Genomic DNA, 72,089 nt, shown 5'->3' with positions numbered 1-72,089 from the left:
GACGGGGTGGCGGTGTGGCCATCCCGCCGCATGGAGGGGTGCAGCAACGATGCTTGCTGCTCGTTTGCTGCAGGGCCGGTAGCGGCGTTGGCAACAGGTGATGGAGAACGGTGGGGAGGTCCGCCAACGGGCGCCGTCTGGGCGACGCGAGCGGCCAGGGCGGCTCGGCGCTCGGCGCGAGCTCGACGTGCGTCTGCCATGGACGTGGTGCAGTCATGGAACGTGGATCGACGGAAGGTAAGCTTCAGCACGCCCCTACCTGGCGCGCCAAATGCTGGATTTCGGCTTCAGGAAAAACCCTTAAGGTTCGAACGCTGGGGTACGCATCAAGATCTTCCCCCCAGCTTACGATCTCGCAACGATCTCTAAACCTAACTCGCCGAACCCGAAGAACAAAGGACACAGGGTTTATACTGGTTCGGGCCACCGATGTGGTGTAATACCCTACTCCAGTGTGGTGTGGGGGATTCCCTCTTGGGCTGAGGATGAACAAGTACAAGGGAAGAACATCCTCCTGAGGAGAGGTGTTCTTGGGCTCTATGAACTTGTGTGGTTGAGGATGGGATGGATCCGATCCAATATCAGTTGCGATCCAAGATGAGTTGTGTCGGGGATATACCCGCGGCGTAAACCGGAAGGAAGTATAACCCGGCCGGACTAGGCGTTTCATTGATAAACCGCCAGAGGATTGGCGGTTTACGTGATTGGCGGTTTACGTGTCTGGCGGTTTATGTGTCTGGCGGTTCACTGGTATGACGATTCACGAGCCTGAAGACTCATTGGTGACCCGGCGCGTGTTCCAGATGGATGACAAGGCCCAAGGCCCAGCATGCCGGTTTATGTTAATGGTTGGCCGGTTTAAGAGGAAAGGCATGAGGAACATTTATCTTACAAGAAGTTAAGACCTGGACTTGAATCCGGTTTGTATTAGAGATAGACTAGTCCTAATCCTAATAGGACTCTACATGTAACCCGCCCCTCCAACATATATAAGGAGGGGCAGGGCTCCCCAAAGGAGAGAAGAGTCACAAGTTCCACAAGTTGGACAAGTTAGGTTTAGACAATAGCTCTCGAGATAGAGCACTCTTGTAACCGTGATCATCATCATCAATATCAATGAAGCAGGATGTAGGCTTTTACCTCCACCGTGAGGGGCCGAACCTGGGTAAAACATCGCGTCTCTCGTCCCGCTCAACCCCTCTCAAGCTACCACATAGATGCATTGGCCTCACGACTAAGTCCTGACACTACGGACATCTGCCGTGACAATTCCACGACAGTTGGCGCCCACCGTGGGGCTTGCGCACGGTGGTGTTGAGTTCTTGGAGGGATCTTTATCCTGGTTTCAAGAAGTTCGTGAGTTAGCCGGATGAAGAAGAACTGGCGCGGAAGAATCATGCAAGATGATCCAGCATGGGATAGTTTTTTGGCAGAGCCGGCAAATTCAATGTTTGTGGTCAGAATTGGTATTAGCCTTGGAGCTAACAGTATGAGTTTTGAGTTTAAGGGAAGATAGGATTTGATGTTCTTCTGCGTCGCCGTTGCAGCGCGGTCCGTCGAATCCGAGTACCAGATCAGTTTTTGCCGCTACAGCCATGTATTTCCAAGGCCGACATGAGTTTTTCTATAGCTACCGTACGCCGGGTCGGGTCAATCAACACACGCGTGAGGAGACGGGGATCAAAACCCAAGGCAATTTCATAAATTGATCTGCTAAAAGACTGCTGCTACTATTGCACGGAGTAGTACTACTTCTAATAAACAATTATGCTAGTGATTTCTTGAAGGCAACACTACGTTACTACTGTTCGCATAAAGTGATCCATCAAACGAGCATGCATGTTCAAGCAAGGACTACAATACTAGATCAGATTGACAGAGTTCAACGTGCCGTCGAGATCGCCCTAGCCTCCATTGCCCTGGCCTCGTGCCTGATGGATTTTGTCTCCGTTACGATTTCAGACCTGATGTGCCTTGTTCTCCAATGCCCGCATCTCCTCTGGCTGGTTTCCACTTCGAGCTCCTTCTGGGTCGTTTCCACTCACACCCGCCTGATGCCTTCACCGCCAATGTGGATGATTGCTGATGGCCTCTGACCAAACTGCCGCTATGAGCCGCCAAGCGCCCGGCTTCACCTGCGAGTCACCGCTCCCGCTGTCGTTGCCTCGCGCAGTGGCCAAGTTGCCGTCCCAGGCGTGGTCTAAATCGAGCCGGCCTTCCCATGCTATTGTCGAGCCGCCTTGAGCCGCCCTGGCTATGCTCCGTCCCCGTCAGGGCCGAATCGTCTCCAAGAAGTATCGTTTCTATAGCGAGTCACCTTAAGTTGCTGTCATAAACCGCATCGCTGGTCTCTGACTCTGAATCGTTACCGAGTTGCCACGCCTCTGAGCCACCGGGGTCGGCCCTGCTATTTCTATGGCTGTGTGGTACCCATCATGGTATCAATGTCCACATCATGGTATTAAAGTAAGTCAAAAGTGCTACTAAGAAAAGACAAAGCTCGTACGCCGGGTCGGGTCAATCAACACACGCGTGAGGAGACGGGGATCAAAACCCAAGGCAATTTCATAAATTGATCTGCTAAAAGACTGCTGCTACTATTGCACGGAGTAGTACTGCTTCTAATAAACAATTATGCTAGTGATTGCTTGAAGGCAACACTACGTTACTACTGTTCGCATAAAGTGAGCCATCAAACGAGCATGCATGTTCAAGCAAGGACTACAATACTGGATCGGATTGGCAGAGTTCAACGTGCCGTCGAGACCGCCCTAGCCTCCATCGCCCTAGCCTCGTGCCTGATGGATTTTGTCTCCGTTACGATTTCAGACCTGATGTGCCTTGTTCTCCAATGCCCGCATCTCCTCTGGCTGGTTTCCACTTCGAGCTCCTTCTGGGTCGTTTCCACTCACACCCGCCTGATGCCTTCACCGCCAATGTGGACGATCGCTGATGGCCTCTGACCAAACTGCCGCTATGAGCCGCCAAGCGCCCGGCTTCACCTGCGAGTCACCGCTCCCGCTGTCGTTGCCTCGCGCAGTGGCCAAGCTGCCGTCCTGGGCGTGGTCTAAACCGAGCCGGCCTTCCCGTGCTATTGTCGAGCCGCCTTGAGCCGCCCTATCTATGCTCCATCCCCATCAGGGCCGAATCGTCTCCAAGCAGTCTCGTTTCGATAGCGAGTCACCTTAAGTTGCTGTCATAAACCGCATCGCTGGTCTCTGACTCTGAATCGTTACTGAGTTGCCACGCCTCTGAGCCACCGGGGTCGGCCCTGCTATTTGTACGGCTGTGTGGTACCCATCATGGTATCGATGTCCACATCATGGTATTAAAGGAAAATCCCGTGATGCAATCTGCGGTCTCGATGTCCACATCATGGTATTAAAGTAAGTCAAAAGTGCTACTAGGAAAAGACAAAGCTACTACTACTTTGCTCAAGCCTGGGAAGTACCTCCCTCACGTGGATAATGGATTCTATCATGCGAGATGCAAGTTCCAGTACTCCGGTCATCAAGGGAAAATTACTATTGAAAAAAAGAGGGAAAAAGAAAGAAAGGAGTGAATTCAGTACCTCACTGAATCGTCAAGCAAAATCCATCGGATGCTCTCTGTACTAGTGGTCTGGCCGCTAGGATTGTTACTCCCATGGAGGTTATCTGCATGAGGATAACAGTTTTTGGGAGGATAACATTTTTTGCAAAATTATCTACGGATGCCACGTACTGATCGTCCATCATCCAGACGAATCAGGTGAAATCCATCCGATCAATTTTTATGATATTTTTCCATTCTTTCGAGAACAATTACTCTCGTTTGTGATCTTTGTGCAGGAAAATTACTCATTATAAGAGTGGCTATCGTGCCATAGATACGGAGAGCACATTGCTGGCGTCTATCTACACCGATGATCGATCGCGCCGGTTTACAATGCCCGCGGCCAACTCTCCATCCGTGCCAGTTTACAACGCCCGTGGCCGACTCAACCGTCCATGCCGGTTTACAACGCCCGTGGCCGACTCAACCGTCCACGCCGGTTTACAACGCCCGTGGCCGACTCAACAGTCCACACCGGCTTACAACACTCGCGGCTGTTTCTCTCATCCGCGCCGGTGTACAGCACCCACGGCCGAATCTTGCAGATATATCAACAAATCAGAGCCATGCCTGCTCATACAAGCTGTCCAACGGACGTGTGCAAAACGCTGACCTGCGGTCCGGTTTATTCTAACAAACCTAGAGCGGATCATAATATATTATCAGCCTTCATCAGATGGCTCAATGGTGTTATCACAAATTCATAAACTCCGGGTCATCGAAGGCAAAAATAACCCGACCCTGGAGGCTACTGCCCTATTGGAGAAAATTTGAAGGCCGGCCGAAAAATTTCCAGTTTAAAAAGTGATTGACACTCATAAAGTTCCGGTTCAATAGAAGAATTCCGGTTTATCAAGAAAGATTCCGGTTCAAAATCCGGTTTAAGGGGAATCCCGTCTCCTACACAAAGCTGAAGCCCTTGGTATCTAGCTCAAATCCGGTTTAAAAATGTCCGGTTCAAAAAGGAATTAACTTCTCGCAAGTTCGAGTTGAAAGGCCGTCAGAAAGTTTCCGGCTGAAAATGAAGATTCCGGTTTACAATCCGGTTCAAGGGAAAGATATCTCCCACAAAGCTTTGAGGCTCTCAATATCTGGTTCAAAATCCCGGTTCAAGAAGGATTTATCTCTTGCAAAAAGTTAAAGGGTGCCAAAGAGGACCTGCTGCCATGATGCGCGGTTCAAACATGGGTATCCTGCCTTATTGGCTTATCATATTATTGATCACTTGGGGGCTTGGTCGTATCCGAACCATAGCAACACCTTTTGATAGGCGTAAAGCCAAAGCATCACTTGGGGACTTGTGGTCACGTCTGAACCATAGTCACGCCTCTTGATCGGCCTAGTGCCACAGCATCACTTGGGGGCTTTGGTCGAACCCGAAACATCGCTACACCTCTTGATTGGCGTAATGCTAATGCATCACTTGGGGACTTGTGGTCACGTCTGAACCATAGTCACGCCTCTTGATCGGCCTAAGGCCACATAATCACTTGGGGGCTTGGTCGAACCCGAACCATTGCCACGCCTTTTGATCGGCATAATGCCACTATTTCATTTGGGGACCTGGCTGACTTGAACCATAGCTATGCCTATCAGGGGCTTGGTCGTGTCCGACCATGGTAACGCCATTTGATCGGCTCAATAGCCTCTTTTTGCAAATGGTTTTATCATCGCCTTTGCTTGAAATTTTGTTTTGATAAATATTTCTTTTGTTGCGTCCGACTATCAAATTACAAATTGACTGAACACGGTCAAATCTTAATCCGGAGGCTATCTTCCCGGTTTGATTTTCTGTTACCATCCTATTATGGAGTAAACCGGTGTTTATCAACCCGGCTCGGCTTTCAACTACAAGTTGTCAGTACACGATCAAGTTATAATCCGGAGACTATCAGCCCGGTCTGGTTTGACTACAAGTCGCTAGTATTATATGTGGTTAAACCGGTGTTTATCACAACCTGGTACGGTTTTATCATAAACCAACACAATATGGAAGGAGTTATCAGTACTCAAAATCTGGGTTATTACCCCTATTCCAAAAAGTTGGTAAACCCACGATGTGATTCAATGTCACAGGACACTTTAAACTTGTTGTATGCAGAAACAGGTTGAATAAAGCATAATTACAAATCACCGGTGTTTATTGAACCGGCCTGGCCTTGGACTATAAGTCGCCAGTATATATTTGGATTGCGCCATTGGAATTATGCGCTTATAAATCATTGGGTATATTATTCAAATAGCCAACATGGCTGGATTTTTATTATGGTTATTAATAATCGGTATTATCGAGTTTTCAAAGTCGCTTTAGTGCAATGGCTATTATTTTATCAAAGGATATGATCTATTCTACAATGGAAGGAATAGTCCCGAGTCACCGCAGGCTTACAACCCAGCACTTGGGGGCTACATTATTCAAATTGAGATTACATGCAAGTCTCATGTCGCTGCAAGTATGCACCATGACACTTGGGGGCTAACGCAAAGTCATTTTTTACTAGTCTTATTGAAGACCCGACTCATCATATTATAATGAGCCGGCCCTTGGGGGCTACCAATTGCTCCTGTCAACAATTCAAGGTACACAAGTTTTCGTCCATAATATTGAAGGATCCATTGCTCAGTTGGTAAAGCACGAAACTCTTAACCTTGTGGACGTGGGTTCAAGCCCTATGATGGAAGCTACATTATAAGATGTTATTTTCATTGAAGTATATATCAAGTCCCGGCTCAGTATTATCTTACTAAGCCGGCCCTTGGGGGCTACACATCACTGCTAAAATCCCTGCTCATTATTGCATAATGACCCGGCCCTTGGGGGTTACACTGATTGAAGTTTTTATAAGCAATTACAAGTCCTAGGTTGCTGCAAGCATGACAACCCAGTACTTGGGGGCTACATATATGGAGTATTCAATTTATATGATTGCGATGAACAAACTGGATTTCTTCAAGGTTGAAACACTTATTGGAGCAAGTCTTAAGTTATCACAATGTTCTCCTCTTAAGACTTGGGGGCTACAGGTATTATGCATATAAAGGAGGAACATCTTCATTTTATTAGTTTTGAGCAAATTAGGAAGATCAATTACATGACCCGGTGTCGACAACAATTATGACCCGGTGCCATCAATATTTATAAACCGGCCATTTTGGTAATATTAAACCGGCAAGTTTTACATCTTCAAACCGGTTGAATATCAGATAAGTATTTCAAGACCCATATTTCTTATACCGGCGCTTTGGGAGCTGAGTCAAAGGAGTTATTCTTCACAATATTTTTCTATGACAAACCAATGTCGGCAAATTGATTATGAAGCTGGTCTCTTGACCCAGACTTCCCAGGAGGAGGAAATAACAAGGACTTAAGGGTGATCAGGTACCGGTTTACAAGAATTCTTAACCCGGAGCACAACCTGTCAAATTTGTTCTTGTGTTTATTTTTGCAGCATAAGTTTACCGTGGATAAATCCAAGCTAAACTCAGGGGCTAATGTCGGGGATATACCCCGCGGCGTAAACCGGACGGAAGTATAACCCGGCCGGACTAGGCGTTTCATTGATAAACCGCCAGAGGATTGGCGGTTTACGTGTCTGGCGGTTCACTGGTATGATGATTCACGAGCCTGAAGACTCATTGGTGACCTGGCGCGTGTTCCAGATGGATGACAAGGCCCAAGGCCAAGCATGCCGGTTTATGTTAATGGTGGGTCGGTTTAAGAGGAAAGGCATGAGGAACATTTATCTTACAAGAAGTTAAGACCTGGACTTGAATCCGGTTTGTATTAGAGATAGACTAGTCCTAATCCTAATAGGACTCTACATGTAACCCGCCCCTCCAACATATATGAGGGGCAGGGCTCCCCAAAAGAGAGAAGAGTCACAAGATCCACAAGTTGGACAAGTTAGGTTTAGACAATAGCTCTCGAGATAGAGCACTCTTGTAACCGTGATCATCATCATCAATATCAATGAAGCAGGATGTAGGCTTTTACCTCCACCGTGAGGGGCCGAACCTGGGTAAACATCGCGTCTCTCGTCCCACTCAACCCCTCTCAAGCTACCACATAGATGCGTTGGCCTCATGCCTAAGTCCTGACACTAAGGACATCTGCCGTGACAATTCCACGACAAGTTGCCTCCTTCTGTGGTGGCTAGTCCTATTTATAGAGGCCCTGGTCCTCTTCCAAAATGTAGGCGAGAAGGGATCCAACGATAGCCAAATTTGAAGGGAGACAACTAGTAGAAGATATCCTGACAAAAGGGGTCTTCTCCTACCAAAGGCTCTGGTGGTGACGCTGTCCTGGGCTCCATGGTGACCTCCGTCCTGCCCTCTTGCTAGTCTTGGTCTTATTGCACCGATATGGAAACCTTTGCCTGATGCCTCGGGACTCCTCGCCTGCACCTGCCCCTTTAGCACCATAGAGGAAACGAGGACACTCCGCGCGCTGGCGCCCCCTAGTGCCCGCCTAGCCTTGGTAGTCATGGCTTGCGTCACAGGAACCTCGCGAGGTGCCCCTCGCCTTGATCTCTCTGCCCCTCTCAAGCCAGCCTAGTGAGGCCGCCACGAGGAGGTCTTGCATCATCTGCCTCGCGAGGCTTGGCCCCTCGCGAGGGTCTTGAGTGTTTGCTGGTGAAGATGGGCCGTACAGGGCCGTTGGTGGAGCCACGTCGTGGGCCGCAGGTAGGCAAGTCTGGGGATCTCCGTTCCTAGGACGCCGACAGAATCCTCTCACCAAGAAGCAGAAGTTCAAGGCTGATGACTTCTTTGCTGAGCACATTTTTTTCACTGACTACAATCCTATGACGCTGCTCGACTTTGTCGCAAGCGCTTTTGGACTGCTAGCCGGATGAACTTCTATTCCTCGCTGCTATTTGATATAGGCAAGATCTCTGACCATGAGCAGATTCCTCATGTGTACATGGAGTCTCTACCGTGCTTCACCCTAGTCCTCAGTGTTCTTCATAATGCTAGGCTACTCAACCTCTGCACCGACATCTGCGACTGGAATGAAGAACTCATTCTTCAGTTCTATGCCACGTTGCACATCACTGGTTGCATTGAAGATCTAAATTCATGGGTATTGGACTGGATGACAGAAAATACTCACTACAAAGCACCGGCCTCTGAATTGCTTCATGCCGTCCTAGTCAGTCCTCCCAATGAAGGTGCATGGCGCATCTATGATGAACAGGAGTTCTCCAACCATCTGATGCAAGTCCCGGTGAAGCGTTTGAAGCCAGGCCAAGCTCCTAGAACCAAATTCCTCGTCAAGGAACTACTTTATGTGCCAAGGACTATATACAGGATATTGACCAAAACTCTCAGTCCAATCAAGGGCCACAACTCGCATGATGAAGAAGTTGTTGGCATCATGAAGAATCTGCTTTTCAACATCATACATGGTATTCCTATCAGCTACCACGATTTCTTCATGAGGACTTTGGCCAATGTAGCCATGTCACCATTTGAATTGAAGCCTTATGCTCCCTGGATCATGAGATTCACCAGATCAAGGTCTTCAATCAACTATAAGGCCGATTGTCAAAATCATCTCAGCTACTTGCCGCCAATTGAAGTCCTCAAAAGGACTATTTCCTCAGCTAATGAGAAGGGCAAGGCTGCTATTATCGATGAAGGCACTCGTCCACTGGATGGAAAGTTTCGCAAAGCTGCATCTTACACCACCAATGATGAATCTGCCACCCATGACACAGCCGCAAATGCTTCAAAGATATATCCTCAAGCCACTGCTCCAAGGGTGATGACTAACCGTGAGCTTCTCCTTAGTCTTCATCATATGGTGGATCGCAATCACAAGTGGGTCAAGCGTCATTTTGGTTCAATTCTTCAGAGCATGACAATCATAGAAAACACTGTGAAGAAGAACCACTACTACTTGCATGAAGTTTTTGACTGCACTTGGGCTGTATTGTCTCACCTCTACGGTGATGAAGATCTTAAGCAGATGGGCTTCCAACAGGGCTTTGACTGGTCTCAGCCGCCTTCAAAGAAATTCAAGAAGGTCAATGTTCCTCACTTGGTGGTCGGTTCATATTCTTCATTGTGCGAGATAGACGAAGCCGAAGACTTGAACAACACTGCGGTAGGCCCTGCTACAACGGAGGACCCCACCAACGCTGGCGCTCCTCCATCGACTTCATGATGATATTCTTTAGGGGCGTTAGTCCTCATTTTTCGTCCCTTTTGGTCATTCAATGAGAAAGGGGGAGAAATTTGAGTTAGTCTTCAAGCGGGTCTATATATAGGTGTTTTTTAAGATGCAACTCTCTTTCTTCTGAAGTTTTTGTTGGATCAAGTTGTAAACTTAAGTCTGATGGTCGTCTGATATATTTTTGTGCATGCTATTTCCTCAGATATGTCAATGCATGCATACTGAATTACATCAGTCACCATATTTCATAATGCATTTCAAATTCTTCATATCATATGTTAAATGCATGTATGAATTACCAGATATAGGGGGAGATCTCCATGATTCCACTCTACAATGTGCATTTGCTATTCAAAGCAAATTCCTCACATATGCACATCTTCAGGGGAGTTCTTCTATATCTTGCATTCAAATTCCTCAATATCAGTATTTACACTTCATATGTTTATCCCTGTTGAAAACTTAACCTATATTGTCATCAATCACCAAAAAGGGGAAGATTGTAAGTGCATCTAGTGCCCCTTAGTGATTTGGTGTATTGAAGACTTATAGGTTAAGGGACTAATGCGTTTATGAGTGTACACAGGTCTATAAGTCTATGAGGAGTTTGATATTTACAGAGAAAGTCGACCCCTAAAAATGAATGTCTTCAACTGAAGACTTTGGCTTTCTGAGGACTTTGAAAGTGAAGAAATTGGTGTGATCCTGAAGACTTGATATTCATGCAAGGATTATGAAGCGTGAAGACTTTTGTTTTCGTAGTTTCGTTTTTCTCTTTCTTGAGTCATAGGAAACACCGTACTATTAAAGAGGGTCGAGGTAAAACTAAGGAAAGTTTCCAAGCAATGCTCATCTCAAAATCCTACACCTACCAATCCTTTCGAGTGAAGCCATTGGAAATCTCATATAGTTCAGTCAACTTCTTCAATGACAGAGATGAAGATCTTCTGCTCTCTGAGGAATTTTTTTTGACTGAGGAGTTATGAATTCGCTAGTGTGGATTGCCTACAAGTGAGGAACATGATAACCCTGAGGAATTTGATAGTCAAATTTCCCCCCGTTGCGGTGCTATGCGCCAGCTGTCCCAAAATATCTACCCACCTAACGGTCATATCATTGAAGGGCATTTATGTCTAATCATGTCGGGCTGCTCCCTAGGCTATAAATAGGCGCCCCCCCTCAACCACTAGCTGGCTGGCTGCTCCGAGAGAAACTTACACTTGTCATTGAGAGCATCCCATCCTCCGAGGACTTTGAGCGAAAATCATAAAGGAAAACCCAAACCCGAACAGCTACAAACCCAAAGTGATTGAGCATCACTGAGGAGATTGTTCCTGTGTGGAACCGACGCTTGTTATCTTTGAGGATTGTGCATCCTCTAGACGATTAGGTGTCATGGTCTAGAGCATCCAAGAGGAAATTGTAGATCGCCGAGTGACCGAGTCTGTGAAGGTTTGGAAGTCACTTGAAGACTTACCACGAGTGCATGGGCGAGGTCTGTGTGACCTTAGCTCAAGGAGAATATGGTGAGGACCGTGTGTCCTCAGGTTTAAATACCTAGTCGCTCCAACAAGACGTACGACTGTCACATGAGTTGGAACTAGTTTACCAAATCACTATCTTCACCAAGCTACTGGTTCTATTTCCTGAACCCTTTCATTTCCTCATTTCTGTGTAGAAATACTTGATCATTACTGTTTGAAGACTTTGACTAAAGACTTTTCAATTTCCTCAATCCTAATTCTTCAGGCGCTTTGTCTTCAACCTGCTTATCTTGTGTTTATGCTACTTGTACTTTGTGCTTGTTTTCAACTCATCACGATGACTGTGCTACTACTCTGTTATGCTTGCATCTGAGTACTTATTCCGCTGCTAAGTAGTCGTTGCTTAGGAATTCCCTCACCCTGAAATTCCTCAGTGACGAATTTGTAAAAATCACCTATTCACCCCCCTCTAGTCAATATAACACACTTTCAGAGGCTGCCTACTAGGACCCACAAGGTCTATCAGCGCATGCAAGGAAGTGCCTCCTTATTACGCGCAAGGAAATGATTCCTCCCCCGCCAGCTGGGACCCACCAGCTACATCTTCACCTGCAAGAAAGTGCCTCCTTATTAAATGGACCAAATGATTCCTCCCCCTGAGAACTATGACCCACCAGGCATCTTCACATGCAAGGTGATAGAGGCAAAGGTGTCCCGTCTTTCGATGAGATGGTGGCTATCGTTTTGTAGGAAGTCGACTTTGACGATCTGACTGCGAACGTGCGAGGACGTCGCGCCTTAGCAATAGCTAAACCAACTCCGAGAGGTTATTGAGCACGTTGGAGGACGATCAACCTAACCACGAAGGTCTGTTTCCTGCAGGCAAACGAAGAACAAGCAAGAAACTAAGGTGGCAATGTGGATATTGCGAATATAAGATGAAAGCTTTATTGATCAAGGTAGGGTTCTGTGACGCCTTTGTCTGGTCATTAAACACAAACGAAGTACGCGAAGTTGCAGCTATGGTGAACTTTAATCTAAACAAAACCCAAAGTCTAAACGACGCTGGAAGGGCTGTATATATGGAGGAAGAGGGGGGAATTTCGTGGCCAATGGAGGAGGGGTCCGAAACCAACCCTAACTCTTGTTTCCACACACATACAGACTCTAAAAATATCCTATACTTAAGTATTTCGAAAATACATGGGCCAGGCCCAATAATAAGGTGACGCAGCACCTAGAATAGCCTCTGGACGAAATTTATGAAGTGGCATCTTGTATATTTCGTCCAAGGCTCCATGCACTCCTTATGGTGGCTTCAAAGTCCTGAAATCATCACTTGTAACTCCGTTCTTGATCCCCTTGCACCTGCCATCATCTCCATGCTTGAACTGGCTCCAAGGTTCATCTTTCTTGTCCAAACTAGGCCATTCATTTGTAAGCAAAATAAATGTATCCAATTTAGGCAGCATCATATTCTCATGAACATTAGAATCGTTACCAACAAACGAAAGTACCTGATAATTCAATTGGCGTGCGCGAGCTCTAGTAATTGGTCCAGTATGTACAGCAGCAGGGGCTATGGGTGTAACAATGGTATTGATGTCCTCATCATCCTCCCCTTCTTGAAATGAAGTCGTCCTCGACGAAAGCTCATCCTCCTCACCCACATAAGGCTTCAAATCTGCAATGTTAAAAGTGGGACTAACCCCAAATCTGCAGGCAACTCAAGTTTATATGCATTATCATTTATTTTCTCTAACACCTTAAAAGGACCAGCAGCACGTGGCATTAGCTTTGATTTGCGCAAATTAGGAAATCTATCCTTACGCAAATGTAACCAGACAAGATCTCCAGGTGCAAACACAACATGTTTTCTACCCTTGTCTCCAACAAGTTTATATTTAGCATTCATACGGTCAATGTTTTCCTTAGTTAACTCATGCATTTTTAAAATCAATTCAACACATTCTTTAGCATCAAAATTAACCTTCTCCAAAGATGGAAGAGGCAACAAATCAATAGGTGCACGAGGTAGGAAACCATACACAATTTCAAAAGGGCACATCTTAGTAGTAGAATGCAATGAAGGATTATAAGAAAATTCAATATGAGGCAAGCATTCTTCCCACATTTTCTTATTATTCTTCAAAACAACCCTAAGCATAGTAGACAATGTTCTATTGACTACTTCAGTTTGTCCATCAGTTTGGGTGACAAGAAGTACTAAAAAGCAGTTTAGTCCCCAACTTAGCCCATAAACATCTCCAAAAGTGGCTAAGAAATTTAGTATCACGATCTGAAACAATAGTATTTGGCATACCATGCAAGCGAATAATTTCACGAAAGAACAAATCAGCAACATTAACAGCATCATCGCTTTTATGACATGGTATAAAGTGTGCCATTTTCGAGAACCTATCCACGACAACAAATATGCTATCCCTCCCCTTCTTTGTTCGAGGTAAACCTAAAACAATGTCCATAGCTAGGCGACCCCCCTCCTAGGCGACCCCCTCCGCCGGTGGCCACTCCAGCCCCGGCGGCCACCTCCCCATGCCACTGGCCACTTCGGCGGTGATAGCCACCCACTCCTCATGGAGAGTCTTCTCCATTAGGACTTCTCCCCTGGTCTGGCGATTGAATCTCAGGTACGTGACAAGTTCCAATCTACGGTGCATTTTTCACCGGCCAACCCCAGATCTGCCAAGGAATTCTTCCGCGTGTTTCTTTCTCCTCGGCCTCGTTCCCTCTTACAGAAGAATCTGTGGCCCTTGCCCTGCAATCTTGTATTGGAGAAATCAGTTCAGGGTTTAGGGTTTTGAGGTTAAGTGATCGTCTCTTTTGGTTCTCTGTGGCCTCCAATCGAGTTGGTCATTTCATCTATGGCCTTAAGGACCACATTTGGCCTGATTTCATTTGTCATTTTCACCTCTTGCATGGTGATCTCTCTGGTGTGGATCACTCGGATATGAGCTGGCATGTGTATGAACATCTTCCTGAGGTGCGGCTACAACCGATCGCTATAAGATCTAAATGGCTTCGGGACTAGCATCTAATGGTTAATTCTCATTCCACAAAGTTGCCGGCGACGAGTGTGCATACCTCCCCGGCCGGTGAGTGTATTCCGTTTGGCAAGTTCAACTTCCCTATTTTTTCGGATCATGATTTGCATATTTGGTCGGGGGATTTTGTTCTCAATCAGAAGGATTTCTTGCCTAGTGCTCGTACATCTTTTCATGGCCCACAATTCAAGGAATCTTATTGGCAGTCTATCCCGGATGAAAAGTTATTTCACATTATGGATGGTTGGCAAGCTGGGTATTCGGATAATGAGTTTAAAGTTATGGTTCAGATCAAGGATGTGCCTACTCAAGATTATATTGATGCCAGGTTATTGAAATGTTTGAACTGCTCTCGGCATGGCCATTTGGATGGAGATTGCCCCGGTATGTTTTGCCAAAGATGTGTTCAATTGGAACATTGTTGCACATGCAATATGCCACGTTCGTTGGGGGCTGCATGCACGTTGGGCCATAACCCTGCATGCCGAGCCTGTCATAGAAATGACCACCAAGTAAAGCAATGTCCTGGTCTTATACGGTGTGTTTCGTGTGGCTCTTTAGGCCACATAGCCCATGGTCAGCAGCAATAGCAACATTGGCCCAAGTACAAATGGCAGCCCATATCCGCCTTGGGTACTTCTGGGACTAATGCAAAGGATGGGAATTTTCTGATTTGTTCCCAAAAAAAAATCATGGAAATCGCAACGCTTTAGAAAATAATCGAAGGTCAGTTTAGCAAGCTAAACAGAATATCCCACCACGTGTTGATGTGGCAACTTCTCACTGGATGCCGATACGCCTCCCCCCTGCTTCAGCTATCAACTCCACCGCTCGAGGGACCCAATCCCGTCTAGTCTCCTCTATTTCCAAAACCACCTCTGCCTCATCCAAACTCGCTGCTCCATCGCCATCCAAGAACTCTGCTGCGCCGGCGATCAACTTCGGCAACAAGATGGTGAACTTTCCGGTCAGGCCGTTCGCGTTCGCCCCGCTCGGTGCCAACATTGAGTGAGGGCCAGATCATCGGCTTCAGAGGAGTGTCATGGTGGTGGATGACCCGCCATTAAACCCTAACAGGTATGCTATTATCTCGATTCAGCCCCCTCCTCCTGATCATCAGAAGAGATTCTGGTTAGAGGAGGTTTGCCGCATCATTAGGGAGGATCTAGAGTATCAGATTTCAGATGAGTTTGTTTATCCATTTGGCATTGGTTGTGTTGCTTTTGAGGATAATCAAAGACGGGATGAGGCCATTAGAGAAGGCCCCCATGCTATAGATGATGATTCTTATTTCACCCTCACACCTCATGATGAAGGCGTCAATATGCGGATGCCTGCTTTTCAATATGAAGTTTGGGTTATGATGTTAGCCTTTCCGATGGATTACATGACAGAGCACTATGTGCACAAGGTTGTCTCTAACTTTGGAAACCGATAGTTTGGCCACGGCCTAATGAGAACAAAGCTAGGGTTCTGGTTAAGTGCCACATCAAGGATGTCGCGCAAGTACCACATAGTCTGGTAGTTTCTAAAGTGGGCATGCTTCCTGGATTGGGCCGATCTTGGTCAGTACATGTTTATGTTCTGAATGACAGAGACACTGTGCCTAGGCTGGTGGACAATGAGGATGCTCCACCCCTCCTCAATGCTTCCCCACACCCCTATCAACTTCCTTACTATACTCTGATGCAGCAAGCCAGGATAAATGATATGGAAGCTCAGGAGGCGGCCAACAGCAGTTGTGGAATGCTACTGGGCAGGTGCAAGATGAGATTCAGGAAAATGGTTGGGCAGCATGGCCGATAGTTCCACCTCCTTACACTGGTTTTAGCTTCAGAATGTTCTTTGAGTATGATGGTCCCTCCCTTATGGATGGTGTGCACCAGGAGCACAACATTGTTGACAACCTGTCAGATGTTTGGTCTGAATTCTCTCAGTTTGATGAACTGGCTGACAATTTTATCAATGGTGTCCCTTCTGCGCAGTTTGCTTTTGTCAAGGCTGGTGGTGCGTCTGTCTCTTTGCTGATAACTGCAGACGTCGATTTGCTGCGTTGGATTGGAAGTATGCTGAAAAGGATCTACACAAAGTCGCTGTTACCTGCTGTGCACCCTGAAGGAGCTTACTTGCCGCTCAATCCTTTCAATTTCTTGCAGAAGCAACTTAATGTGGTCTGCAATGCTCTGATGAACTCCATCCCCCTGAGTCAGATGTGTTTGGCCGCATCTTCAGCTCTTCCATTGAGGGTATCATCATTGACAAATGTTGCTTCAACACTGCGGATGTTTCAGTTGAGTTTCCTTCTTCTGATGAGCAGAACATGCCGAGATCTTGCTCTGTTGCCGATCATATTAGCTCTTTGTTATCCAATGAGCATGCACATGTGGATACTGTTATGTTGCGCCGGAGTGCGCGCTCTAACAAGTATGATGGGTTTAAGGTGCCGCCGATGTCTGACAAAAAACTTGTGCTGTCCAAAGTGAAGCCCCGGAAAGTTCCTGAAGTCCAGTGCTCTTCCTCTGCTACCTTGCCATGTGTTTCAGACAAAATAGACAAGGTACATAGTGAGATCCCTCCTCCCACACCTATTTCAACCATACAATCTATTGGTACTAATATGTGTGGCTTGCGCCCAAATCAGCTAAGCAAGCAGAAACTGCTCTCGTCCTCGGTGGCGCAGGAGCGTGACGTTCACAAGTCTGATGCATAAGGCGTGGAAGGTGCTGTGCTAGAACGTGCGGGGGATCAACTCCGACCAGAAACTTTTGGCTTTGCGAAATGCAATTGATAGTAGTGGTTGCTCTATTATTTGCCTTCAAGAAACTAAGCGTGCCTCTTTCGATAAGTCTTTTGTAAGAACTTTCTGTCCTAAACGGTTCGATAAATTTGAGGTGGTGCCCTCCCAAGGGGCCTCGGGGGGTTTGATCATTATATGGGATAGTTCGATCTTTGTTGGCGATCTTATCTGTTCTGAATCATTTGCTCTGGGCATTAAGTTCACTTCGTTTCAAACTGCCAAATCCTGGAATATGTTTAATGTGTATGGCCCATGCGATGGCCCTGTTAGAGCAACTTTCACCTCCTGGATGTTTGATCTTGACATACCAGACGGCGAGGACTGGTTATTATGTGGCGATTTCAACTATATCAGGGCCCCTGATAATCACAAAAAGCCAGGAGGGAATTTTAACAAAAAATTAACTTTCAATGATTTCATCCAATCGCAAGCCTTAGTGGAACTACCAATCAAAGGGAGGAGGTTTACATGGAGTAACATGCAGACATACCCACTTTTAGAGCAACTTGATTGGTTCTTCACATCGGCCAATTGGACCTCTAGCTATGCCAATACGACAGTGGCACCACTCCCAAAACCGGTCTCCGATCATGTGCCGTGTGTGATCTCTATTGAAACTTCTGTCCCTAAATCTAAAATCTTCCGTTTTGAAAACTTCTGGATATCACACCCTGGCTTCTTTGAAGTTGTTTAATCCACCTGGAACAAAAGTTGTTTTGCTCATAACTCGGCTGCTCTGCTCTGTAAAAAAATTAAACATCTGAGATATGCTTTGAAGAAGTGGAGCAAAAACATCTCCAGATTGAATTTGTGCATTGATAACTGTAATTGGGCTCTTCTGGAATTGGATGGGATTGAGGACTTGAGGCCTCTCACAACCTCGGAGAAGAACTTCCGTGTAATTCTTAAAGAGCATTTGGTTGTACTCCTTGGTTATAAACGGGAATATTGGAGGAAGAGGTACACAGTGCACTAGTTTTAGTGTGGGGGGGACAACACTAAGTTCTTTCACTCGGTGGCGAGTGAGCGTTTCAGAAGAAATTCTATTGCATCTCTGAAACTGTCTGATGGATCGATCATTTCTGACCATGCAGGGAAGGCACTTGAGCTATATCAGACATATAAAAATAGGTTGGGCAGGTCAGAACTGCACGAGATGAAATTTGATCTTGCTCGGCTAATTAAAAAGGTGGAAGGGCTAGAGGATCTGACAAAACCCTTTACGAATGAGGAGATCGATAAAGTGGTCTAAGAAATGCCATCAGACCGTGCCCCTGGCCCGGATGGCTTTAATGGGTGTTTTTTAAAATCCTGCTGGCACATTATTAAGCATGATTTTACACCCCGTGTGCTGACTTCTATGATGGAAAGCTGGATCTGCAGAGTCTAAATTCAGGGTTTATCACCTTGATCCCGAAAAATTACTCACCTGAGACCGCAAATGATTATAGGACCATTACCCTCCTCAACTGTTGCCTGAAGTTGATAACCAAGCTACTGGCTAATCAGTTACAGAAAGTAATTCTCAAAATCATCCACAAGAACCAATATGGTTTTCTCAAAGGGAGATCGATACAGGACTACTTAGCTTGGGCTTTCGAATACATTCATCAATGTCAAGCTTCTGGACGTGCATGTTGTCTGCTCAAGTTAGACTTTGCCAAAGCTTTTGACACGATACAACATGAACCTATGATTGAGATCATGAGGCACATGGGGTTTGACGAGAATTGGATTGGATGGATCAGATGTATTTTCTCCTCGGGTACTTCTTCTGTGTTGCTCAATGTCACCCCGGGGAAGCAGTTCTCCTGCCTATGTGGAGTGAGACAAGGTGATCCACACTCACCCCTCATCTTTGTTCTCGCTGTAGACCTGTTGCAAGCAGCGATTAACGAGGCCTGCAGAGATGGGCAACTTCTACTACCGATTCCATCACACGATAATAACTACCCTGTTATTTAGTACGCTGATGACACGATTCTAGTATTCCCGGCCTGCCCTAACCAAGCCCAAGTCCTCAAAGGAATTCTGTTGGACTACGCCACGTCTGTTGCTCTGAAAATTAACTTTGACAAATCAACACTCGTTCCAATCAACTTGGAGCTGGCAACGGCGACAGAAATGGCAGCGATTTTTGGTTGTGTTGTGGGACAAATGCCTTTCACGTACCTAGGGCTGCCTATGGGGACAACCCGCCCCACGGTAACTGATCTGATGCCCATGGTCACCGTAGTACAGAGAAAAACTCCAGCAGCAATTTCCTTGCTCGATTATGGCTCTAAGCTGACTCTTCTAAACTCAGTTGTGACCTCGCTAGCGATATACGCAATGTGCTCCATCAAGCTAAACCCCAAGATCATTGAACATCTAGACAAGCTTCGCAGATCTTGCCTATGGCTGAAGAAAACTGAGGATGGTACTAAAGTCAACTCTCTCGCTGCTTGGGACCTGGTCTGCAGGCCAAAAAACAAAGGAGGTTTAGGGATCATAAACCTCAGAATCCAGAACCAGGGGCTTTTATTGAAACAACTTCATAAATTTTATAACAAGCAAGATGTTCCATGGGTTCATCTTGTCTGGAGATCGTATTACAATGGACCCTTGTGGCTCATTCTGGTGGAAAGACCTCATGCAACTGCCTGATATCTACACAGGGGTTACCAAGGCGTCTGTTGGGATAGGTGACTCGATCCTTTTGTAGAAGGATGAGTGGAAAGATGGGTTGCTTCAAGAGACATTCCCGAGAGTTTCTTCTTTTGCCAAGGAACCAGATATGTCAGTCCAATCCCTACTATCCTCGGAGAGATTGGGTGATGTGTTCCATCTCCCCCTCTCAGTGGAAGCTCGGCTTGATGTGACTAATCTACAGCTGGCCACGTCTGATGTGACTCTGACTGATAGGGATGATATATGGAAATGTGTTTGGGGTGGAAATGGTTTCAAAGCCACCAAATTTTATGAACACTGCTTCAGAAGTATGCAGGTGGACGAGGCCTTCTGTTGGATCTGGAAAACCAAGTGTACAATGCAATGGAAAATGTTTGCATGGCTGCTGTTGGCTGATCGTCTGAACACCAGAAATATGCTGAGAAGGAGACACTACAAAATCCAAAATGACGATTACACCTGCCTGCTCTATCAAAACCCACCGGAGTAGGACATTACTCACCTCTTCTTTAACTGTCCTTTCAGTAAGAGATGCTGAGATAGTATTGGGATACAGTGGCCAATTGGGGAATGTAGGCTCACATTATTGCACGCTGGTAAAAACTCTTGGAATGGGCACATGTTCATGGAGGTGTTCACGGTGGCAGCATGGGGGATCTGGAAGGAAAGGAATGACAAACACTTCAGAGGGATCCAGCCAACCTTGAGATCTTGGAAGGCCAGATTCAAGTATGATTTTACTCTGCTGGTCCATAGGACCAAACAGGAGCTTGCCCCTTATATCTTGTCACTAGTAGCTGCTTTGTAATTAGGGGTGTCACCTTCTGTAATCTTCCTCTCACCCCTCCTTCTCCACATGTAATTGTGACTTGTATTGTAGGTTGTAGGATGACTGGACTATACTGGACTGTACTAACCCCTTAACTTTTTAATATAAAGTCAGTGGGACCCTCTCCCACTGTCATCAGTTCTCAAAAAAAGGAACACTAGGTACATGCAAAGGCATATATAAACCATGAGGATTGAGTCGTGACTTAGCTTTTTGACATGTAGTGCAGCGAGCAACAAAACGCTCAACATCCTGTCTCATCTTCGGCCAAAAGAAATGTGTAGCAAGTATATCCTCTGTCTTCTTGACGCCAACGTGTACCATTAATCCTCCTCCATGCGCCTCCTGCAACAAAAGATGAACGGAGCTAGCTGGAATGCATAGCTTGTTAGCACGAAACACAAATCCATCGTTAAGAACGAACTTGTTCCAAGTTCTCCCTTCCTTACAATTCTACAATACATCTTTAAATTCAGCATCATCCACATATTGTTCTTTGATGGTCTCCAAAGAAAATATTTTAAAGTCAAGTTCTAAAAGCATAGTATAACGATGAGACAATGCATCAGCAATAACATTTTCTTTACCTTTCTTGTGTTTAATGACATAAGAGAAAGTCTCAACGAATTCAACCCATTTAGCATGTCTACGGTTCAGATTTTCTTGACTTTTAATGTGTTTCAAAGATTCATGATCAGAATGTATAACAAATTCCTTGGGCCATAAATAATGTTTCCATGTTTCTAAGGTCCGAACAAGAGCATATAATTCTTTATCATAAGTAGAATAGTTCAGACTAGGCCCACTCAATTTTTTAGAAAGTATGCAACAGGTTTGCCATCTTGTAATAACACACCTCCTAATCCAATTCCACTAGCATCACATTCAAGCTCAAAAGTCTTGAAATCATCACCTGTAACTCCGTTCTTGATCCCCTTGCGCATCCATCATCTCCATGCTTGAACTTTCTCCAAGGTTCATCTTTTTTTTGTCCAAACTAGGCCCTTCATTTGTAAGCAAAACAAATGTATCCAATTTAGGCAGCATCATATTCTCATGAACATTAGAATCGTTACCAAGAAACGAAAGTACCTGATAATTCAATTGGTGTGTGCGAGCTCTAGTAATTGGTCCAGTGTGTATAGCAACGGGGGTTTGTGGGTGTAACAATGGTATTGATGTCCTCATCACAAGGAAGTGCCTCTTATTGCACGAAAAAAATGATTCCTCCCCATGATAGCTGGGACCCACCAGCTATATCTTCGCATGCAAGGAAGTGCCTCCGTATTTCCCACTGATAGTTGGGATGCACCAGGTCAAGGTGTATATAGCGTTATCCGCATGGTCGTAAACATGTAAGTACATACTGGTCGATCGATCTCGCTCCAATGATGAGCCAGGGCTGAGTAAGGATTGGCACGTGCTGTAGTAGAGCCCCCGACGTAGCAGTTCAAGCAGTCCTGTCTAAATCGTGTACATGTACGTATAAAAATGCTTCAAACAATACATCCATGTATGTAAATACGAACGGGGTCTCGAACGCGTACTCATGCATACTACCAGGGATCATGTACATAGAGAGCCAACATACGGAAGAAATGATGTCTTGTTCATCGGTAGCCAACCAGACGGGTCAGAACGGAGAAACATCATCGTGTTCATCGGGAGGCAACCGATTGGGTCGGAATGTGTCAGGTTCATCAAGAGCCAACTGGCTTGGACGGAACATCCGAAATAGGGTCCTGCTGATCGACCCCACCCCCATAAGGTGGGGGTCTGGCGTACCGCAAAACGGACAGAATGGAGTTCTCCTCGGCCGCCTACGGTCAAAATGGGGTCCTGTTCATTTGGAGGGGTCTGCCGTACCGCAAAATGGATGAAACAGACTTCTGTTCAACCGCCTACGGTCGAAATAGGGTTCTACTGATCGGGAGGGGTCTAATGTACCACAAAACGGAGTAAACAGACTTCTCTCCAACCGCCTATAGTTAAAACGGGGCCATGTTCATCGGGAGGCATGTGGCATACCGCAAAATGGGGATCCACAGGCTCTTGTTCATCCATGGTCGACTTCCTCCATCCTCCATCGACTACTATTCATCCAACCTCAATTTCCTCCTAGGAACTCCACGGGGTCCTCTTCATCCAGCCATAACCGGCTGGGGTGTGGCGTACTGCGACATGTCCTCCTCGGGGTCCTGTTCATCCGGCACCAACCGCCTCCGCGGCCGGGGTCCTATTCATCCAACCCCCATTCGACTGGGGTGGGGCGTGCGAGTGGGTAGCAGCGACATGAACTATTCATCTAGAGCGAACTAACTAGCTAGGTTAACTCACCACGTCTCGCGCAAGGGGCTCGATCTATGAGTCTCGACTCATGCCTAAGTGTATCGCGCGCGCGGCAGCAACGGGCACTGTTCATTGAGAGGTAACCCAACACTGACCAGCTATGTCTCACACAGGTGCTCGATCGGCTTTAGTAAGTAGCAACAAGGACCGATCGGGGTTCATTTAGACGTGAATGAATCGCTCATGTTCAGTTAGCAACTAAGGGCTCGATCGGGTTCAGTACGTAGTGTGAGGGATGGATCGCTCGTGTTTAGTACATGGTGCGAGGGTGATCGATCACTCAGGTTCAGTAAGAGAATGCCTCACTTGGGTTTAGTTAGCGAACACGACTCACACACACACGCATGCGTATGAGAGAAATACACAAACGACTTCATCGCTCGGGCCTGACCACAAACCGCATACCGGGAACTCCCCATAAATCTCCTCACACTCACTTCTTCCATGATCTTTTATGTCACCGACGGACCAAAGAATGTCATGTAGGTGCATCTCTGGCACGCCCAGGATGAAATGTCCATTTTCTGTCATATTTTTTTGTCATAGAAGTACACCACACCTGTGATGGTATGTGTTTTTGTCACAATTATCATCATAGAAGTATCACATCCATGACAGAAAAAGTTTTTGTTCAGGTCATAATGTCAGAGGAGTGTCTTTTTGTAGTGTATTGGGTTTGCTTAAAAATAATGACGCAACTTTCTTGTGGCCATAAATACCCCGTAGGTGATATTTTGGTAGTGTGGGTATATGGTCTTGTAGGCTATGAGTTCCTCATAGATGTATACACTAGGTGTACTCATTGAACTTTTTTGGCCCCTTCCCGTTCCAGGGCAATGGCCACACTTACCACCTGGGTTGTCACCTCTATATATAGTAGCATTGGTTCTAACTAGGCTAGGGACATGAGGAGTGGGTTTGACTGTAGTAAACTTTTAACGTCCACGAATGCTTATTTGGCTTCATCAATCCAATATAACTTGTCGCCCTTTTTGAGCAGGCAATATAGGGGTAGTGCCTTCTCGCCTAGCCATGAGAAGAATCTACTCAGGGCTGCCACACATCCTGCGAGCTTCTGCACCTCGCGCACCATCTCCTGGGGCTTGAGGTTTACTATGACTTGGATTTTTTCTAGGTTTTCTTCCATGCCCCGCAGGGATATGATGAACCCCATGAGCCATCTAGAGGGGACCCCGAAGATGCACTTTTGGGGGTTTAGTTTCATCCTGAAGTTACGGAGGTTGTCGAAAGTTTGCTGGAGGTTGCCCAGAAGGCTAGAGCCCTATTTGGACATGACCACGATGTCATCGATGTAGACCTACATGTTCACTTTGATCTTCTTGTTGAAGCACTTCTGCATTGTCGCTGGTATGTTGCTCCCGCTTTCTTGAGGCCGAAAGGCATGGTGACGTAGCAGAAAGGTCTATACAGTGTGATGAAGGAGGTCATCTCTTGGTCAGTCTCCTTCATCCATATCTGGTGGTACGTAAAATATGCGTCTAGAAAACACACGCACTTGCACCCTGCCACAGAGTCGATGATCTGATCGATCCTAGGTAGTGGGAACGGGTCTTTAGGGCATGTTTTGTTGAGATCGGTGTAGTCAACGCACATATGTCAAGTGTTGTTTAGTACTATTACTAGGTTTGCTAGCAACTCCGGGTGCGAGGCCCCCCTTATAAATTTGGCTGCGAGTAGACGTGTTATTTCTTCCGCTATTGCCATTCGCTTCTCTGTGGCAAAGTAGTAGATGGCATGTTTTACCGGACGTATGTCCTTACGGACATTTAAGAAGTCTCTAGCCTTGTCGGCTAGCACACTTGGCATGTCGGCGGGTTTCCAGGAGTATATGTCCCAGTTAGCTCGGAGGAAGGCAAGGAGCTCTGCCACTTGGCTCTCTGAGAGGTCTCCACCGATTGTTACTGTCTTGTTGGGGTCTGAAAGTGCAACTAATCCTCTGGTGGTTTTGGTAATTCATAACAACATATAGCTCATTGAACTAATATCCATTCAATATAAATATTTCAGGAAGTTCAATGAATGGCATGGCATGGACTAGAGATCTAGACCCCTTAAAATGATAAGGACATATATTGGCAAAAGCTCAAGACTCTTCACCTTTATTTTAGTGATGCAAGATCACATTGAGTCCATAGGAAAGCCAATACTATTCAAAGGGGATGAGGTGTTTCTTAATGTCTTGCTTGCTCAAATGCTTAGTGACATTGCTCCAAAACCCTCAGCCACTTTCCCCATCCAAATATGTCAAAATCATTAACTCTAACTCGGCCCATCGATTCTTTCTATCTGGCACCACCGAGTTCATATGACATAGCCACAGCCAGAAACCCTAACAGTTCGGTCTCACTGATACGGGTCTCGGTCTCACTGAGATGGCTCTGCCAACACTCTATGACTTGTTGCATTTATTTCGTCTCACTGAGTTTTGCAATCGGTCTCACCGAGTTTGCTTGGCAAATTCTCTGTTGCCTTATTGCTTCACTTTGGTCTCACCCAGTTGATGCAATCGGTGCCACAGAGATGATGTTTACCCTAAGCCCCAGCACATCGGTCTCACCGAGTTGTTCCAATCGGCCCCAGCGATAGTCCTAATGTTCACATTTTTGAACATATCGGTGCCACCGAGTTTAACTATTCGGTACCATCGAGTTTAATTATTCGGTACCATCGAGATAACTCAAATTTGTGTAATGGTTGGATTTTGTGTGGAGGCTATATATACCCCTGCACCCCCTTCTCTATGTCTGAGATAGCCATCAAAACGTGCCTACACTTCCACCATTCATTTTCTGAGATAGAACCACCTACTCATGTGTTGAGATCAAGATATTCCAATCCTACCACAAGAATCCTTATTTCTAGCCTTCCCCAAATTGCTTTCCACTCAAATCATCTTTCCACCATAGCCAAATCTGAGAGAGAGAGAGAGAGTTGAGTGTTGGGGAGACTACCATTTGAAGAACAAGAGCAAGGAGTTCACCATCAACACGCCATCTGTTACCTTTTGGAGAGTGGTCTCTCCTAGATTGGTTTGGTGTCGCTTGGGAGCCTCCAGCAAGATGTGGTGTTGAACTAAGAAGTTTGTCAGGGTAAAGAGACCGCCTACTTCGTGAAGATCTACCCGAGTGAGGCAAGTACTTCATGGGCAATGGCCATGGTAGGATAGACAAGGTTGATTCTTCATGGACCCTTCGTGGCTGGAGCCCTTTGTGGATTCGCGCAGCCATTACCATTCGTGGGTCGAAGTCTCGATCAACATGGACATATGATAGCACCACCTATCGGAACCATGCTAAAAATATCCATGTCTCCATTGCGTTTGCCTTCTCCAAACCCTTGCCTTTACCTTCATATGCAATGTTTTACTTTCCGCTGCTACACTATTAGAATTGCATGTGTAGGTCGATTGCCCGACTTGTGCTAATTGCTAAAACATGCCCACAACTAAAATTGGGAAAATGATAGATTTTTATTTGGTCAAGTAGTCTAATCACCCCCTCTAGGCATACTTTCGATCCTACAGGGTCCTTCAAGTGTACTTGAAATTTCTTCCTTTGTTTGGCTAGCTAGAATATGGGCCCTAGTCTAGAGAGGCCAAAGAGGCCTCGGCGAGTTCTACATTGGCCACCTCTAATTTGTAGGCTTTGTTCGAGCTCCCACGTATGGTAATTATGTTGTTTGGGCCCGACATCTTCAGTTGTAAATAGGTGTAGGATGGGACTGCAATGAACTTTGCGTATGCGGGCTGGCCCAAGATCGCATGTAGCCACTCTAGAAGGGGGCGACCTAGAACTGAATTGCCTCACTTTAGTAGTTGCATTCATCTCCAAAGACAACATCGAGCTTGATCCGGTATCACTCTGTGAAATCCCATGTCCGACCTTGGTTGACTAGACAGTGAGATATTCATCTTTTAAAGGGTGTTGGTGAAGATAATGTTGAGGTCATTGCCTCCATCCATCATGACGCATGAGAGGTGGTAGCCCCCCATGATTGGATCTAATAGCAGGGAAAGCTTTCCTAGATACATGACATTATTCAGGTGATCCCGAACGTCGAAGGTCACTGTCTCCTGGGACCATGCAAGGCGCTAGCTGGTACTGCTCAATGCCATGTAGATTGCATGTTGTGCGAATTTCTGATTTTGGCATGTGTCCGGCATTGTGAATATCATGTTCAAGGAGGCCTCGTGGATGGGTTGATGGCTTCGTAGAGCCCGTGCGGTGCTCTGATCGCATTCCCACACGAGATGGCTATGGCTGGGGTGGACTCCCATGGCCTTCCCTCGTTCATCACACAAGTGGTTGATGAGGTGCGTGGGTGAGATGTCAGAGAGTTTCCCTGAACCATCAAAGACCAGCTCAAAAGACCCAAATGCAAAGGTCTGGCATATCAAGAACTCGCTGAGTTGTTTTGGTTCTCCGCACCGGCTTAGGTCTCTGATCAACATCGCCTTTGTTGGTGCTAAATCCACCATATCTCAAGGTAGGGATCCTAAGCTAGGTGTCTTGAGCGATAGTAACATGGACACAGGATTTTACCCAGGTTCGAGCTCTCTCAGAGAGATAATACCCTACGTCCTGCTTTAGATTGTATTGCCATGAGGTGTAGTACATAGTACATGTATCTACCACGAGATTGTTCTAATGAATATGAGATTCCTCGATCTATCAACTAGCCTTGCCTTGGCTTATACAATGTACCGGAGGCCTAGGATAACAGGAGTCCTTATCTTGATCACCAAGTCTTGTGGTATCTTCCTTGTATATGTCATGTGCTGCCTAAAGTAGCCCATTAGTGGACCTTCATGGGGGGTCCTCTGCCCAACCCACCTTGTTGGGAGACAACGTAGTAAGTACCCCCTATTACAGGATACCAATAGTAGCCCCCTAAACTAGTCTCCAAGTCAGGGACACTCCTCGATTATTTCGAACTATTACTCTTCTTTGGTTACCGATCTTGAAAGTTGGTTCAACAAATATTCTTATCTCTAATCTCGAGGATTGCCAAGGTGTATCCGAAGAGTTCACACGTCGGGAATTCGAAGAGCTCCTTTAAGTTCCTAGACTTTATCAATGCCTTATTATTTTTATGCCACACCTCGGGTTTTGTGTTTTCCCCGTGCAACACTGTCCTTTCGTAACCGAGCTCCAACGCAGGACTACATACGAGGTGTCTTCTTCAGCCGAGCTCTAATGCCAGTCATTAGCCGAGGTGTCATAGATTACATCGCTCTTTAAAAAGTTGAAGGAGTTCATTCGAGCTTAATACCGGAAAAAGCCCTCTAGGGAGCTAGCCACTTGCATCTTAACATTATGCTGGACTTCTTCCGAGGTGGTGCACCACCTCGGGCTTGGGCTGACTTTTTACAAAAAAATCCTGATTTGTGCAATTTATTATCCGCCAAGATGTATAACAAGTAGCCCTCAAGGTGTGTGTCGGCTCAAAGTACATAATTCACCTAAATGATAGCATAAAATTGTCGGTCCTAGTAGTCCCTCAGACTCACGTTTATTAGTGAAATTGGCATGAGGATCAAGTCCTTGCTTGGCAACATACTTTGGGAACGGAAATCTAGTGCGCAATAGCTTTCGAGACTCAGGTTGAGCGGCCGACCAACTTGAGCACTGTAATCTCCTCAGAAGTTATTTTACTATTTTGAATCATCAATGCAGTAGCCCCTGAGCCACTGGTCAGATGGGAACACCTAATCAAGAGATTGATGTACGCCTTTAATGGCTTTAATTGACAAGCGCGGAGCACAGTAGCCTCTGAGCCATAATTTGGGCACGGGTTGCCGAATTAAGAATCGTCATATATTTGACACAAAATTTTGTTATGTTTGACACAAACTTGTCGAGAAGAGAATAAAGATATCTTAAAGGAGCTCGAGTCACAGAAAGAAGTGGCCAAAATCAAGAAATTCGGCCGCAAGGCACATGGTAAGTTTGATACTTGACCTGTGATCACAATATTATGACTGCTTGTATAAAAAGAATGCTTTTCATTAGTAGCAGAGATGATAGATAAGCTTGAAAAGGTCCTTGAGGAAGCTCGAGAAGCTACTTGTTATGTCAAAGTGCAAGAGAATGCAGGTCGTTGGAAACACATGCTCGAAAAATCGAGGAATGTAACACTACTAGGAAATACCTTATAGGTAGTAGCTATGGGTAAGTGCCCCATGCTACTGTTATCTAGCAGTAATGATGGTCAAAACCCCGCGCCACACGTACAGGGTAGTAATAGTGTTGTTGGGCCCATCCTGCGCTGCTGCTATGTGGGCCCCAGGGTACCCTCGGGTCAAGCCATAATAGCAGTGTCGGGTATATGCCCTGCTCCACACCTAAAATGGTAGCTCCGGCATGGGTCCTACGTCCCTCGCTGCCACTACCCGTACACATGCTAGCTTGTGGGCCACATTTAGCAGCAGTGCTGGTCATACGACCCGTGCTATAGTTACTACACTTAGCAGTAGCGTGGGCTCATTCCCGCGCTGCTTCTAAGCTCGCCAGCCAAAATATCTACCACCTTTCTCCCCTCCCTCTCCCTCGCCCTTCCTTCTCCTTACTCTTCCACTTGCTTTCTTCCTTCTTCCTTCAATCCCCCCTCATCCCTCTCTCTCCTTTGCCCCTCCACCATCTACATTAATGCCATCTTTCCTCACTTTCTCTCCCTCCTCCACTCCTAGCTTTTTCTCACTAGCTAGTTCCCTCTCTCCCTATCCTCTAGTTAGAGCTATCTACCTCACTATCTAGATGTACTCATTTAATGAAGTAAGTTATGTACCTCCCCTCATTAATGAACAAGGAGAATTAAATATCTTTTTCCACTTTAGATCCCTAGCTAGCAACACCGGCCTCATCACCATGCTCAATCACTCTCGAGATAGGTGAGTAAAAAAAGTGTTATGCTACAATGGAAATATGTGTGTGCGTGTGTGTATGTATGTGCGCGTGCGTGATTTGATCAAATTGTGTGATATGACCAAATTGTGCATAACATGAGTTGCTTCTGTGCATTTCCGAAATGTGCATGTGACTTGAGTTGCCTATGTTTTGCCAAAATGTTGATTTATTTCCGTTTTGGTGAATTTCGGGCAAACTCAATATGTCCTATATTTAGGGAAGGCCATGCTGAATTTCTGTATGACTTTGATGCATACATGTGTGGTTATAATTCTGTTGCTTATACCACACAGGCGATCATGAAGGTGAGTGGAAGGATGGTGGAAAGATACTTGCAATCCATGGTGCATGACATGTATGAAAATAACCGAAAGGCAATTTTATGGCTGTGTCGAAGATGAAAAGGAGGAGTATGGTTCGACCCCTTTAAGGATGGTGGTTTGAAGGTGCACCTGCTCATGAATGGTTTCATGGAGGGATATACTCGGTGGATAAGTGAAGATGATGATGAGGACGTCGACGAGGAAGCCAATAATGACATGGGGCCATACGAAGAGATGACCGATAATGGGTCCAAAGAAGAGGGTGCTGGACATGGCGGCATAGAAGAGGCCAGACAAGGCAGAGAAGAGGGCAGGCATGATGGAGAAGACACGGATATGCCATAGTCTTCGTCCCTACTAAGTTCAGTTGTGCAGGAACCTCATGTTCGAGACCCGCTTCGCAAGAAGACGACTAGCGACAGAGGTGCTTCTAGATAGGAGGCCAAGCTGGTGCAACTGGAGGTAGACTCAAAGACCCATTCTATGATGGTTGTGATCCCTAGGTGGCCCACTTGAGTTTCACACTCGAACTTGTAAAGACGAAGGAAAAAACAAATGCACCGCTGCACGCCTCGGTGAGCTTTTGAAGTATCTAAAGAAGGTTCTTCCCGTGGGGAACCTGTGTCCTACTAGTGTCAAGGAGGCCAAAGAAAATCGGGTGCCCTCTTGATCTGCCACACATTAGATACCACGCATGCATCAACGATTGGATCATTTATCAGAAGGAGCATGCAGAAAAAACCAGTTGTCCAGTGTCCAATGCTTCTTGACATAAGAAAGTCGGAAAGAAAGCTCCACAGGGAGTTGTATGGTACTTTCCTATCACCCCTAATATACATCGTTATTTCATAGATCCTAAGGAAGCAAAGCTCATGCGCTGCAACCCAGAGAGGGTGAAGCCTGGTGCTGGAGATGATCCGAGTGCGGCTCCATTCCACGAGGATCTGACCAGGTGCTCTCTCGCCTAGTGTCCTATCAACTTTGTCTCCTAAGGGCAACCTACCTGACCGCATTAAAATCACTGAGTACATTTGAATGTACTCGCAAGCCAAAACTCGTAGCCACAGCAAAGGAACACTCCAAGCTACTCAAACAAGACACTTCTCTAACACTAACGAATAATAACAACTAGCATGAACACCTATCAAGTCTCATCTACTCAAGTAAAACAATAATACGACTGCAAAGCTTAACTAGCAAAGGAAATCGTAAAACTATGAAAAGTAAAAGTTGTCCTCAACGGGATCACTTGCTAAAGTCCGTCCACCGATGAGATCTGTGAAGCTCTATGCAAAAACATAAGATGATCACTACTAGACTAAAGTGTTTCCCCGAAAGTGATCAATTAGTCTAAAGTTATTCCGCGAAAAGAAATTAATACTACTCTAAGCAAAAGCTTGAAACAACTATGAAAACAATAAACAAACAAGTTATTATCTCGCGGTCTTCTGCCGTCTTTCTAAAGCCAAAGGTCAAGTCCTGGCATCCATGATGTAGAACGCTTGCACCAATCTCCTACCTTACCAACTCTGGTTATTTAATTCATACATCCGACATAGATGCTCCCAGTGTGACTATCCCAAAATGTGTCCATTACCGAGCACGCAACTAGTTAACCAGTTTTTAAACACACACTCTGCAAAGGCTATACACTTTACCCACACCGTAGACTCTAAGTCTAAGAAATCCCTTTCATAGCATGGCACTCTGCTACTTCTTGAGCTTGCGTTGGTTTTCCCTTGAAGAGGAAAGGGTGATGCATTAAAGTAGAGATAAGTATTTCCCTCAGTTAAGAACCAAGGTATCAATCCATTAGGAGGAACACACAAGTCTCCAATGATAGCACATGCACAAACAAACAGATACTTGCACCCAACATTATAAATGGGTTGTCAATCCCTTCACGGTTACTTGCAAGGATGAGATCTGATAGTGATGGATATAAACGATAAGTAAGAGTGCAAAATAAGATCAAGGTAAATAAATTGCAGCAAGGTATTTTGTGTTTTTGGTTCTATAGATCTGAAAATAATATGATAGAAATAGACCCGAGGGCCATAGTTTTCACTAGAGGCTTCTCCCTTGAAAGAAAGCATACTTTGGGTAAACAAATTATTGTTGAGCAATGGATAGAAAAGCTCATGGTTATGACGATATCTAAGGCAATGATCATGAATATATGCATCACGTCTGTGACAACTAGACTGACTCCTGCCTTCATATACCAGTATTACTCCACACATCGACCGCTAGCCAATATGCATCTAGTGTATTAAGTTAACAAGAACATAATAAGCCTTAAGCAAGATGACATGATGTATCGGGATAGATCCAATCAATATGAACAAAACCCATCTTTTTATACTTAATGGCAACAATAAAAATATGTGTCATGTCCCCTTCTGTCACTGGGAATAAGCACCGCAAGATTGAACCCATTACAAAGCACCTCTCCCATTGCAAAAAAAATCAATCTACTTGGCCAAACCAAATAAATACATCGAAGAAAAATACAAACCTATATTAATCATGCATAAAATTCTATGAAGACTCGAATAATATTCATAGATAATTTGATCATAAACCCACAATTCATCGGATCTCAACAAACGCACCGAAAAAGAAGATAACATCGAATAGATCTCCAAGAACATCGAGGAGAACATTGTATTGAAGATCAAAGATAGAGAAGAAGCCATGTAGCTACTAGATATGGACCCATAGGTCTGTGGTAAACTACTCACACATCATCAGAAGGGCAGCAAGGTTGATGTATAAGCCCTCTATGGTTGAATCCCCCTCCGGCAGAGTACCAAAAAAGGCCTCCAAATGGGATCTCGCGAGAACAGAAAATTGTGGCAGCGGAAAAGTACTTTTGGGGTGCCCCTGGTATATGGGTAATATTTGGATATTTAGAGAGCAAATATTAGGGTTAGAGGAGCATCAGGGGGCCCGCAAGCCTGCCCCCCTAGGGCGCACCCTCCAAGTTTTTCGCCAACTGGTGGCCCCTCTGACCTCCTCCTGAAGGTTCCTGGGTGTCTTCTAGTCCAAGAAAAATCCTCAAATAGTTTCATTCCGTTTGGACTCTATTTGGTATTGATTTTCTGAAAAGGCAAAAACAAGGAAAAAACAACATCTGGCACTTGGCACTAGGTTAATAGGTTAGTCCCAAAAAATGATATAAAATAGCATAATAATGCATATATAACATCCAAGGTTGATAATATAATAGCATGGAACAATAAAAAATTATAGATATGTTGGAGACATATCTAGCATCCCCAAGCTTAATTCTTGCTCGTCCTCGAGTAGGTAAATGATAAAAATGGAATTTTTGATTTTGAATGCTACCTAACCTGAGGACACTCAGTCCCGGACACTTAGTCCTGAACACGCAGCTCAGGACACTTAGTCCTCACCGTATTCCCCTTGAGCTAAGGTCACACAGACCTCACCCAATCACTCTGGTAAGTCTTCAAGGTAGACTTCCAAACCTTCACAGACTTCGTTCACCGGTGATCCACAATGACTCTTGGATGCTCAGAACGCGACGCCTAACCGGCTGGAGGATTCACAGTCCTCAAGTGTAATAAGTCTTCAGATCACATAGACAAGAAGACTTAAGTGATGCCTAACACTCTTTGGCTCTGGATGGTTAGGGCTTTATCCTCTCAAGGAATTCTCTCTCAAAGGCTTCGAGGTGGGTTGCTCTCAAACGACAAAAGCCATACTTTAACTCTGAGCAGCCAACCGTTTATGGTTGTAGGGGGTGGGCTATTTATAGCCACTAGGCAACCCGACCTGATTTGTCCGAAATGACCCTAGGTCACTAAGGAACTGACACGTGTTCCAACGGTCAGATTTCAAACACACACGGCAACTTTACTTGGGCTACAAGCAAAGCTGACTTGTCCAACTCTGGACAAGATTCGCTCTCATAGTCTTCACTCGAAGACATAGGATTTTAGTTAAGCATCACTTCAGTCATTCGGACTGGTTCTCTTGGACCCCACTTAACAGTACGGTGGTTCCTATGACTCAACAAAGAAGAAAAGGAACTACGAAAGATCTAAGTCTTCGTGCTTCATAGTCTTCATGCGATGTCTTGTCTTGTCGTAGTCTTCAATGTGAATGTCTTCACATACCACCTTTGACTTCAATGTCTTCATACATTTTTAGGGGTCATCTCTGGTAGGAAAACTGAATCAATGAGGGACTTCTACCTGTGTTATCCTGCAACTCTCACAAACACATTAGTCCCTCAACTAGGTTTGTCATCAATACTTCAAAACCAACTAGGGTTGGCACTAGATGCACTTACAATCTCCCCCTTTTTGGTGATTGATGACAAACTAGTTGAAGTTTTCAATGGGGAATATAATATGTGAAATTGTAAAGGAATTGTCTTCATAAGTTGCAAGGGATCCCCCTGAAGATGTGCATATAAGTAATTTGCTTTTGGAATGCAAATGCACATGGAAGGTTTTACTTGTGGAGATCCTCTTCAACTTATGATGACAATTCATCATGCATGAAAAGTATGTGAAGATAATGACATGCATAATGAAAAATGGACGTCTGCAAAATGATCTAAGTGCGGAATTTATCGTCGCACATGCGGAATTTATCATCGCATCACAGAATAGCAAATAAGTAGCAGACGACCATCGAGTTTAAGTGTTACAACTCAAGGAACCAAATGTATCAAAACGAGAGTTGTAAACACTAGGCAAAACATAAAGTAACTGCCCATATGGACCCGCTTGAAGACTATCAAACTCATATGCTTCTCCCCCTTTTTTCAGTGAGGACCAAAAAGGTTTGAAGACATGAGCATCTACTCGTTTCCATGAAGAGTAGGTGAAGCAGCAAGGTCGTCGGTGGTGTTCGACGGTGCAGAAGAACTTGGAGCAGTGTCGATGCATGCAGAAGTAGGGTGCGGTGAAGTGGCATCATCTTCGTCCTCGATCACTCTGGCATTCACAGTTGCCGCAGAGGAAGAGAACTCAGAGTTTTCAAGAGATGGAGTTCGTCGCAGCACAGTCCTTCGGGGAGGTGTGGAGTCAAACTTGAAATGTTCAGAGAAGCCATCCTCTTAAAGATCATCCTCAGAACACATAAGCGTCAGCCCTTTCCATGTACGCCGACAGGTTTCATGGGCAACAAAGGCATTCTTGGTGGAAATATTGCGAATGCGGTTGACATCCACCAAGAGGCTTTGCATTTGGCGCTTCAGCTAGTCATGATGCCTATCCTGTTTCTGATGAAGAGCAACCAGAAGCTCTCGGTCATTGAGAACACGAAATCGCTTCTTGGGCCGTTTGGCAATAGTGCTTTCAGTGGCTTCAGTGAGGGCACGATGAGGTGCACGTGTAGTACCAGCCAGAGGATAAACACGAGTGACTGCTTCAACTCCTTCAATGTTCTGAGAGAAACTTTGATGCTCAGCATTTTGAAGACTAAGAGGCTCCTTGGCAGGCTCTGGATAAATGGCTTCAACGAACATATCCACGTCAGGCAGAAAGATCAGATGATTGCGAGCAGATGGCTGATATGAGATAGCTGAGTGGAGTTTAATCAGCCGCATTATCCATGGAGCATAGAACTTCAAGCCAAAAAGATCAGATCCTGATGCAGCAAGTTGGCGGATGAAGAAGTCTTGTGCGTTGAAGCATTTGCCGTGAAGAATATAGAAGACCAAAGTCTTCATTGCACCTTCCAGCTTTGCATGTGGAAAATGTCCTTTGATGGGCCAGAGAGTTCGCCTTATAATGTGATAGATAGTCCGTGGCATATCCTCAAGGTCTTCAACAAAGAACTCCTTAGGATATGCAGCATCTGGAGACAAAGGCTTCATCATACTGAGCATCTGACTCATGTTCGGTTCAGACTTCTGAAAGATGCTCTCCATAGCTTCATTGTGAAGCTGACAGCCAGGTTCATAGAGATCTCCAGGAGTGGGCAGACCAGTGAGCTCAATGATATCAAAGGCTTTGGCTTCGTGATGAACATTTCCAGTCATCCACTCAAGGACCCAAGTCTTCGGATCTCTGTTGTAGCCTCGTATGTGAAGAGTGGCATAAAATTGGAGCAGCAACTCTTCGTCCCAGTGCTCTTGGTCGGTGACGAAGGGCAACAATCCAACCTCTTTGAAGCAATCCAGAGCTTCTTCCAAGCAGGGCAGACCATTTATTGCTTCGGTGTCAAGACGCATATGAGGGAAGATGCTACCTTGATTGTACAGAATGCATGAGTAATAACTTCGCTGCGGATAGCTCTAGAACCAATCAAAAGATATTCTTTCCGTTGAGTAGGGGTTCTTGGAGCTATTGAAGAAGGTGTTGTCTGCTTTGAAGCCGTTGACATTAAAGGATCCAGGTGCTGATGTAGGACCTGGAAATCTGGGCAACCTTGGCATTGACTTCTGTACCTCAGGCCTATGCTCAATATGATAGTCAAACTGAGGACCAGCAGCAGGCGCAGGAACAGGAGCAGTAGCATCATTGGCTTCGCTGAATTCTGGTTCATGGGTTGGTGTAGGCTCCACATTTGCTTCAGCCATGACAACGTCAGTGGCTTCATTCGTGTTGGTGGTGGCAGCCTCAAGATTTTCTACCTCCACTTGATGAGCTGGAGGGTCGGGCACAGACACATTCTCCTCGAGAACAACTTCTTCAGTGGTTGGGGGAGTAGGGGCATGTTCTTCTTCTTGGGTGTCGTCGGCTGATGCAGCCGAAATGTCTTCAGCAGCTTTAGCCTCAGACTCGGAGACTTGAGACCTTGGTCATTTGCGAAGCCTGCGTAACACTGGCGACGCCGTTGGAGATGGAGTTGGCTGGGCCTCAAAGTCATCTTCTTCTTCTTGCCGGGGTGGTGTGACTTATTGTTGTGGGTGATCAGCCCATGATGCATCCTGAGCAATTGGCGTCAGAGGACGACCAATGCTGATGAGTTCGCTGTGCGTAAGCACAGGTGATGATACCTGTTGGTGCTCGATCAGAGGAAGAACTACATCATCGTCAACATTGTCATGGTGACTAATGTCTTCAGCAGCGGTGGGATCAGCTGCTGGAATGTCTTCAGCTTCATGAGCCTCTGTGGAAGCAGGCTCATGGACAGTCAGTTGGCGCTCTTGATGTTCAGCGGCAGGGCAAACCATGGAGATAGGTCCAACAACTAAGGGCTCTGTGGGAGCAGCCCGATCCTTCTTGGTCTTGCGCTTCTTCTTGGAGGGAGCAGCAACAGAGGCTTCAGGATGTTTCCTCTTTCTGGCTTCAGCCTCAGCAGTCCTCGTCTTCTTCAATTCTGAAGCGGTTGACCTGGCCTTTGGCTTCGAGCCAGTCATGCTGGCTGGGAAGACAATGGGATGTGCTTCCTGCCTTGGTGCGTCGGGTGCGTCCACATCGGGCTTCTTCTTCTTCTTTGCAGCCATCCTGGGGTCGATGCCAGGGCGACCAAGGGCCTTGCGCTTCTCAGCCTCATTGTAGGCTTGCACACACTTGTCAGCCAGGCTCTTCATGCACTCACGAGAACCTTGAGCTTCTTCATGCTTCTTGAGAAAGGCTTCTTTGAGCTCGTGCAGCATGATCTTGAAGTTCTTGACCTCTTGCATGCTTAGCTTGGCCATATGCTTCTTAAACTGATCTTTCTCAAAGTCGATCTTCTGCTTCAGTTCAACGATGCGCTGGGCTATAGCTAGCTCTGAAGCAATGGCGCCATGGAAGGCAACACTGAGGCCAATCGGAAGTTGCAGATCTTCAAAGCTAAGGTTGGGTGTGTCAAACCACTCATCAATGAAGTTATGGATGATTGCCACATCAAAGAGAGGCAAATTACTGAAGATTTCTACTTCTTCTTTGCTCTTGATCAGTTGCTCAAGAGCGTCATCTGCAAGATCTTCATCGCTGGACAAATCAATAGTGTCGTTGCGCAGAATTGCAGCAGTAGTCAGTTCTTGGCTGCTGTGTTGCAGAGGCATCTTGACTTTCGAGGGCTTGGAGATGCGTGACAAATCTTCCGACTACACACTGTCTTCAGGAGGTGCAGTAGCCAGTGGCTTCGCCCGTGATATTTTTGGTGCTGAGGCAGGCTTTGAAGCTTTAGGTTGCTTCATTTTCTTTGGCTTCGGCGATGCAGGCGCATCATCAGATTCAGCGTCTTCTGCAGGCTCATCCACGGCTGTCCCTTGAACCATGATATGAGTGATGAGACCTTCCAGGTTGTAGAAAGGCCCAACAAGATTGGGTTCAGCTTCGCGGGTGCCATCGGCACGGGGAGCAGAGGGACCAGGGTTGAAGTCTAGTCCCAATGACGTCTTGTTCTGCTTCGCCGAATTCTGGGCAAACTGGAAGTTGCGGTTGAACAAATTGTCGTCACGACACCATAGCTGTGACGATGGGTCAGCATCCGCAGGCTGTGGTCCACGGACCATGCAGGGATAGAAGCCTTGTTCAATGGCTTCATCTCTGGAGCTGGGTTGAAGATTTCTGTATAGGATGTCTCCCCATGGTCGCTTGATGGCATTCTTCTCAGCATATTCCTTGGTCACAAACCTTTACTTAAACCACTGTTCTGCCCAATATCATCGAATCCATTGGATTCGTGTCTTGTGCTAATTGTAATCCTCTTCTGGATCTGTCTTGTACAGCTCTGAGAGGTCATCGGGCAGATCTCTTGATGTTTCACCTCGACGCTTTCTGCCACCCTTCCTTGCTGATTTCTCCGCAGCCATGAACTTTAAATTGAATGGCTTCAATACGTTCAAAGGCTTCAAAGGCTTTCGCTTGCTGGACAAACAGGAACTAGCTTCGGGAGAATTTATATGATGCTATAAGAATTCCGCAAATGAATGCAGACTATGAGAACCAAGGGATTCTCCCACGGACATGTACCTGTGACAGCATTAAGGTGCGAGGGAAGGGGAAGTGGTCATATGCATTCTCAGAAGATTTTGAAGATAAATCAGTTTAGAAGACATTGACCTCATCGTGCAAAGACATTCACTCATAGATAAGGAGTTGGTTCCAGATTTGTACGAATCCATGGATCAGTACAAGTGAGGAATCTAACTACTTTGTGAAGCATAAGTGAACATACTAGGCATATTATGAGATGCAGTATGAAATAGATCCAACTTGTGTGAACAGAAACTGCTTGTGGTAGAAAGTGACGAATCTATAGGATCAAAGGGGCCGTAAAAGGGAAGTTTTATTTACCACACAAAGAACTGCTAGACGGAGTGGAAGAGGAGGCCGAGCAGTTCGATCGTCCGTGCCCTAACTTGGCGACGGAGGACACCTACGGCGACGGCGGAGAAGATGATGTCCGCGGCCGGCGTGAAGACGGCGTCGGACAGGTCGCGGCAGCTAAGCGCGTGAAGACGGCGTCGGAGAGGTCGCGGCAGCTAAGCGCTTCGTCACCGGAGTCGTCGAGGGCTAGCGGTGGCGCTAGGGTTTGTGCGAGAGTGGAAGAAAGAATAATGACTGTGGTGAGGCGTGTATTTATAGGGACAGGGACGGCACAACGTTATTACACAGGTGCCCCTGGCGATTCACATCTGAAGAACACGTGGCCATCATGCAACATATCAGAGGTTGTTCCACGTTCCCACGCATGCCTGGATTGTCGGGTGGTCGTTCCCACTTCTCCGGGTTTCAGGTGAAGGAATTAGCATTGAAAGCGGACTTAATGTTTGTCTCTGTATCTTCTGCTGAGAAGGACGCAGAGAAGACATTTGACAGTTTCAAGAGAATGCATATGATTTGGAGAGATAGAGTTTGAGATAGAAAGCATAGAGAGGTTAGGGTCCGATCACATTCACTTAGTTCAAAAGATTCAACAAGAAGACATAGCTATAAGTGAATGCTGTAGAGGACAGAACACTAGTATATATAATCAACATAAGTGAAGATAATCATGAAGACAGTTGAGATTGAAGCCAAACCAAATGTGAAGATATAGCAAATGCAACGCCATGGGTAAAACACTTCAAACAGAGAATTTTGGTGGTGGCGTTACCCACCGTATAGGGACAGAAGAATTTGGTGGTGGAGTTACCCACCGTATAGGAAGTATTAGACCCAGACACGGCGCACAATTATCGTGGCGCTCCGAAGTCAAATTCCACATTAATGTATTCACACTTAGAATGTATGTCTTCATTGATTGAAGATATACTTTACTTCGTGTGTTTCACACCTAAGTCATCAATATGCATAAGTGTAAGGATGTGTGCCTGATCACAGGACATTTGAGGATTCCAAGATATTTAGCTCACATCGTAACTTGCAAAATCTCCTCTCATCCAAGGGCTTGGTGAAGATATCTGCCAATTGCTCTTCAGTGTTGACGTGTATGATATCAATATCTTCCTTCACAACATGATCTCTGAGAAAGTGATGACGAATTTCAATGTGCTTTGTCTTCAAGTGCTGAACTGGGTTGTTGGCAATCTTGATGGCGCTTTCGTTGTCGCAGTAGAGTGGCACTTGCTTCAGATGAATGCCATAGTCTTTGAGTGTTTTCTTCATCCACAGAAGCTGAGCGCAGCAAGATCCAGCAGCAATGTATTCAGATTCAGCTGTGGAGAGAGATACACAGTTCTGCTTCTTTGAAGACCAACATACAAATGATCGTCCAAGAAAATGACATGTGCCTGATGTAGACTTGCGATCCACCTTGTCACCCGCATAATCAGCATCCGAGAATCCAACCAGATCAAACTCAGAGCCCTTTGGATACCATAATCCTAGAGTTGGGGTGTAAGCCAAATATCGAAGAATTCGCTTCACAGCTAAGTGATGCGATTCCTTTGGTGCCGCTTGGAATCGAGCACACATGCAAACACTAAGCATAATATCTGGCCTAGATGCACATAGATAAAGTAAAGAACCAATCATGGAGCGGTATACCTTTTGATCGAACTCTTTACCATTGTCGTCGTGACCCAGATGATGTTTGGCTGGCATTGGCTTCGTGAAGCCTTTGCAGTCTTGCATACCAAACTTCTTCAGGCAATCTTTGAGATAATTCTCTTAAGATATAAAGATGCCATTGCGTTGCTAACGTATTTGAAGACCAAGGAAGAACTTTAGCTCACCCATCATGGACATCTGATACTGCTCTTGCATCATATATCCAAACTCTTCACTGTATTTCTGATTGGTGCAGCCGAAGATAATGTCATCCACATATATTTGGCACACAAACAGTTCACCATCATATGTCTTCGTGAAGAGAGTGGGGTCGAGGGAACCAGATTTGAAGCCTTTGCTCTTCAGGAAGTCTTTGAGTGTGTCATACCAAGCCCGAGGGGCTTGTTTGAGGCCATACAGTGCCTTGTTGAGCTTGTACACCATGTCAGGATGTTTTGGATCTTCAAAGCCAGGCGGTTGTGCAACATATACTTCTTCTTCAATCTTGCTATTGAGAAAAGCGCTCTTCACATCCATTTGATATATAAGTATGTTATGATGATTTGCATAGGCCAGCAGTATGCGTATGGCTTCAAGTCTAGCTACAGGAGCAAATGTTTCATCGAAGTCAATCCCTTCAACTTGAGTGTATCCTTGAGCAACGAGACGAGCTTTGTTTCTGACAACTTGACCATGCTCATCTTGCTTGTTGTGATATCTCCATTTGGTGCCTATTATATTGTGCTTCCGACGATCAGGGCACTTAACCAGTTCCCATACATTATTCAGCTCAAATTGTTGAAGCTCTTCTTGCATAGCTTGAATCCATTCAGGTTCCATGAAGGCTTCTTCAACTTTCTTGGGTTCTGTTATTGAGACGAATGCGAAGTGTCCACAGAAATTTGCTAGTTGTGTTGCCCTTGAACGAGTGAGTGGACCTGGTGCATTGATGCTATCAATTATTCTCTCAATCTGCACTTCATTTGCAACACGAGGATGTATAGGACAAAGATTTTTCTCTTGTTGATCACTGTCATTGTTAGAGGGATTGTCTTCTGGCTAAGCATTGTCTTCACGTTGATCAGGTGCGGAGATGATAAGTTCTTCTTCAGGTTGAGCTTCAGAAGGTATGATTTCTCCAGTTCCCGTAAGTTTGATTGATTCACTGGATGGAACTTCATCTAGCACATTTGGCAGGTGCTCTCCTTGTGAGACGTTAATCTCATCGAACCGCACATCCACTGTTGCAACCACTTTATAATGAAAGAGATTGAAGACTCTGTAGGAGTGCGAATCCTTTCCATATCCAAGCATAAAACCCTCATGTGCTTTTGGTGCAAATTTTGAAGTGTGATGTGGATCCTTGATCCAGCACCTGGCGCCAAATACTCTAAGGTAACTGACATTTGGCTTCTTGCCAGTAAGGAGCTCATAGGATGTCTTGTTCAGAAGCTTGTGAAGATAAACACGGTTGATGATATGGCATGCAGTGTCAATGGCTTCAGGCCAGAATTTTCTTGGAGTCTTGTATTCATCAAGCATCGTCCGAGCCATCTCAATAAGTGTTCTGTTCTTGCGTTCGACGACGCCATTCTGCTGTGGCGTGTACGGAGCTGAGAATTCATGTGTGATGCCCAAAGTATCAAGATATGTATCTAGGCCAGTGTTCTTGAATTCAGTGCCATTGTCACTTCTAATGTGCTTTATCTTGGCGCCATAGTTGTTGATTGCTCGATTGGCGAAGCGTCTGAAGACATCCTTCACTTCAGTCTTGTAAAGGATTATATGTACCCAAGTATATCTTGAATAATCATCAACAATGACAAAGCCATAGAGAAAAGCAGTAGTAGTAAGAGTTGAGTAATGACTGGGACCGAAAAGGTCCATGTGTAGCAGTTCGAAGGGTTGAGTCATTGTCATGATTGTCTTCGAGGGATGCTTGGCCCTCGTCATCTTTCTTGCTTCACTAGCACCACATAAGTGATCCTTCTTGAACTTGACGCCCTCGATGCCTATGACATGCTTCTTCCTTGCAAGGGTGTGGAGGTTCCTCATGCCAGCATGCCCTAGCCTTCGATGCCAGAGCCAGCATTCATAAGCTTTTGCTAGAATACATACGGCAAGTTGTGGTCCTGCTGAGAAATCTACCACGTACAAATCATCTCTCCGATACCCTTCAAACACTAGAGACTTGTCAGATTCCATTAGTACAAGGCAACGATATTTTCCAAACATCAAAATCATGTTTAAATCGCAAAGCATTGAGACAGACATTAAGATGAAACCAAGGGATTCAACAAGCATGACTTTATCGATGTGTTGATCCTTTGAGATTGCAACTCTAACTAGACCCAATACCTTGCTTTTACCAGTGTCAGCAAATGTGATGTGACTTTTGTCAGATGGACGTAAAGTTGAGTCCATGAGAAGGCTTCTCTTGCCATTCATGTGATTTGTACACCCACTATAAATAATCCATTCTGAAGTAGCTGGTGTCGTACCCTATAGTGCAGTTAGGGGGATAGGCTTCCCGAAGAGAATTGTGAAGCAAAAACATTTGACGAGCCAGTGGATTATTAAAGCTTAGATCAAGATTAGGACTGATAGGGCAAGTTGCAAGCGATTCAGAAACAAAGTACATAGTAAGACCATTTGGGCATTTGATCTTGCGCCCTACAAGATGTTTAAGGTACCCAGCAATAGTGTTAGATGATTTTGGTTTTCGGCTGGAGACCTTTCCCTGCAAAAGAGAGTTAAGCTTTCTTAGCCACCCACATCTTCAGGGGTGGCTTCGAAGCAATAAGTCTAAGTGCAGCATCTGAGAACTTTGGCTTTGGAGCCCTAGCAAAAAGTCTTGCAGGTGGACAATAGTACTCATAAGAATAAGCAGAATAGTTCTTGGTCTTATGAACATGGCGGTTTGATGGACCGCGCTCATATTCATAGGCCTGAGTATGGCTTCCCTGCAAAACATTTGCGTTAGTGTGACTCTGGTGAGTCCTCTGTCTGTATGAAGCCTTTGGACCGTATGAAGCCTGTGGTCTGGGGTTTTTCTTCTTCACCTATGGTGTCATGATGACATTCACAGGAAGATTCTCCAAATACCTTTTCGGCACCCAGATCTTCTTCATAGGCGGTCATTCCTGCAGTTAGTACCAATGTACCTCGCAAACACTTCACCATTCTGATTTTTAAACAGTTTATAGTTTGCATCAAAGGATTCATTAATAACAATGGGGTTAGCACAAGTGAAGCCAGATAGGGTGGATGGATCCGCTGAAGGTTCCTTTGCAGCAACCCATGTGGTTTTGGGGTACTGCTCAGGTTTCCAGTAAGAGCCATCAGCATTCATTTTCCTTTCGAACCTGACACCCTCTTTCCTAGGGTTTTGGTTCAGGATCTGCCTTTTGAGGACATCACATAGTGTTTGATGCCCTTTGAGACTTTTGTACATCCCTGTTTCAAGCAGTGTCTTCAACCTAGCATTCTCATCAGCAATAGCAGTGGTGTCCTCAGTAGAGGGGTTAGTTACCACATCAACAGTTGAAGACAGTGCAAAAGTGGCAGCAATAGAACAATTAGCAACAGAAGTAGAGTTATCACGCTCAAGGCATTTAAGACATGGTGGTTCAAATCCTTCCTAAGCTGAACTGATCTGTTCGGCGCGAAGTGACTCGTTTTCCTTTTGAAGACCTTCATGAGTCGTTCTTAATTTCTCGAGTTCTTCATGAGTTGTTGAGAGCGTTTCATGATGACTTTCAAGTTCCTCATACTTAATATGAAGATTTTTTATGTCTTCAATTAAGGACTGAGATCGAGTCATTTCAGCGTCCAACAGGTCATTGCTTTTTTCTAACAGTTTTTGAATATGTTCCATAGCTTTCTATTGCTTAGTGACAAGGGAAGCAAGTTCTGCATTGCTGGCTCCAAATTCATCACCAGATTCATCATAGGTAGGCATGGTGGCTGTTTTGAGGAAGATATAAGGTGGCTTATGCATGAAAGAGCATATCATATCACGGGGTTTGGATCCACCAGCGAAGTTTGCACCACATCTCAGGGTGAGAAAGGGCAATGCACGATACCGAAGAGGCTAGCAAAATGTGGAAGGGTGAGAGTACGTATAATCACTACTAGGGAAAACCTTATGCACAGAATCTTAGGAGCGGCATGGGACAGGAAGGGGTGCTACTTCTAGTAGTAGCACGGCATGAAAACATGCTTTGCTGCTACGAACTTAGCAGTAGCGCGGCTCGATGGAACCGCCCTGCTACTAAAATTGACCGACCGTTCCCGCCACGCTAAGTTTAGCAGTAGAACGCCCGCTCTAACCGTGCTACTGCTAATGTAATAGTAGTAGCATGCTTTTTTTAGGTTGCTACTGCTAATTTTGAAACTGGACACATGGCGGGCCCCACTTAGCAGTAGCGCGCGTGCCGGAAGAGCGCTACTGCTATCTTATTAGCAGCAACGCGTTTTACAATCAGCGCTACTGCTAATCCGCAGGCATACCACCTTTCCCCTCCCCTCCTCTCTTCCTCACTTTTGCCTAGCTGCCACCTTCTCTCTCCCTCACTTTTGCTTTTCCTCAATACTTCTCCCCCATTAGTCTCGTTCTTCTACCTATCTTTCTCTCTCTTTCTTACTCCTAGCTAACTACACCACCTCCATTAATGCATCTCCTTTCCCTTTTTCCTTCCCCCTCCACTAATTGAACTTGTCTCCTCCCAAACTAGCTAGCTAGGTAGATCTAGCTAGCATTTAGTGAAGTGACCAGTGTACCTCCATAACTAGATCAATAGCCTCCATTTAGTGAAGTGACATATGTGTATGTGTGCAATATGACATATTCAGCCGATATGATGGAAATTGTGTGTGTGTGGCATGAGTTGCTGCCGAATTGTGCTTGTGAGTTGCCTATGTTTTGCCGAAATGTCGATTTATTTCTGTTTCGGCGAATTCAGGGAAAACTCTATATGTTCTATTTTTAGGGAAGGTCATGTCGAATTTTTGAATGACTTTGATGCATTCATGCATTTTAATAATCAATTTGTTTATTATTACCGTGCAGGCGTTCATGATGGTCAGTGGAACGGTGGTGGACAGGTGGTAGCGGTCGGTGGTGTAGGACATGAACGAAAATAACCTGACTGGGGTTTTATGTCCATGTCAAAGATGCAAAGGAGGAGTATGGCTCGACCCCTATGATGTGATGGAGCACCTTCTCATGACTGGTTTCATGGATGGCTATACTCGGTGGATAATTGAAGATGAGGTTGATGATGTTGAGCATGCCGACGTGGCAGGCAATGACGACATGGGGCAAGACGAAGAGATGATCGACAATGGCGGCGGAGAAGGGGTCAGACATGGCGGCGGAGAGAACGTGTGTCGGCGTTCTGGGAATGGGGGTCCCCAGACTTGCCTGCCTGCGGCCTGCGGCGTGGCTCAAGTGAAGGCCCGACACGGCCCATCTTCATCAACACAAGACTCAAGACCCTCGCGAGGGGCCAAGCCTCGCGAGGCGGACAACACGGCGCATCCTCAGGAGAAGCCTCATCAGGCTGGCTCGCGAGGAGGAGGAGACATCAAGGCGGGGTACCTCGCGAGGTGCCCATGACGTGAGCCATGACGACTAGGGGCGCCAGGCAGGCGCCAGCGCGCGCAGCGTCCTTCTTTCCTCTTTGGTGCAAAGGGGACAAGCGCAGCCACGGAGTACCGAGGCATCAGGCAAAGGTTGCCATTCCGGTGCCACGAGACCAGGACCAGCGGACTACGCGACGGAGGTCACCATGGAGCCCAGCGCGGCGTCATCACCAGATCCTTTGGCAGGCGAAGACTGCTTTTGTCAGGATAGATGTACTCGCTACCCCCCTTCAAATTAGCCCGCCATTGTTCGATCCCTTCCCGCTCAATATTTGGGAAGAGGACCAGGGCCTCTATAAATAGGACTAGCCACCCACATGGCAAGGGGTTCGGGGAGTTCTCAGTCATAGAAAGAGAGAGAGAGAGAGAAAGGGAGACTGAACTCCACCTAGCAGTTCATCGCCCCAGCCAAGAACAGACCCTCGCGAGGCTGTTCTTCCCTGTATTGTTCATCATCACCAGCCCCAGGAGGCAATCCACAAACCACACACTGGAGTAGGGTATTACACCACATCGGTGGCCCGAACCAGTATAAATCTTGTGTCTCTCGTGCATTTCTTTCAGTAGTTCAGATCCTTGTGAGACGGAAAGGTTAAAGGCGTAATCTCCGCGCGCACCCCAGTGTTCGAACCTCAAGGGTCTGCCGGAACCCGAAATCCGACATTTGGCGCGCCAGGTAGGGGTGCGCCGGAATTCGTCTTCCACCGCTTCGTTCTCCTCCGACCGCCGCGTCCATGTCTGGCGCTCGCCGGGACCACGCCGAGCGTCCGTCAGCCGTCGCTTTCCGCGTTGCCCAGACGGCCCTCGCCAGTGGGCGCCCACGTCGTTCCCCGTCGGCCACCATCGACACCACCACCAGCCCGGTAGGAAACAAGCGGCGGGCGCCACCGCAGCATCCGCCCGCGCGAAGGTGTGGCCGCACCACAGCGTCGACACCTACGGTCGTTGCGGCCCTCCTTGGAGGCTCGCCGGCGCCGCCCACAAGTCGCCACGTCAAGCCTTTTGCCCGCCGGGTCAATGCCGTTTCCACGCGGCAGGGGCTCCCCCGGGTCGGGCGGCGCGTGAGGACAGCCTGACCTTCAGCTCGGAGGACCACCCCGCCAACCCGGTAGGCTCGGGCGCACTCCCCCTGTTGTGCACCCCCACTATCTGCCAGGTGGCCATCACCAGGACCCTCGTCGACGGCGGTGCGGTCCTCAGCGTGCTTTTGGTCGAAACTTTCAGCCTCCTCTGCATACCTCGAGAGCGGCTGCGACCCAGTCGATCTTTTTCCGGTGTCGGGGGCAGATCGTCCGACTCCCTGGGGCAGATCCGGCTCCCGGTGACCTTTGGCACCTACGACAACTTCCGCACAGAGATGGTCGACTTTGACATCGCCCCCGTCGGCCTCCCTTACAACTCCATCCTCGGTTACCCGGCGCTGGCTCAGTTCATGGACGCCACGCACCCGGCATACAACCTCATGAAGATGCCCGGGAGCAGCGGTACCCTCGCCGTGCACGGGGACACCGGGAACGCCCTGCAAGTGCTCGAGCTCGCCTTCAAGGCGGCGACGTCAGCACGGCCCGTCGACGCGGAGGCCCCTGAGCCCAAGGGGGCTGCGCCCGCCAAGAAGAAGCAGCTGTTCACCCAGGACAAGGCAGAAACCAAGCAGATACCAGTCGACGAGGATGGGTCTTCTAGTGCCACTTTCACCATAGGCGCCAACCTTGAGCCTGAGCAGGAGGAGGACTTGGTCAAGTTCCTGCGCGCGAACAAGAAGGTATTTGCTTGGGAGCCAGATCAGCTGGTGGGGATCCCCAGGAGCGTCATCGAGCACCACCTCAACGTGTGCCCAAATGTGCGCCCGGTGAAGCAGAAGGCCAGGCGGCAGTCCACGGAGAAGCAGGCCTTCATTGCCCAAGAGACCCGCAAGCTCGAGGCTGCCGGGGTCATTCATGAGGTCTGGTACCCAGATTGGTTGGCCAACCCTGTCGTTGTGCCCAAGAAGGGGGGGAAAGAACGCATGTGTGTCGACTTCACCAACCTCAACAAGGCATGCCCGCAAGATCCGTTCCCGCTTCCACGCATCGACCAGATTGTCGATTCCACTGCGGAATGCGACCTGCTATGCTTCCTGGACGCCCTCTTCGGGTATCACCAGATCAAGATGGCCGTGGAAGACGTTGAGAAGACCGCCTTCCTGACCCCGTGCGGGGTATATTGCTATACGTGCATGCCGTTCGGGCTGCATAACGCAGGGGCAACCTTTCAGCGGCTGATGCACATCACCTTGGGCCAGCAACTCAGAAAGAATGTCGAAGCCTACGTTGACGACATTGTAGTAAAATCTCGGGAGGCCAAGACCCTGATACAAGACCTGGAGGAGATCTTCACGAGCCTCGACGCAGTAAACCTGCGGCTCAACCCAGAGAAATGTGTGTTTGGCGTCCCCTCGGGCAAGCTCTTGGGATTCCTCGTGTCCCATTGTGGCATCGAGGCCAACCCCGAGAAGGTCAAGGCTGTCGAGGACATGAGTCCACCAAAGACCCTCAGAGAAATGCAGAAGCTCACTGGGCGCGTGACCGCGCTGGGGCGCTTCATCTCCAAACTAGGGGAGCGAGCGCTGCCTTTCTTCCAGCTGATGAAGAAAAAGGGGCCCTTTGAATGGACTGAAGAGGCAGATAAGGCGTTTCAAGACCTGAAGAGGTACCTGACCACTCCCCCAGTCATGGTGGCTCCGCGCCCTCAGGAGCCCCTGCTGCTGTACCTCGCTGCCACACCCTACTCCGCCAGCGTGGCCTTGGTGGAGGTTAGGGAGGAGCGCTAAATCAAGACCGCAGCGGCAGCACGAGGCAGGACAAAACGGGAACAAGGAAAGCCTGCAGAAGCCACAGCCGCAGCTGAGGAGGGGCAGCTGCCGAGGAATGCACTGGAGGCAGGAGAGGCAGCCCGACCGAATGATCCACCTCCAGGGGCCACGTCGCCTCGTGAGGCGCCCTTACCTCCCGATGGTGCAGCAACCCCAGATGCTCCCAGCCTTGTTGAGCACCGAGTTTACTTCGTTAGCACGATGCTGCGGGACGCGAGGGCGCGGTACCCAATGCCTCAGAAGCTCCTCCTAGCACTACTGGTGGCCACGCGCAAGCTGCGTCACTACTTCCAGGCTCATCCCATCAACGTCGTCTCATCATACCCCCTGGAGAGAGTGCTTAGGAGCCCTAACTCAGCCGGAAGAGTCGCCGAGTGGAACATAGAGCTGCAGGCGTTTCAGCTCGAGTTCAGCACAACAGGGTCATCAAAGGAGCAGCGTTGGCGGATTTTGTGGCGGAATGGGCGGAGGCACCAGGCCTCGGGGCCGGCGAGGATCGGTCCCTCTCCCCCGGAAGCGAGGCGCCGGACGGCTGGGTCATGCACTTCGACGGGGCGTTCTCCAGGCATGGCGCTGGGGCTGGGGCGGTGCTCATATCGCCCACTCAGGACAAGCTCTACTACGCTGTGCAGCTCTGTTTCCAGCACGGCGAAAAGGTCTCCAACAACATAGCGGAGTATGAAGGTTTGATAGCTGGCTTGAAGGCCGCTGCTGCCCTGGGGGTGAAACGCCTGACCATCAAGGGCGATTCGCAGCTCCTCGTCAATTTCTCCAACAAGGTGTACGAGCCGAAGGACGAGCACATGGAGGCCTACCATGCGGAGGTCCGCAGGATGGAGAAGCAGTTTTGGGGGCTGGAGTTACAGCATGTACCCCGTGGCACCAATCAGGAGGCCGACGACATCGCCAAACGGGCGTCCAGGAGGAGCGGCTCTTCAAGCCTTCAGCCCAGCCGTTACTTTCAAACACGGCTCCGCCTCGGGAGGAGCTCCCCCCGCCACCTGCCTCGGGAGCCCCGGTCTATGGCTCGGCCTCGGGGGCTCGACAGCTCCTGACGATGGAACCTCAGGAGGGGTGCTGGATCACGGAGCTCCGGAGTTACTTAACGCAAGGGACCTTGCCGGAGAAGGAGGAGGAAGCGGAGCGTGTGGCACGGCAGGCCACGGCATATTGCATCAGGGATGGAGAGCTCTAACGGAAGCGACCAAACGATGTATGCCTGCGTTGCATCTCCAGGGAGCAAGGGAAGGAACTGCTGGAAGATATACACGGCGGGGACTATGGACAGCATTCATCATCACGGGCCCTCGTCGGCAAGGCGTTCCGTAGCGGGTTTTATTGGCCAACCGCACTCAATGACGCCGTCGAACTGGTGAAAGCTTGTGAGGCCTGCCAGTTCCACGCCAAGCAAATCCATCAGCCGGCGGGAGGCCTGCAGACCATACCCCTCTCGTGGCCGTTCACGGTCTGGGGGCTGGACATCCTAGGCCCGTTCCCTCGGGCACCAGGGGGATACCGCTTCCTCTACGTCACCGTGGACAAGTTCACCAAGTGGGCTGAAGTAGAGGCCGTCCGCACCATCCCCGCAGGTTCCGCGGTCAAGTTCGTCAGGGGCATCGTGAGCCGGTTCAGGGTGCCGAACCGCATCATCACAGACAACGGTTCGCAGTTCACCAGTAAACTCTTCAAAACATACTGTGCTAACCTTGGAATGCAGATATGCTACGCTTCCGTGGAGCACCCTCGAAGCAACGGCCAGGCTGAGCGAGCCAACGCAGAGGTCCTGAGGGGCCTCAAGACCAGGACGTTCAAGAAGAAGCTGGAGGCCTGCGGCAGAGGTTGGTACGACGAGCTTCCGTCCGTGCTGTGGTCGATCCGCACCACCGCGACCAAGCCAACTGGGGAGACCCCGTTCTTCCTGGTCTACGGAGCGGAAGCAGTCCTCCCTCACGAGGTCAGATGCCGCTCCGTGCGGGTCTTGGCGTTCGACGAGGCGCATCAGGACACCATGAGGGGGGTGGACCTCGTGTTGGGGGAGGAACGTCGCCGGGAGGCCGCACTGCGAGCAGCGAGGTATCAGCAAGCGCTGCGGCGATATCACTGCCGCAACATCCGCCCCAGGACTCTCGAGGTAGGAGACCTCGTGCTCAGGCGGGTCCTCTCCAGGGAGGGATTGCACAAACTCTCTCCCATGTGGGAGGGCCCGTTCAAGGTTGTTCATGTTTCCAGGCCCGGCTCCGCGCGCTTGGAGACTCAAGAGGGAGTGCCCATCCAGAATGCGTGGAACATCCAGCACCTCCGGAGGTTCTACCCCTGAAAAGGCCCGGAGCCTATGAAGCAAGGCGAGTGCCTGTGAAGATCATCTCTTTTTGTAAGGCCCGGAGCCTGTGAAGCAAGGCGAGTGCCTGTGAAGATCATCTCTTTTGGTAATGCCCGGAGCCTGTGAAGCAAGGCGAGTGCCTGTGAAGATCATCTCTTTTTGTAAGGCCCGGAGCCTGTGAAGCAAGGCGAGTGCCTGTGAAGATCATCTCTTTTTGTAAGGCCCGGAGCCCGTGAAGCAAGGCGAGTGCCTGTGAAGATCATCTCTTTTGGTAAGGCCCGGAGCCTGTGAAGCAAGGCGAGTGCCTGTGAAGATCATCTCTTTTTGTAAGGCCCGGAGCCTGTGAAGCAAGGCGAGTGCCTGTGAAGATCATCTCTTTTGGTAAGGCCCGGAGCCTGTGACGCAAGGCGAGTGCGTGTGAAGATCATCTCTTTTTGAAAGGCCCGGAGCCTGTGAAGCAAGGCAAGTGCCTGTGAAGCTATCGCGCTTTGGAAAAAGGCCCGGAGCCTGTGAAGCAAGGCCAATGCCTGTGAAGCTCGCCGCCCCGTGACACTCTCACGTAATAATGAGTGGGGCTATACACGCCCCGGAGTCTCAGGAGCGCCGGCCTCAGGCCCTGGGGCTCCCTCCCACGCCCAGTGGCAGCACTTAGCTCCGCACTGGTGAGAAGACGTCGAAGACTAGATTAGGTGCCGGACACGGCTTTTTCATTTGCTTTCCGCAGTTGACGTGTTTGTTTGCATTTGAAGTCTTATTGAGGTTATCGCTACTGGTGATTTATGGTTCATCGATTTTCGCTCCTCGCTTTGGTCTCTCTCGTAAACGACCTCGCGAGGGATGGTGTTCAGGCGTCCTCGCGAGCGTTTCTGCCCCAGCCTCGGGAAGGTTTTCACGGCCCTGGTGCATTACGGGAGCACCCCTCCTAGTCCGTGTCCCTCGGGCACCGCGACGCGCACGCAGGGCCTGGGTCGGTCGCCCCCCCGGCAGGGGTCGAGAACTATCTACGTACGGGCGAGTAATTAAGAGGCGCAAAAGGAAAGATGAAGGTAACAACTGAAACGGCAATATTTCCAACACGCCCCAGCGGGGCTCCATGAAACTGGTCTTTCTGACGCAGGAAACAAAAGGAAAAGGAGGAGACGTGCCCAGATCAGCCCTCCTCACACCAGCTCGCGAGGGCGACACGGGCTGCCTCCGGGCCTCAGGCGGACTCCCTCTCATGCTTCACCGGGGCACGACGGCGGACGGACGAGCCGCCACCTCCCAAGCAAGCTCGACGGCGCAGGGGAGGACTGCTGCCACCACTGGAGGAGTCGCTCGAAGAAGTGCTGACGAAGCTTGGGGGGCCGTGGGCGCTGCCATCCGCGCGGGCGCTATCTCCTTCATCGCCATCGGGGCGGGGCCCGCGGACGCGGTCGTCGTCCTCCGGGAAGCACCCCGCGCGGCGACCATCTTCCCCAAACACCCTCACATAGAGTCTGGCGTCGCCATCGAACCTGAAGTGCAAAGTGCACCGACGCTCCAGGTCGCGGGCGCGGGCGAACGCCTGCCAGCCACGGGTGAAGGCCAAGCCCCCGCTGACGAAGACCTCCAGCGCGACCCATGAAGACCTGCTGCAGCAGCCCTCCGCCTGGAGCCAAAGGCCACCCGGAGCGCCGACTGGGAGTTCACCGAGGAGGAAGCGAGGGAGCGGGAGCCGGGCGCAAGACGGCTCCGCCACCCAGACGACGAACTCCGGCAGCGCCTGCACCGCATGGAAGCGCGGCCTGGGAGAACGTGCGGCCCAGGCGCGTCCTTCGGCCACGGCGGCTCACCCGCCGCCGCGCTGGGAGCCACCCCCACGGCCACCAAACGCTGGCGGGGCGGCCACCTGGTGCTTCCGAGGGCGCCCACGACCGCACTTGGGCGGGGGAGAGGCGGAACCAACCTGGAGGGCCTTCCCCTTCTCTGCAGCTGAATACTTGCTCGACGGAGCCATCACGCCAAGACGGAGCAAGAACTGAGGCAAAGGAGGGAGCAAGGAGCGACGGACTTGAAGGGCGCGCGCGGTGCCGCACTTATAGCCCGTGGAGGCCAACCGCCGGCCACCACGATCACAGGTAATCATGACACGATCTACGTGCAGGGACTTGTCCCACTCGCGCGACCGCCAAGGCGTCGTGGGAAGCGGAGACGCCACGACCAATCAACCGCCACGCGGCGCCCAAGGCCGCAGGCTGTTAGGGCCCGCGGAGCTTCGCCCTTGCCCTTTCGCCTCTCGGCACGGCCAAGTCCAGGCACGCCTTGGGCCCGGGGGCTACTGTCGGTGTTCTGGGAACGGGGGTCCCCAGCCTTGCCTGCCTGCGGCGTGGCTCAAGTGAGGGCCCGACACGGCCCATCTTCATCAACACAAGACTCAAGACCGTCGCGAGGGGCCAAGCCTCGCGAGGCGGACGACACGGCGCATCCTCAGGAGAAGCCTCATCAGGCTGGCTCGCAAGGAGGAGGAGACATCAAGGCGGGGTACCTCGCGAGGTGCCCATGACGTGAGCCATGACGACTAGGGGCGCCAGGCGGACGCCAGCGCGCGCAGCGTCCTTCTTTCCTCTTTGGTGCAAAGGGCACAAGCGCAGCCGCGGAGTACCGAGGCATCAGGCAAAGGTTGCCGTTCCGGTGCCACGAGACCAGGACCAGCGGACTACGAGACGGAGGTCACCATGGAGCCCAGCGCGGCGTCATCACCAGAGCCTTTGGCAGGCGAAGACTGCTTTTGTCAGGATAGATGTACTCGCTGTCCCCCTTCAAATTAGCCCGCAATTGTTGGATCCCTTCCCGCTCAATATTTGGGAAGAGGACCAGGGCCCACATGGCAAGGGGTTCGGGGAGTTCTCAGTCATAGAAAGAGAGAGAGAGAGAGAAAGGGAGACTGAACTCCACCTAGCAGTTCATCGCCCCAGCCAAGAACAGACCCTCGCGAGGCTGTTCTTCCCTGTATTGTTCATCATCACCAGCCCCAGGAGGCAATCCACAAACCACACAATGGAGTAGGGTATTACACCACATCGGTGGCCCGAACCAGTATAAATCTTGTGTCTCTCGTGCATTTCTTTCAGTAGTTCAGATCCTTGTGAGACGGAGAGGTTGAAGGCGTAATCTCTGCGCGCACCCCAGTGTTCGAACCTTAAGGGTCTGCCGAAACCCGAAATCCGACAACGTGGACTCCAAGCCGCAAAATTCGGTACTAAGTTCAATCATGTGGGACCGTCATGTTCAAGCACTGCTTCGCAAGGAGACGAGTACTGAGAGAGCTCCTTCTAGAGAGGAGGCCAAGCTTCAGCAACTGGTGGTAGACTCAAACACTCCATTGTATCATGGTTGCAATCCCAAGGTGACCCGCTTCAGTTTCACACTTGAACTCCTAAATACGAAGGCAAAAAACAAATGGACTGCACTAGCCTCGGTGATCTTCTCAAGTACCTAAAGGATGTTATTCCTGTGGGGAATCTATGTCCTACTAGTGTGGATGAGGCCAAGAAGATCATGTTCCCTCTTGATCTGCTGCATGTTAGATACCATGCATGCATCAACGATTGCATAATTTATCGCAAGGAGCACGCGGAAAAAACAAGTTGTCCGGTGTGCAATGCATCTCGATACAAGAAGGCCGGGAAGAAATCTCCCTAGAAAGTTGTATGGTACTTAGCAATCACTCCCCGTCTCCAGCGGTATTTCGTAGATCCCAAGGAAGCAAAGCTCATGCCCTGGCACGCAAAGAGGAAGAAGCCCGATGATGGAGATGATACGAAGCTGAGACACGTCAAGGATGGAAGCCAGTGGAGAGCGTTCAACGGCGAATATCGGTATTTCGCATGTGCTGCAAGGAACATCATGCTTGGCACGTGTACCGATGGCATGAATCCGTTTGGCAACCAGAACACCAACCATAACACATGGCCCGTGTTTGTATGTATGTACAACCTCCCCCCTGGTTGTGCATGAAGTCGAAGTACATGCACATGAGCATGCTGATTCAAGGGCTGAAACAATCGGGAAATAATATTAATTTGTATCTAGGGCTACTTCAAGAGGAATTAGGCACGTTATGGAAAACACCGGCTATGACATGGGACGCCAGCAAAGGCGAGTATTTCTATATGAGAGCCGCGTTGATCACGATGGTGCACGACTATCTTGGTTACAGATTTGTCACAGGCCAGGTGTGCCATGGATATTGTGGATGCATGCGGTGCATGGATGATACGACGTCTCAACAGCTAATGTCAAGGAAAGATGGCGGGTCTGGGAAAATCGGGTACATGGGGCATCGAAGATGGCTCGAGAAGGACGATCCATGGAGAAACCATGGAGATCTATTCAATGGTGAGGCTGAGCATCGAGGACCTCCACGTAAGCGGAGCGGCACCAAAATCAACGAGTTGTTGAAAAACTCGGAACAATGCCCCGTGCCGAGAAAGACGATGAAAAAGGCGTCGGAGCCGCTGCTAAAGGTATGGAAGACGAGGTCTCTTTTCTGGGACTTGGAGTACTGGCTCAAAATCGACATGTCTCATTGGCTTGATCAAATGCATATCTGTAAGAATGTCCTTGAGAGCTTGCTTGCGACACTGATGAACATGCCGGATAAGACCAAGGATGGGCTGAAGGAAAGAAAAGACTTCCCAGATTTGGAGATCAGGGCAGATCTGCACATGTCGCCTCATAAAAAGTCAGAGGAGACAGATACAGAGACAGAGGCGCGAGAGAAGAAGGGCAAAAAAGTAAAGGAAGAGGATTATTGCCCCTTCTTGCTTCATCTTAAGTCCGGTTGAGATCGATCAATTCTTCATGTGCCTTACCGGAGTCAAAGTTAGTTCTGGTTACTCTGGTAAGATAAGCAGATATCTAGACACAGAAGAAAAGGTTTAGCGGGATGAAGTCCCATGACTGTCATGTGATGATGACGCATATACTACCCGTTGCCCTTAATTAGAGGGATAATGGACAAGCACGTCCGTGACACGCTTATTGGTCTCTGCAACTTTTTTGACGTCATCTCTTGAAAGTCGATCAGTGTGAAGCAGCACCGAAGGCTACATGAAGAGATTGTTTTCATACTTCCCACCCGCGTTCTTTGACATCATGGTGCATCTGTGTGTCCATATTGTGGACGACATAATAGACATGGGGCCATCATTCCTGCACAACATCAAAGGATTCGTTCATAACATGTCCCGTCCGGATGCAAGCATCCCTTTTTTGAGAATTTCCTATATGGTGCAGACTGGCCGCCTGGTGTTGGTTTGCCCGTTAACAAGCACGATCGGAGGCTCGAAGGTGAAGGTCACTCCAACGGTCGCAGGGACCTGCATGTGTCCTACTCAGATCGATGCAACGAATTTGATAGAGCAAACTAGGTAGTGCTACAACACCTAGACCAGGTAGATCCTTTCGTGGCACCGCACAAAGAAACTATCGCAAAGAAGTATCGTGACCAGGGGGTATGCAGGACGGATGCCAAAGTTACTAGAGAGCACAACTCCACTTTCCTGCATTGGTTCAAAAAGCATATTATTGCTAATCCCCTGAAAGAGGGCTCTAAGGACGGATTGCTCATATACACCTTAGCACATGGCCCCTCGCCCAACCTCGTCACCTATCAGGCATACGATATCAACGGATACACGTTCTACACAGAGGCCCAAGATATGGAAAATAATGATCAGAACTCAGGAGTGACGATGGAATGCATGACTGACAGCGTCAACGGCGTAACTGAGAGATTTTACGGAAGGGTCGAGGAGATCTGGGAGCTTGACTACTCTGGAATGCATAACGCGGTGATGTTCCATCTCAGATGGGCTAAGAATGTCGAAAGAGAAAAGCGGTATTTCACTACCATGACTATACCCGACGCCAAGAGCACTACCATGAACGCTATCGCAAAAAACGAGCCATGGGTACACGCTAAGAACATGACACGATGCTTCTTCATAACGGACCCGTGCAATCCCAGCCGTGTTGTCGTGAGGAGAGGCAAAAGGAACATCATTGGAATGGATGGAGTCGTGAACGAGGAAGATTGCGACCAGTACGACAACCCAATGAGGGAAGATGACGATGACGATGAAGTATAAGTCAAAATAAGAATCAATACTACATTACCTAAGAAAGATCGTACTCCATGGAAAAGGAAAAGTCACAATGAGGGGCTCAATTATTCTTCAATGAATAAGAAGGGAAAGAAGCTCACTCAAAAATGAAAACGTCGACGTTGAGGAACCGTTATCGGCCAAATGATGTAATATATATGTTCCTATTTTGTGTACACACTTAACCGTTATGCATGTGTCAAATGATGTAATATATATGTTAATATTTTGTATACATACTTAACTATCAAATGATGCAATATATATCTCCTTAGTTATATATATTCTATCACCTTCCCTTCGTTCCTACTCTCGGAAAAAAGGAAAAGAAAAGAAAAGAAAAAGAAGAAAAGAAAAGGGAGAGAAACTAAAGGAAAAGAAAATAGAAGAAACAAACAAGAAAACTGCTATAGGTACTGGTTATAGTAGTAGCGCTTTTTTGAAAAAGAGCTATAGCTAGTCAAACTAGCAGTAGCACCGTCCGGAGAAACACGCTATAGCTACCTGTGATAGCAGTAGCGCTTTTTGGCTAAACATGCTATAGCTAACTTAGCTATAGAGCGTTTTGCCAAAACGCGCTACTGCTATGTTGACTTAACCACCAAAGTCCCCACTCTCTGCTTCTTCCCGCCTCTGCTTCTTCCCCGAAATTCCCACTCTCTCTTCCCCCCTCATCGCTACCAGAGCACTGCCCTCGCCGCGCCCCTGATGTCAGTCTCAAAACCAGTCGATCTCGGGTAGGGGGTCCGTAACTATGCGTCCGATGATCGAAGGTAACAGGAGACAAGGGGGACACGATGTTTACCCAGGTTTGGGCCCTCTTAATGGACGTAAAACCCTATGTCCTGCTTGATTGTATTTGATGAGTATAGGCATTACAAGAGTTGATCTACCTCGAGATCGTAATGGCTAAACCCTAGATGTCTAGCCTATATGAATTCTGATAGCCTATACGGACTAACCCCTTCGGTTTATATAGATGCCGGAGGGGCCTAGGGTTGTACAGAGTCAGTTTACAGAGAAAGGAAACTATGCATCCGGACTCCAAACTTGCCATCCACGCAAAGGAGAGTCCCATCCGGACACGGGGAAGGCCTTCTACCTTGTATCTTCATGGCCCATCTGTCCGGCTAGCAACACACAGACCGAACTCTTGAGTACCCCTTAGTCCAGGACTCCCTCAGTAGCCCCTGAAGCAATCTTCAATAACAATGTATTCGGCTCGCAGATTGTCTTCGGCATTGCAAGGAGGGTTCCTTCTCCACATACTTCAAAGCAGTCTTCTGAGAAAGAGAAATGTATCCGGATCTGTATAACATTTACAACCCTCAGCCACGGGGGTACAATCCTTAATCAAAATAAGGTATGTCCACTGATAGCTTTTTCGGCGAAAAGTTATGTCTGGCCTTTTTATTATTGCAGACCGTTTTTTGGCCTCCCACTTCGTTGTTTCGAGGGCAGCCTCCATTGACACGTCTCGTCAAAGCATAGATCATGTCCCTTTATTGCATGATTTTCATCAATACGGGTTTGGGTAATGCAACCGTGCCATTCGCACGACCCCTTGGGAACAGGCGAGTTTTAAGGCTTGTGGGATAAACATCCATCTTTTTACCACCACGCCTTCTTCCTTCCTTAGCCTTCCCATCCTCGAGCTCTAGCGCCCCAGCTTCAATCTTTCCCACCGCCCAACCTCTCCAGCCATGGCCGGATCCGGCTCGCAGGGCAAGTGGATGAATTCCTCCATCATGGAGAAGAACGTCAGAGAACTCCAGGGAGCGGGGTACCTAGCTGCGAGTATCATGCACTTGCTCCCTACCAAAACGCAGATCATCCCCACTCCGGAGCCTAGCGAGAGAGTGGTTATTATCCCCCACTTCCTCCATGGACTAGGGTCTCCTCTCCACCCTTTCGTCTATGGCCTCATGTTCTATTATGGGCTAGATTTCCATGATCTAGCTCCAAATTCCATCCTCCACATTTCGGCGTTCATCATCGTGTGCGAGGTGCTCCTCCGCATCCCCCCACTTAGGCCTATGGCTTAAGGTTTTCAACATGAAGCCGAAAGTGGTCGACAGGGAACATGTGGACTGCGATGGCGCCATGGTGAGCAAGCTCAACGTCACCTGTCCCAAAGGGGCCTTCGTGGAGACCATGAAGGGATGGCAACATGAGTGGTTCTACATCACTGAACCCCGCGGTGCCACATGGGCAGCCACTCCTGAGTTTAAATCCGGACTCGTCTGATGAAGTGATGGTGCTGCTAAAGCGCATAAAAATATGATAAAGAAGAACACCAGTCTCGCTGATGTGATTCAGGTGATGCTTTTCCGCCAGGTCCTCGACTGCCAGCGTCGTCCTCTCCACATGTGGGAGTTCAACCCGGAAGGTCCACGGACCCTGTAGCTATTCTTCGACACGATGCACAAAGAGATCTGGAAGCTGCTTTCAAGGCCTAGAAGTCGTGGCCGAAGACGACCGATGACATCAGCCTCAATTGCGCTCATCCGGCCACCCCGGTAAGTTTTATAGTTTCCGAACATAACTTCAGTTCGTAAATCAAAGGGTTTGTTGAGCCTTCCATCCTTCAGTCAGGGCTAGACAAAGAAGGCGGAGCGGATCAAGTGGATGGCTATGCTACTCGAAGACCCTGCCATTCCCCTGCTAACGAGGATGCTGGTCCCGGCGCCGTACCAGGCGCCGGAGAATAAGGCCAGGAAGAAGGGCAAGGAGGCCAAAGGTGGCCTCCTCCATAAAGGTACTTCGGATGTTGCGTCTGGAGATACCGAAGCTCCCTCGTCGCATGAGGGAGATGAAGACGAAGAGGAGGAGGAGGAGGAGGAAGAGAGAAATTCTCCCCTTAAGGGGAGGAAGAAGAAAAGGGCGGCCTCCGTGGACCTAGAGGCGGAGGCGTCCAAGAGGGGGAAGATGTCCCTTTCGGACGGCTCAGACTCGGATACTGAAGCCATCCCCGAGTGGCACCCCAGGTCAAAGCCCCTGGACACCTTGTAAGTATCCAAGGATACTGTACATATATTCGGTTTTTACGATTGTAGTTTTAACACAATATGTTGTGTGTTGCAGTCTGGCCCACGATCTCCCCCAACTATCATCATCTTCGGGGAACTCGCTGGAGCCGGGGACAACACCGAAGTATTGTCTCGAAGGGCCTCTCTGGGCCATTGAGAGGTGCAGGAGGCCGCCAAGACGGCGCCAGAGGGTCTCGGCTGCCGAGAACATGGGGGAACCAACCCCCATGGAGACTGCTGACGGGGGCCACGACCAATCCGGCCCCTAGCCAAACATTATTCTGGAGACCCATACGGCTCCGGAATCGAGCGAGCAACCCCTTTTAAAGGAGGGGGAGCTTTGACTCCACCGGCGAGCTCTATCAATCCAGAGGCGTCGGACACTTTGGTGGAAGCACTTCGACGTGCTTCCATTGTGGAGGAGCACCGTACCCTCATGGCTACGGTGGTTGAGAGGGTTCAGTCTGCCAAAAGCAGGCTGAATGAAGCCTTCACCAGCCTATTAACAGGCTTTGAGGTACATGATGTAATATTCTTTTCCGCTTTGCATATGCAAAATATATGCCTCTATATAGATAGTAGCCCCTGAGACTCTGTTCGGCTTTTGAAAAAAGGTCGAACAGAGGATCAAGCAATATTCGCAAGAGATAACATACTTGTCTATTTTGATAAATAGGCTTCACTGTTAGTGGGGACCGCCTAGGCCGCCGAAGTATCCGAACTCAAGCGGAAGCTGGAGCGGGCCAATGAGGACCTCATCCGCACTAACAAGCGGTTTGATGAGGCGCAAGGTATGTTCCAAAAATTTGTTTACACACTAGAAGTAGTATTCCAATGTGGAGTCTAATCTCCTGTGTTGCCCTGATTATATTTGTAGGAAGTGCGGCCAAGGTCGAGACCCTGAAGAGCGCCCTCGCTCAAGCCAAGGAGCAGGCACGGGTGAGCCAATCGGCTGCTGACAAAGCGCCTGCGGTTTTAAAGGCCGAGTAGGTCACCCACCACAAGTATGAGGAGCGGGTGACCGAAGTGGAGCAGGAGCTCAAGGATGCCGCCATCAAGTGCGAGGCCTTGGAGGAGAAGAATAAGGCCCAAGCGGTCAATATCACCAAGGCTCTTCAGGAGGCCAAGGAGGTGCAGACTGAGTCCCGGGTGGCTCACGAGGAGATTAAGCAGGCCGAATAGATAGCGGCTGGTAAGCCCGTTCTTTTATATAGTATATTTGGCGGTCAGAGATATGCTTTACTTAATCGACTATGGAGTTCTCCACGCACCTTTGCGGACCTTCCGAGGAGTGCTGCCGACGCCCAAGAAGGGAACACGACGGAGAAGCTCTTCTGGTCACAGTACCTGGCGCCGGAGCAGCCAGCGCTGCTGAACAACCAGATGATGCAACTGGCAAAGCTGCATAGGATGTCTGGTTTGCCCATGAAGGACATCATAGTCCGGCTATGGCCAGCCAGACCCATTCATAGCAGCTACTTCGGCCTGGTCAAGCGGCTCGGCGACGCTTTGCCTCGAGTTGAAGCTAGAAAGCGCTCGGCGTGCATAGAGGGCACTCGGATGGCCTTTGGCCGTGTCAAGATGCAATGGGTGAAGATGAAGGCCGACGTCATGGCAGTTGAGGGCCCACCTGAAGGCAAGGATTATCGCAAGCCGGAGCAATATTTTGAAGTCAGTCTAGAGGGTGCCCGTTTAATAGAAGGTCAATGATCGAAGGATATTATGTTTGAATGAATGTATTCGGGCTGCCCAGACATTGTGTTATAAACCAAGGCTTTTATAATATATTTGTGCCTTTATCTGAAATTATTTTCCTTCTGTGCGGCCGTTTTTATTTCTGAAAGTTTTCGGCTTCAGCCCGCGCGTAGATACTATAGGGGTGTTCGGAAGAACACATGACCACACATGACCCAACGTCTTGGTCCGTAAAGGAGGTGTCTGTGCAGCGAACCAGGCAATCCGACTATGCGGCTTTATCACTCTCACTTAGCCATAGGAGTTTGACAATGGGACTATATGCTAGCCCCTGGTGCGTGTGCGGCTATCCGAGCTTGGATGACGTAGGCGCGTGACTGGGTGGAGGCCAGTCCTTCATACAATTTGGAAAAAAATCACAAAAGATTTAGTAAGTCGCCGAACCACTGACCGGCTCTCACTATATCATGACAGTTAGTTTTCGGCTTTCTCTAGTGAGGTGTTTGACTGGACGAATCAGAAATACAATCGTAGTAGTTCTCCCTTTACTACCTTAGCCGAACGAGCGGACCGTAAGGTGGTATCCACAGGAGCCGGGTAACCCAACTATTAACCAAAGACATGATTCGGAGCCGATGCATATAATGAAGTATTCGGGACGCCGAGGTATACTATAAAAGTGTTCAGAATTTTTGTTTTTGAAAAATATATGTGGCCGACTAGAGCCCCTTGCAATTTATGCCGTGGTGTATACGTCAATCTGTCGTGAAGACATAATACAGATTATAAAATAAGCCAATACCAAATGGGGTTGGACAAAATTATTTCCACTATAGTTTGATTGATACGTCAAAACGTGCTCTTACAGAGAATGCCATAAGCATCATGGCTATTTTACATGCCAAGAATTTGAGAATCAAGGGAAAGCTGTATACAGGTCCTAAAAATGGTGGTCTTGAAGATCCTTTGGACATCCTATGGCACATTTGTGCTGCTTTTCACCTTGGTGAAGGATCCTTGAAGAAGAATAAGATTAAGGTCCGAATATGGTCGAGCCGTATTATGGAGTTTGTCCTTAGTGTGCCTCCGTCCTTGCCCATGGTATTTTTAGTGCGTAGTTATGCATGGACGACACATATGCCATGATTAGGTAGGGGTTTTGACGGAGGCCGAATTGCTAGTCTAGTTCTAGATGAACCGAACTGTCGTTCCGCACGGTAGACCAGACTCGTTTGACAGCGTCCGGGGGCTTCATGGCCAATGAAGTATTTGGCTTGATAATGCCACCCTATACCTCAACTCTGAGGGCCGCAGTATGCTCCTCAGTATGGAGGGAGCGCTCCATATTTCCATTGACTGTTATAACACCACGTGGTCCGGTCATTTTGAGCTCTAGATAAGCATAGTGCGGGACTGCATTAAATCAGGCGAAAGCAGTTCGTCCGAGCAGTGCACGATAACCACTGCGGAAGGGGATGATGTCGAAGATCAAATCTTCGCTTCCGAAATTATCCGGTGAGCCCAAGACTACTTCCAACGTTATTGACCCTGTGTAGAAGGCCTCCATGCCGGGTATTACTCCTTTGAAGGTGGTTTTAGTAGGCTTGATCCTTGATGGATCGATACCCCATTTTACGGACAATGTCCTAATAATGCAGGTTAAGACTGATGCCGCCGTCCATGAGGAATCACGTGAGATGGAATCCATCGATGATTGGATCGAGGACCAATGCTACCGAACCTCCATGACGGATACTGGTCGGATGGTCCTTGCGATCAAAAGTGAGTGGGCAGGCCGACAATTGGTTGAATTTTGGGGTGACTGGCTCTATGGCTTAGACGTCCCTTAGTGCGCGCTTGTGCTTCCGCTTAGGGATATGAGTGACATAGATCATATTCACTGTTTTTACCTCGGGGGGGGGGGGGATTTCTTTTGCCCCCTGTGTTCGGTGGAGGAGGCTCATCGTCATCCTCGCTAGGCGGCTCCTTCCCCTTATGTTCGGTGTTTAGCTTACCTGCCTGTTTAAAGACCCAACAATTTCTATTGGTATGATTGACAGGCTTGTCAAGGCTACCATGAATCTGGCAAGGCCGATCGAGTATTCTGTCCAAACTGGATGGACCATCTTTGTTTCCTTTGAATGGCTTCTTTCGCTGACCGGGTTTAGAGCCACTAAATCCAGTGTTGACCGCTATGTCTTCGGTATCTTCATTGTTGCTTCAATGCTTGTGTTTGTTGCATCGTGGCCTACCATTGCCATCTTTGGCTTTAGAGGTGCCAAGGTCTCTAGTGATGTTGCTTCTACAAGCTAGCCTGTTGTCTTCTCCCATGCAAAAGCGGGTCATGAGTGCGGTAAGAGCTGCCATGGACTTCGGTTTTTCTTGGCCGAGGTGTCGGGAAATCCATTCATCACAGACGCTGTGTTTAAAGGCCGCGAGGGCTTCGGCGTTCAGACAATCTACAATTTGGTTCTTTTTAATTAATAACCTAGTCTAGAGTTTTCGGGTAGACTCTCCGAGTTGCTGGACTATATTACTAAGGTCATCAGCGTCCAGAGGCCGGACATATGTACCTTGGAAGTTGTCTCTAAAGGCATCTTCCAAATCTTCCAAGCTACCAATGCAGTTCTCTGGGAGGCTGTTTAACCAGTGCTGCGCTGGTCCTTTCTGTTTGAGGGGAGGTATTTGATGGCGTGGAGATCGTCACCACGAGCCATATGAATATGAGAAGGAACTCTTCAATCCATACTGAGGGATCTGTCGTGCCATCATATGATTCTATTTTTACGGATTTAAACCATTTCGGGAACTGGTGCTGCATTACCTCATTAGTAAAGCATAAGGGGTGTGCGGCGCCTCTATATCGGGCAACGTCATGACGGAGTTCGGATGACATCCATATGCGTTTTTTAGCCCGGTGAGGTTATGCCTATCACGCTAGGCCTGATGGTCATCTTCTCGCATTGGGGCATGCCCCCTTGATCCATAGATTGGTCTGGCTGGGCCTACTCTATTGTCCAGGTCTTGTCGTAGGTCGTGGGTGTATCCTGGAGCCGTTGTCTCTCTGCCTCTACGGCGAGGTGGTGCGGGTTGGTGTTCGGCGTAGATGGCCGCTTTATCTCGCCCACGTGGTGGCCGGTCTGGTTCATCAGCGCGGTCATGTCTTAACGGTATTGGCTTGAGGGCCTCGCCGTCAAATTGTGGTAGTAGCCGATGATTCGGGTAACTCTTTGTTGGGCGTCGGAGGCCATATTCTTCGGTAGCTAGGACCTGGGTCCATCTGTCATTGAGTGTATCCTGTTCGCCTTGGAGCTATTGCTGCTTCTTTTTTAGGCTTCTCAAAGTGGCGATTAGTTGGCACTTAAAACGCTCCTCCTCGAGGGGTTCCTCTAGGACGATGAAATCTTCGTTGCCGAGGCTGACATCATCCTCAGACACCGGTAGATAGTTGCTATCTTCTCAATCCTCGTTATCAACCAGATTGTCGGGGTTAACTTGCCCCTCCTCCCCATCATCCTGTTCAGATGCAGGATCGACGGGGGCTTCGGGGTCTTCGGCGTTCTCTAGAGTGTTATTGTCTGCGGTGCCGGTATTACTGGCGCCGATGCTTCGGTGGTGCCTCGGCAGGTTTTTCCTCAACCGGATCCTTCCTACCTTCGCCATCATCCTCTTTGGGTGTATCCACCATATACACGTCGTATGTGGAGGTGGCCGTCCAACTTCCTGTAAATGGCGGGTCTTGGCCTTGTTCGTCTCCGACATCGTCGTCCATGCCGTCGATGTCTTAAGAGATGCAATCCATCATGTCGGTTAAGTCCTCGACGGTGGCTATGAAGTGGGTGGCGGGTGCGACGTAAAATTCCCTGCTCTCAGCCCCTAATCCAGGCTGGGCGTATTCCGACGGTGATCCCTCTGTAATGGTGAGGGATCACATTAAGTCTAGAGCCTCGTTTAAGAGCAAGGTTTAGACGGGGAAATGAGAGTCCGTGGAGCTAGCCAGGGAAAAAGCCTCCTGGCCATGCTCACTTGGCGTGGACTTCGAGAGTTTGGAGCTAGAGTCCGGGGTGAGTCCAGCTTTCCAACGATAAGGGGAACCCCGTCTGACTCCGGGCTTGCTGAGGACACAATTGCCTCTGGATCTTCGGTAGTGAGCTTCATAGCAGACAGCCCAGCGGGGTCCAAACTCCCATCTTCGGACCTGACAGTTTGCTCTAGATCTAAGGCCAGAGTGGTGGTCGGGGCCGTGAACCCTTCGAAGAACAAGTCTCCTCGGATATCAGCGACATAATTCAGGTTCCCAAAACTGATCTGATGACTAGTGGCGTAGATGTGATCTGTTCGAGGTGGCCAATTGAGTTGGCATGCAGAGCGAAGCCGCCGAACACAAAAATTTGACTAGGAGGAAAGTTTCCCCTGAAACAACATCGTTGTTGATGATCGAACGAGCGATCGAACCTTTTGTCGACGGCATAGTGGAACTCTCAATGAAAGCACCAATGTCGGTGTTAAAACCGGCCGATCTTGGGTAGGGTGTCCCGAACTGTGCGTATGAGGTTCAAAGGTAATTGGAGACAAGGGGGAGACGATGTTTACCCAGGTTCGGGCCCTCTTAATGGAGGTAAAACCCTACGTCCTGGTTGATTGTATTTGATGAGTATATGGGTTACAAGAGTTGATCTACCTCAAGATCGTAATGGGTAACCCCTAGATGTCTTGCCTATATGAATTATGATAGCCTCTATGGATTAACCCCTTTGATTCATATAGATATCGGAGGGGCCTAGGGTTGTACAGAGTGAGTATACAAAGAAAGGAACTATGCATTCAGATGCCAAACTTGCCATCCACGCAAAGGAGAGTCCCATCCGGGCACGGGGGAAGGCCTTCTAGCTTGTATCTTCACGGCCCATCAGCCCGACTTGCAACACACGGACCAGACTCTTGAGGATCCCTTAGTCCAGGACTCCCTCACCTGCTACCTCCCCCGGCACTCGCCCCCGACATGGCGCTCGCCCCCGTCCCGGCTCTCGCCCCCGACCCGCATACCCCGGCGACCTCGCCCTCGCCCCGACCCCGGCAACCTCGCCGTCGTCCCCGATCCCCCGACCTCGGAGACCTCGACCTCGCCCCTGACCTCCCAACCTCAGCCGTCGTCGGCCCTGCCTCCTCGCTCCTGCACCCTTTGTAAGGCCCCCACCGCTCCTCCTCTCTCTGCTAGCTAGGGTTCTTTGGTTAATTTAGTTAGGTTTTAATTAGGGCAGTAGGTTAATTAGGTTATCTATTTAGTTAAAAGAAAAAACAGAATTGATTATGTAGGTTTCTTGCAATTTTTAGTTTTATCAATTGTTGGTATTTAAATTTTATAGTGCTAGTTAGTTAATTAGAATAAGTATGAAATCTAGGACAGATTAGTTAAAGCAATCGTTGCTATTTAAATTTTTTAGTTTAAGAAATTGTTGCTATTAAAAAAATAGAATTAGTACGAAACTTATTTAAAGCAAAAAATATTAGTTTCAAATTTAGGTAGGCTGAATTTAGTTCCAAATATTGTGAAGAAAAATGACTTGTGCTATGTGGACATGTGATATTTGGAATTTTTTTAGTGTCAAATTTAGGTAGGCTGAATTTTTTTAGTTGCAAATCACTCTTTCTTCCTTCTATATGTAACTTTGAAGTGGACATGTGATATGTGGACATGTGATTTGGACATGTCATATTTGGAATTTGGACATGTCATATTTGGACGTGTGATGTTTTGGACATGTCATATTTGGAAAATGATGATTATGTCGAGGGTAAATGATCCGAGTGGCCTATGTTTCGCCGGAATGTTTATTCATTTCCGTTCCGTTGAATTTCAGGCGCTCAATATGTCCACTTTTAAGCAAAGGTCATGCCGCAATTTTCCGTGAATTTTGGCATGACTTGTGCTGGAAAGTAGGCATATCGAGTGCTCAGATTTGCTGGGAAACAACATTCCGGCAAACATAGATATTTTTTATGTCATTTCTCATTTTTTATAGTTTTATAATTAAATGAGGAGTCTTAATCATAGGAAACATGTAGAACAACGACGAAACCGGGCCTTCTGACCAAGATGCACACGAGATGGATTATGAGGGTGAACACAAGTACCTCAACTTTTTGTCTGCTAAGAATAGTCAAGGTTTGCAGGTCGGCCTCGATGATGGTACAGATGCCGACATCAACACCGATGGCACCGGCAACGATGGCGGCGCCGAGACCGGCAGGGAAGGTACTGGCACCGATGGCGCTACCAAAAAGAAGAAGCAGATGAAGCAGATGATATGAAAACCTAAAAAACTGGGCATCGGATGACTGGTGATCACAAAGATGGCCCCTGGCAAGTTTGTGACATTAGAGCCGGAAGAACCTCGCAAGTGCTATGGGAACCAAGTAGGATGCATCCTACGGGAATGCACGAGCATCAACGATGATGACTTAAGGAGTAAAGAACATTTGAGATAGTTGCTCCTGACGAAGTTGCACAAGAGATTCAAGTTCCCCAAGCGGGATGATAGCATAGAACAACCATGGGATGATCCGAAGATGAAAAAGATTTACAATAACACCATGGGCATGTTCAGCAATGATTTGGCCTCCTGGAAAGGGAGGGTGAAACAAGCTATTGAGGCTGATGAACCCTTGTCCAAGATTCTGAAGGAAAATCCGACACTTACGGAAGTGGAGTGCGAAAAGTTCAAGGACACTTGTGCTACCGAGGCAGCCATGGCTAAGGCCGCAAAATTCAAGAGCCTTCCGCAAGGGAACATGGGGAAGCATTGCCTCGAAAGCCATGGCTACCTTGGCAAAAGGCCCATATGGGATAAGGAGGACACGGAACGTGATGCCGCGGGTCTCCCAGACCCCTTCGCAAAGTTCACCAACCCCTTGAAGCGTGACTTCATCAGGGCCCGCTACAAGTGGGACAACGGAAAGAAATTTTTTTACACGGATCAGATCACGAGGCAATTGTAGAATACTGGTAATTATTCATTTACCACCTTACATTTAGCTCCTGATCAAGTCGACTACACATTCATAAATGGTTCACGTTCCTTCTGCAGGAGAAGCAACACCAGCTTGCAGCTGAAAGCCCTACTTCGCTAATGAGGCCCAAGTGGGACACCCCTCTCAACCAGGCCTTGAACGAACTTAAGGGACTCCCTTTGGCCAGCTGCTAAATTATGGACATCTCCGACGCCACGTGGAAGGTTCTTTACAACGAGGGCCCGGAGGCCAAGAAGAAGAAAAAGAAGTTTAGTCAGGTGGACATCGATGAGAAGGTGAAGCTTGCGTTCGAGAAAAAAGCAGCCGAGGACATGAAAAAAGCACCCGAGGAGAAAAATGAGTTGCTACAGCAGGCAGTCGATGCAACTGTACATGCCTGCAGAAATGGTTTCGCTACTAACTTGATCCCGGCTATCATCAACTGGATGAAGGAAAATCCAGACAAGACAGTAGATGATTTCCCCATGCCCAGTTTTGTCGAGAGCAACTCGATGAACAAGACCACCGCACCATCACCTGCTCACGCAACCAGGCCTACTCCCGCACCCGCACCCGCTCATAGCAGCCCGTTCATGGTCTCTGGTGCACTAGGCGGGCCTTCATCTTTGGCTGAGCTCGACGCCCTCATGGTAATTACATGTCGCACCAACATATATCTAGACTATTGCATTTTCGTTGCCTTTCGGATGTTTTACTCCACAGACATGTGTTTGCAGGCCAACGAAACCCCATGCACCGTACTCTACATGATCAAAGGCTAGAAGGTGGACGTGGGAAAGGGGGTGACAACGAAGCCCTTGGAAATCACGTTCCACGGCCAGCCGATTCCCGGTGGGCACCTCAGGGTTACCTTGTCGAGTGTGAAGCCGGGGCACGAGGATTTGCATCCTATAGTACGGCTAGGGGGATAGGACGACGAGACCCTGCTATGGATTGGAAGCTACAATGGTTGGGTGTTGCTATGGCTGAAGAATCTTCTTCGTCTACAGCCGGCCGAGAGCACAACAATAACCACACATCAACAAGCCGGTATGAACACCACCACCCCGCCTACGCAATTACCAGTGCCTGTAGTGCCTGGTGAGAGCGGTGGATGACGGGATGAAGGGGATCCAATAGTGGCTGATGTAATCGCCCCCGTAGAACCAAGAATGGTTGATGAGATGGAGGAGGACCCAATGAGATTCCTCAATAGAGGCGCCTATGACGGTGACTTAGATATAATGAGTCGGTCATATGACGAATCGACCTATCAGCATGCTGATGATGATATGGATGATCTCCCTGGGCAGGAACGTCCTAGAAAGGATTGCAAGAAGTCTCTCTTTATGCAATCCTCAGAGGACAGACCTGAAGATGTCGCCTCAAGACAGGCTCAAATAGCCGGGGGTCGTACAGTGCTTAGCCCGACAACACTGGGGCAAGGGTTAAGGAAGGGTCTGGAAGGTCAGCCCAAGAAAAAGGAGAGAAATAGATCGGAGAAGATAGGCTCAGCTGCCTACAAACAAGCCAGAGCACATAGCAGCCAGACTGCGGTTTTTGAAGAGCGTGTACTCGTCAAAGGGTGCGGCCATGTTCCATGTCACGGGTGAGCCGATGCTACCACCGAAACTGCTAGAGGCACTATCAGGGGATCTCAGGAGACTGCACGACCATGTTCTATTGACCGAGAAAAGACTACTAGCCTCGAAGGATCCAGGATATGTGACATACACGGCTCATGTGCCTAAGGGGAAGTGCTACATCGACACATGGCCCATGGAGGTGTTCTTCCTGCGGTTTGACCATATCTTCGAGATGTTTCTGACAAGGCGGCTCGATTTTACAACCGTCCGCCTTTTTGTTCTACATATGAGCTCCTTCATTAAGAGAGAATAGGTCTCGCAAATCTGTGTGGCGGATCCATACTACATGCATGAGTCCTTCTTAATCTCAGTGACTTTGAGCATAAAACTGCTAAGGAGTACCTCGAAAACTTCATGGTACAGAATAAGGACCAGGAAATTATCCTCCTGCCTTATCATCCAAAGTAAGTCAGTGCTAGACAACCCTTTCGTACATTTAAATCATTCCTTCTCACTCATATGGAGAATAATTTGAGGTGTTTTTCCCTGCAGCAACGGGGCACCATCCTTATCGTTATTTACCCGCAAGTCTCCCACGCTGTGTATTTCGACCCAACCAGAAACTATGAGAAGAAGGACTACACCCACATAAGGAATATTCTAGATGATGCTCTCCAAGGCTTGAGCTTGAGGGCTGG

This window comes from Triticum urartu, chromosome 3 (assembly GCF_003073215.2).
Source record: "Triticum urartu cultivar G1812 chromosome 3, Tu2.1, whole genome shotgun sequence".
Classification (NCBI taxonomy): Eukaryota; Viridiplantae; Streptophyta; class Magnoliopsida; order Poales; family Poaceae; genus Triticum; species Triticum urartu.
Note: the sequence above shows the minus strand (reverse complement) of the source record.